Source organism: Phacochoerus africanus, chromosome 13 (assembly GCF_016906955.1).
Source record: "Phacochoerus africanus isolate WHEZ1 chromosome 13, ROS_Pafr_v1, whole genome shotgun sequence".
NCBI lineage: Eukaryota > Metazoa > Chordata > Mammalia > Artiodactyla > Suidae > Phacochoerus > Phacochoerus africanus.
The window spans coordinates 51,616,666-51,688,754 of NC_062556.1; positions in this window are offsets into that span (position 1 = coordinate 51,616,666).

Here is a 72,089-nt window from a genome sequence, read left to right on the forward strand (position 1 = left end):
AGTTTAGATAAAGAACAGGGAACAGCTGTATGATGAAGGATTTACAGGAAGAAATGCTAAACCATTTTGGGGAAAAGAGTCACATATTTTAGGGAGAGAGCCACTCAAATTTGACGAGGACACAGATTCAAAGAAAAACTAATAAAAGGAACAGGAGTATCCCATTGCATCTTATCTCTTGCTAGCATAGGAAGTAAACAGACAAAATGAAATTAACCCTTGGGACCTAAGACCCTGGTGGGTTTCTTGGAACCTCGCAAGAAGGGTGGACCATATGGTCAGACTGCCTCTGCGTGAATACAGGCTCAGATGAGATTTCAAGGATTATAAATCCTCCTGCTTTATCTCATAATTTAATCACCAGCTGGCACTGGGAAGTATAACATTGCACAATTAAGTGCCTATAGGGTTTTCTTTTCTTTTCTTTCTTTCTTTCTTTTTTTTTTTAAATTTCCTCCTCAGTAGCATCCGGCTTTGGTCCCTGGAAAACAGAATGTGGCACTCCCCCAGGGTGCTCATTAATCTGCCTCTGTAGGGCGGTCTTCCCACACGGGAGCCCATCCATAATGGCCTGTTGTCGTGATCTGTCACACCATATGGGGGGAGACGAAACAAGATTGAGCAACACAGGGACAGACATAACTGGAAATCCTGGCAAAAACGGAAAAGAAGGAAGGAGGCTTTACATATCATCTGTCCACAGAGCTGAGCAGAGGTCAAGTAGTTAATTACATGCCCATTGTTGGTCTTAGAGTCTGTCATGCAGACTGGGAGGGGAAAGAGAAGCAGCAGGGAGAGTCAATCAGTGTTTCTGGAGAGTTTCCAAATTAAATCTCCTTACTGGGGTATCTTTCAGGGGCCAGCTGAACGTGAGAGAACGGGGTCCCTGGAGGGCACCGCCATGCTGTGTGCACAATGCCTGCTCATGCGACGTGGGCTGTGCAGAGGAGGTCAGGGCGTGAGGTGGGGTGGGGTGGAGAGAGATATAAGAAATGCTGTATATTGTTATGAGTGGTTGATGTATATCACATCCTGTCCCAGGCCAATTGCACCTACCCTTTGTCCCTTTGTCCCACCCTGTACTGGAGCCCTGCCGGACTACTCAGAGGAGGTGTCCTTTCTCTGGAGCTTGAGCCTGCCTGAAAGAGGGGGACGAATGGATGGATGGGTAATTGGGTGCATTGATTGGATGCACGAACGAATAAATGAGTGCATTTTGCACACAGCAACGCTTTCTGTAACCAGTCAGCTGTTTAATACAACTACCCGCGGCCCTTGGGGAGTGTATCTCCTGGAAGCAGCATGGCAGAGCCAGGCAGTAGTGGCCGAGGTGGCCAGAGGAGACATAGAGGAGAGAAAGAACGATCTTGTGGGGGAAAATTGTGTGATATTTAAACTAGAACTTTCCCCATATAGTCTGTTTCCATGGTGCTTCAGTTATTGAATATACTGTTTTCCAGGAGTTTCACATCTTTTAAAACAGCAACCCAAAGCACATTTTCATGCATCTTTCAGGGTTCACGGATAAATAGATGTTAGGAAATGCACATCGAGAAACTGTTACAACCAAATGGCATAGTCACTGTGACAGCGGCTATACCCTCCACCTTTTCCAGGTAAGACTGGCTGATGTCAGCTCAGCTGCAGCAGAGACAAAGGAATTTGGTGACTGGAGGGAAAGAAAAGGGAAAACCACCTTCTTTTCTTTTTTTAACCTATCTTTCAGGGCAAGGCGCTCACTCAGCAGGTGGGCTCTCAGGGCCCTGGGAGAGCAATTGCAATTGTGCAGCACAGACAACAGGAAGTGAGCACAAACACACCCTCTCCTCCGCATAAACACACACCCACTTAACCTACTGCTGAACTTCTGCCCTTGAGTGACCAGCGCCATTAGGACACAGGTCAAAAGGTTGTAGGGTGACAGAAAACGGAGCCTTCCTGAATGAAAGAGAAAATGAAAAATTCTTTTGTTTGCTTAACTCTGTGGGCTGTGTAGCCACTGGGATGGCAGAATGGAGTCCGGAGTGGGAAACAGGAGTCCCTGCTTTATCACAGCCCGAGAGAGGCAGTCAGACCTTCAGGGCAGGATGGGAAAAAAAAGAAAGAAAAAAAAAATCATCAGGAAGACGTACATAAAAGAAAATCGAGTCTCACTGCTTTGAAGGAGGAGTGCAGACCCATCAGCCTCTGGGGATAGTTAGAAGTTTCAGAGAGTGACATTAGGGAATTTCTCCTCCCATGCTGTGCAGGATGGAGGAAATACAGATGCAGGTGCACAGCTGGCTGACCCACTCTCTTCTCCTGACCCTCCACAGCAGGCACCCTCATCACAGCAGGTTTGGAAGAGCTGTTTGATAAAAGTTGTGTGTGTGTGTGTGTGTGCGTGCGCGCGTGCGCGCGCACACATGCGCGCGCGCCTGAGTATTCATCTACAAAAGGCATGACAAGATGAAGCTCACCTGGCAAATTATTTCACCTCACAGACAAGTATAGACTCTGGGGATTTCCTGCTGGGCATGGCTATTGCTACCCATTCAAAACTTTGAGCACCTTTGCAAATTCTGGATGATTCAATTTCTTCCAGAATGTTCCTTTGGGGTAAAAAGTCAACTATTTAAATGAGGATGTAAAAGACCCTCCTGTGTTGCTTTTGAGTCAATCTATCATTCTGTAGGTGAAGATAATATTTGTAAAAAAACAAAGAAAAGAAAGGGATTAGATTACGTTGCTTTTGTTGTGTGTGAACTCCCGAGTGTCTGGTATTCTAGAACCTTTTGTCATATGTGCTTTCTCCTAGGTTGGGCTTGAGCTATGTCATTTTTTTCCCCTGAGAGCTGAACAAATAATGGAACTCCGCTTTTTAAGATGAGTTTAGATTTGAGATCATCAAGCAGGTTCGCACATGCTATTTTTTTTTTTTAAATGCCGTTTTCAACAACTTTGCCCTCCAACATTCCTGAGTTTTGCTTCTGAAGGTTCCTCCATGTAAAACGGCCCCAAGCCTTCAGAAATTAGGTTTTTGCTCCTCGAAAAAGCGGAGCCAACGCGAACGCCTCCTGGGAGATTGATGAGTCCTATTAACCTCGTTGCAGTGATGGGAACCCAGAAACAAAGTGGCTGTGAGGATTAGGAGGAAGTCAATGTCAGCACTAGGATTAGGATTCACACTTGCCTGGTTTCTCAGCCCACGACCAGCTCCCCCACGGATCCCAGCTTTGTCTCCTGCCCTGAGTGAGGGGGCTGGGTGTTTCCAAACGCTGAAAGAATCCTGTTAACCTCAGGCCCCCTCTTTGTAGGAAAGCCCTTCCTTTTAATAAGGGACAGAGCTGGGAAGTAACTTGAAAGTAATTCATTTCAATCTCCAAACTTGATAAGTGAGAAAAAGCTCATAGAAATGCTGGAAACAGACTAAGAGAACCCTGCTTGCTGTAAAACTACACAGGGAGGCAAATGGTGTGGTGACAAGCACTGAATATGAATTGGGGGTTTAAAGACTGGCTTTACCTCTCATTGAGCCTTTTTCTTTTATTATTATTATTATTATTCTTTTGTCTTTTTTTTTTTTTGGCCTTTTCTAGGGCCGCTCCCATGGCATATGGAGGTTCCCAGGCTAGGGGTCGAATCTGAGCTGTAGCTGCCAGCCTACATCACAGCCACAGCAATGTGGGATCAGAGCCACGTCTGCGACCTACACCACAGCTCAGGCAACGCTGGATCCTTAACCCGCTGAGCAAAGCCAGGGATCCAACCCGCAACCTCATGGTTCCTAGTCGGATTTGTTTCTGCTGCACCGTGACGGGACCTCCTATTTTTATTATCAAATTAAAGAATTATACAATTTTTAAGGTAATTTTCCATGTACACTTATTACAAGATACTGGCTTTATTCCCCATGTTGTACAATACATCCTTGAGTCTATCCTAACACCCAATAGTTTGTACCTCCCATTCCCTCACTCCCATACCCCCCCCACGCTGGTAACCACTAGTTTGTGCTCTATATATGAGTCTGCTGCTTTTTTGTTCACTAGTGAATACTAGTTTGTGGTATTTTTAAGTTTCCCCATATGAGTGATAGACATGCAGTATTTGTCTTTGTCTGACTTATTTCACTTAGTGTAATGCCCTCCCAGTCTACCCATGTTGCTGCAAATGGCAAAATTTCATTCTTTTTTATGGCTGAGTAGTATTCCATTGTGTGTGTGTGTGTGTGTGTGTGTGTGTGTGTGTGTGTGTGTGTACACATCTTCTTTATCCATTCATCTGTTAATGGACACTTAGGTTGTTTCCACATCTTGGCAATTGTAAGTAATGCTGCTACGAACATTGGGGTGCATGTATCTTTTTGAAATATTGTTGTTGTTTTTGTAGTTTTTCCAAGTATATACCCAAGTGTGGAATTGCTGGATCATAGGACAGTTCTATTTTTAGGTTTTTGAGAAACTTCCATACTGTTTTCCACAGTGGCTGTACTAATTTACATTCCCACCAACAGTGTACAAGAGTTCACTTTCCTCCACATCCTTGCCAACACTTTTTATTTGTGTTCTTCTTGATGACAGCTCTTCTGACCAATGTTAGGTAATATCTCATTGTGGTTTTGATTTGCATTTCCTTCATGGTTAGCAGTGTTGAGCATCTTTTCATATGCCTGTTGGCCATCTGCATTTCCTATTTGGAAAAATGTCCATTCAGTTTTTCTGCCTATTTTTTAATCGGGTTTGTTTTTTTGATGTTGAGTTGCATGAGCCGTTTCTATATCTTGGATATTTCTCCTTTTATAGTCATATCATTTGCAAACATTTTCTTCTATTTAGTAGATTGCCTCTTCATTTTGTTGTTGGTTTCCTTTGCTGTGCAAAAGCTTTTAGGTTTAATTAGGTCCCACTTGTTTATTTTTTCTTTTATTTCCTTTACTTCAGGAGTTGGATCTGAAAGGATATTGCTGCAATTTATGTCAGAGTGTTCTGCCTTTGTTTTCCTCAAGGAGGTTTATAGTAATTGGTCTTACATTTATGTCTTTAACCCACTTTAAGTTTATTTTTGTATTTGGTGTTAGAAAATGTTCTACTTTTTCTTTTACATGTGGCTGTCCAATTTTTCCAACACCACTTATTGAAGAGACTGTCTTTTCTCCATATTCTTGCCTCCTTTGTCATAGATTAGTTGACCATAGATGCATGGGTTTATTTCTGGGCTTTATATCCTGTTCCATTGATCTATTTGTCTGTTTTTGTGTCAGTACCATACCATTTTGATGACTGCAGCTTTGTAATATAGTCTGAAGTCAGGGAGCCTGATTTCCCCAGCTTTATTTTTCTTTCTTAAGATTGTTTTGGCTATTTTGGGGTCTTTTGTCCTTCTATACAAGTTTAAAAAATTTGAGTTTTAGTTCTGTGAAAAATGTCATTGGTAATTTTTTAGGGATTGCATTGAATCTGTAGATTGCCTGGGGTAGTAGTCGTTTTAACAGTATTGATTCTTCCAATCCAAGAACATGGTATATCTTTCCCTGTTTGTGTCATCTTTGATTTCTTTCATAAGTGTTCTGATGGTTTTAAGAGTATAGGTCTTTTATCTCTTTAGGTGGGTTTATTCCTAGGTATTTTATTCTTTTCGATGTAATGGTAAATGGGATTATTTCCTCAATATCTCTTTCTGATAGTTCATTATTAATATATAGTAATGCAACAGATTTCTGTGTATTAATTTTATATCCTATAACTTTACTGAATTCATTGATGAGCTCTAGTAGTTTTCTGGTGATATCCGTATGATTTTCTATGTATGGTATCACGTCACTGCAAGCAGTGGCAGTATTACTTCTTCCTTTCCAATTTAGATTTCTTCTTTGGTCACACCCAAGGCATGTGGAAGTTCCTGGGCCAGGGACAATTTGGGTTTATTTCTTTTTCTTCTATGATTACTGTGCCTAGAACTTCCAAAACTATGTTGAATAAAAGTGGCAAGAGTGGGCATCCTTGTCTTGTTCCTGATCTTAGAGGAAATGATTTCAATTTCTCACCACTGAGTGTGAAGTTGGCTGTGGGTGTATCATATATGGCCTTTATTATATTGAGGTAGCTTCTCTCTATGCCTGCTTTCTGAAGAGTTTTTATCATAAATAGATGTTGAATTTTATCAAAAGCTTTTCCTGTTGAGATGATCATATGGTTTTTATTCTTCAGTTTGCTAATGTGGTATATCACATTGATTGATTTGCAGATAATTGAAAAATCCTTGCATCCCTGGGTTAAGTCCCACTTGATCATGGTGTGTGATCCTTTTAATGTATTGTTGGAGTCTGTTTGCTAGTACTCTGTTGAGGATTTTTGGATTTATATTCATTAGTGATATTTGCCTGTAATTTTCTTTTCTTATGATATATTTATTTGATTTTGGTCTCAGGGTGATAGTGGCTTCATAGAATGAGTTCAGAAGTGTTCCTTCCTCTCCAATATTTTGGAATAGTTTCAGAAGGGTAGTTGTTAACTCTTCTCTAAATGTTTGGTAGAATTCACTTGTGAAACCATCTGGTCTTGGACTTTCCTTTTTTAAGAGTTTTCAAATTTCTGATTCAATTTCATTACTAGTAATTGGTCTGTTCATATTTTCTATTTCTTTCTGGTTTAGTCTTAGGAGATTGTACCTTTCTAAGAATTTGTTCCTTTCTTCTAGGTTGTCCATTTTATTGGTGTATACTTGTTTGTGGTAGTCTCTTATGATTCTTTGTATTTTTGTGGTGTCAGTTGTGACTTTTCCTTTTCCATTTCTGATTGTATTAATTTGGGCCCTCTCCCTTTTTTCTTGATGAGTCTGCATTGAGGCCCTGTATTTTCATCTTCTCTTTCATTATTATGCAGCTTCTCTATGTGAGGAAAACAACACCCAAATGTGTTCACTTACAGGTCTGCTTCTAAGTCAGTGGGACTTTGTGAAGCTTTAAGTTGGGAACCAAGCCCAGTGTCAAGAGTCAAGGCCCAGGAGGGCAATGCATGGCTGTCAAATGCATTAAGCTCAGAGTTGCCCAGAGCACTCAGCAGTGTTTTTCTCCAAAGTTAGGATTTGAAGAATGCCTGCACATAGAGTCCAGGGGGCTGAGTGCAGAGGCAGTCTTGCGGGGGTGGGGAGGTGGGGGGTGGAAACCATGTAAAAAGTCAACTTTCTGGAGGGTGCCTCTCAGTGGATGGGCACCGATGCAGGTTCATGCTGCCCTGTGTTCTCTCTGGACCGACAGCCCTGCCCTTCCTTATCTTGTTGCTCCCTCCCTAATTTTCCGTTGCCACTCTTCCAAGAGAACATCTGCTTTTCCTAATTTGACAAGCGTGCTTTGTCCTCCAAGTAATTACTGAGCATACTTTGCCTTATTTCCTTGGAGAAAGAATTAGCGATTCATCTTCGTGAGTTTGAAAACGTGGGGGAAAAAAATCCCCTTTTACGTTTTTCTTCAAATCTAATCTGAGTGTTTTAGGCCAGAAGCCTTGAGTGGAAGGTTGAAGCAGGAGGGCACAGAGAGGCAAGGCCAGGCCCTGCAAGGTAAGAAGGGCAGCTGGCCTTGTCCCTCCCAGAGGAAGCTCTGTCCCTGATATATTGAAACTATTTAAAACCAGAATGTGCTTTTGCAGGGGAACATTTATAGTAGGAAGGACTGGGAGAATTTTTATTTATATATATATATAAAATATAAGCTGGCGGCAATCGGAAGCTCCTGAGGCAGGGATCAAACCTGTGCTACAGCCATGATAATGCTGGATCCTTAACCGCTAGGCCACTAGGGAACTCCTGGAGAGTTTTTAAAATATTCTCTCCCATGTAATGGGATCATTATGGTTAGAATAATTATTGAGCCTCTACTAAGGGCCCTGCTCTATACTCTGCTTTTATATGCCAAGTCTTATTTAATCCTCAAAACAGATTTGCAAGGTAGCCTCTATCACTCCCATTTTTAATTTGAGGGACTGTGGTGCACAGAAGCTGGACATGGGGGGGCTCTGGTCCCAGAACTTGTAAACTGCCCCACAGGGATTCCAACCCAGAAGAGCCTGTCTCCAGAGTCTGTGCTCTCAACCAGCGTGACTTGTCCGGTGTTCTGCTGGTGGTGGCTTGTGTAAACTCAAGCACACCCTTCGTCCCACTCATCTGGTCCCCAGGGAATCTAGGCACTCCCCTCTTCTGATCCAAGTGAGATCTGCTTTGCCGTCCACTGCTCATCCTGTCCCGAAAGGCCTCCCCAAAGCCCCTGAAGGCATCGCAGTGTGTGCACTTGGTTCCCAGGCGTTGGTGGTCGTCCACACACCTGGGCTGATGCCCAGGATGGCTGGGGTCTGGGGGTGAAGAGACCTGAGCCAGTGAACACCAGGCTATGGTATTTGGGAGCTTATAAGTGAACCCGACACAGTGGTGTCCCTCACACCCCATCTTGGGATAACGGGGAGGGAGGGGATTGCTGACGGCATACTCCCCAGGGGAGACAGTCTCCTCAAGCCCATTTTTTTGTAACCACCATGATACTGGCAGTGCTCTGTCATCATAAAGCCTAGCACTAATTTTTTGTTTTTGTCTTTTTAGGACCACACCTGTGGCACATGGATGCTCCCAGGCTAGGGGTCGAATCAGAGCTGTAACTGCCAGCCTACACCACAGCCACCGCCACGCCAGATCTGAGCCACATCTGCCACTTACACCACAGCTCATGGCAATGCCAGATCCCCAATCCACTGAGTGAGGCTGGGGATCGAATCTGCATCCTCACGGTTACTAGCCGGGTTTGTTTTCTCTGAGCCGCAATAGGAACTCCAAGCACGAAGATTTAATTTACAAGGCTTAGATGAGGAATTCCCTGGGGCCCAACAGTGCTCATTTTCCACAGAGTGAAACTGAAGACTGCTTCCTTGGTCTTCATGTTTTTCCTGCTTGTGTTCTCTTCAGTTTTGACACATAGATCATTGGATAATGTTTTAAAGAAGTCTAGGAATGTTCTGTGAGTGACTTGACAGTGTCAGATTTAGGAGCGTTTCCCATAGTCTTCCTGAGTTTTCTAAAATGCTAACTGTGCCGAGCCATTTCTGCCTGTTGATTTGAGAGCATTTTAAGTTTCGGAAGTTTGGGCTCTACTTTTCTTCTTTTTTCTGGATGAGTTCCGGCCGCTGCAACTGGTTGTCACACTAAAATTGACAGCTCCAAGGAAAAGTGAGGTTGAAAAATGACCTGGAGATCCTTGTCCATTATTTTGCCTTGTCCATTATTTTGCCTTGTCCATTATTACTGACTCCACATAATAAAGAGACAGTTCTTTCTTTGGGTCCCTCCCCTCCACTCCAGCCTGATGTATTTAGAATGTAGAGAATGCTTATCGCAAGCTGTAGGAGTATCTGTGAGCCCCAAATGCCCTCTCCTCTTAGCTTCTTGGGCAGACACACTCGTAGGAGGAAGATAGGCACAAGTTTAGGGGCAGGGGAGGTGATATATGCATGCGGTTTTACCCCTTTTCTCCTCAGACAGGCTGCTGTTATTTTCTCCCTTGGAACTAAACAGCACTCGGAATTAAAATCTCCCAAGGGAAAGTGGTAGGAATATTGAGAACTTTCAGTAAAAACCACGTCTGCCTCTCTGCATGATCTGATGCGTCTTTTTTCTCTTATTTCCTCAATATCATGTGTTAAAAACAAAATTGAGTTTGAGCAGTGCTAAATAATCATGGTTAACGGCAGAAGAAAGATAGCTCTTTTGCTGATTAAAACAAGAGACTTTTCCAACACAGAACCTCTGCTGAGGGGCTGAGAGACGCCAGAAGGGGCTGTTCTGCCTTCTGTTTCTAGAAAGATAAAGTGTTCCTAAGACTAAAAGCAAGCCAAGGCCACGGTTCTGAAAGGAAGAACGTTTTCTTGTTGTTGATTAGGACTTGGCTAACCCTACCAGGGAAGTTTGGCTCCTTCTTTTACCCTCAGGGAGACTTAAGCTGTACCTACCATCCTTTCTTCTTCAGAGAGTCTTACTTCACATATACTGATGCCTACGTGAGGTGAATTGGTTTCTTCACAACCCAAGAGGCAAGACGGAAAGTTCTGCAAACCCCAAATAACTGGTGTCCCTTACTGATGATGAGGCCTGCGTGCTGGCCCCACAGAAAGAGTGTACTGACTAATCATAGCAAGGACTCTTTGCCGTCTTAGATTGTCCTGATGGAATTCCAAGCAGATGAAACTGAGCCCAGAGCTGGTCAGTGCCCTATTATTAGGCTTTTCCTAACCTATTTCTTACATATAGTATAAATTTGCTCTTTGCCACTTCCTTACCTGATTTTTGCACCATTCAGGTGATCGTGACAGCATGGCTTTCTGAATTCTCATTTCTATTCCATTGATCTCTGTCTGTCTTAATGTCTGCATCACCCTGTCTTGATTATTGACGCTTGAGATGACCTGAGGAGTGAACTCTAAAGAGGGATTTTGTAGATGGATTCTTTGCTGACTGGCTCACTGACAAGGAGGGCCATGTCACTGGTAGAATTTAGAGCACTCATAGGCACTGACATGTGGTTGGAGTGTACTTTTCAAAAGCTTCCCTGTCTCTGACCTGGGTGGGATAGCAGAGGAAGGGACTACAGGGATAACTGGCCTGTGAGAGGTTTGGGTATAAGGAGCAATGAAAAATATTATAGATTCAGATGGCTCTGGCCAGTTGCTATTGATACATCACAGAAAGATAATGAAAAGCTGAGGGTGATTCATCATGCATTTAAGGTGAAGTCTAAAAGCCAGAGGGTCTCCTTGGCAGTGTACAGAGACTCTCATCTTTTGTAACTCAAAGTTTAAAAAGCTAAGGAGCAGGCCTAGGACTTAAGTGAAAGAGTGGAACAACTCTAGAGAAGATGAATTCTCACTTGGGCCAAGCCTGCGATGCCAAGGTCAGTGCTCTGATTGAAAAAAAAAAAAAAAAAAAAAAAAGGAAGTCCTGATTCCAGGAAAGGGAAATCTGGGGTGATTTCCAAGATTTTAAAGAACCATGAATCCCAAGATTCTCCTCCTCCCTTCTGCCTTCTAGGACTGAAAAACTGGTTACTCCTCCCTGTTAAGGGTCCACCCTGCCCTCAGTGCTAAGAAAATGCAGAGGCTTCTGCTCTTCAAGATAGCATGCAGCCTCACAAGGTCTACCAGCTGGCCCCTCGACCCGGAGCAGTAACTGGGAAAGAATTGTGTCTGAAAAGGGAGGAAAGAAACTCTATGCTAACATATATGATGAAGATCTGGGTGTACCTAGATTCTGAGGGTCAAGCGGGAGGGGCATAATAATAGATAAGGGAGAATGTTTCAATATAGGAGCACTCTCCCGTCATATGGATTAAACACCCTAACAAAGCCTCTGGGAGATGGTGCTGACACACTATAGCTTGTGAAAGCTTTGATAAAGCAATGGCACACACTAACTCACTCAAGTAGAAATGCCCAAATTGCCTTGGCAGACAGTGGTAGAGAGATGGACATGGAAGAATGGATATACTCTAAAAGGGCAGGAAGCCCACCAGGTCACTAAGTCCCACAGGAGGCCAAGAGGACACTGGAAAGAGGGACACCAGTACTGTTTAAAACATCAGGGATGGCAGCCCTCTCTAAGGTGAGGCTGATGGTAGGAGATGCTGTCACAGAGCAGGACTCCCTGAGAGCAATGAGGGTAAAAAGATCTCGATATAATAAAAGCCAGGTGGCCATGCTTAACTGTCAGCAGTAAAGTGACTACAATTTTCAAAATGAGCATAAAGGTCAAAGTGGCACCCAGGGGCAAAGAGTTATGGAAATGATTAAAAGAACACTATGCTTTTCTAAGGACAAGGTAGTTGGGCAGCCAACAAGGATATTACTCAACTCATGTGAAAAATAAAAGCAAACACACCCACACACAAACATGGGAGAATAGGAGACCAGGAGGCAGAGAGCAGTTGCCGCTAATAAAGTCAAGTTCTCTTAATTTCCAAACTTGAACAGTTCTCATGCTCAGAGCCATTGACTGAAGGAGAGGCTGACTCGAGGCGCAAATGACCTTGCAGCAACAAGGAAATTGTATGGAGTAATTTTCACTCAGTTCTTCCCCCAAAGAACCTGTGGCCACTTTATGTTCAGCTCTCCTGGAAACTGAAGTGTTTCATCCTGTGTTGATTCAATGTTCCTCCGTGCACCCACTGTAGCTTTGGTTATCATTCTGCGATAGTCTCCTCATTCTGGAGACTTCCTAGAGAAGTAGGGGTAGAAGTTGCATTCATGCTCACGTTGGGGTCTTCTCTCAGGATGGACCTGGCTTAGGAATAAAGATGTCAGTATAAACAGGTGGAGAACCAGGTTAGGTTGGAACAGACTAGGATATGGTCAAATGGGACAATTCCATCTCTACCTGGGAATCAGTCAAACCTCATCCCTTTGTCAGGAAGTTGGTTGCTAATCAAATGGCAGTGAACACAGGTGAAGCACGTCAGTCTTTGGCCATCCCTTATTGTTCCCATGCCTCTCAAATCAGCATTTCCCACACGCTGTCCAATGTTACACAGTCGATGCCAGTGTGCTCAGGATTGTCAGAGCTGGGCTCCTGAAAATAAAATTCTTTGGGTTGGTATGGAGACAGCACTGCCTCAGTTGGTGTAGGAATACCTGGGCTTGGACTCCAGAAAGTATATGAGGATATGCTCAAATAGTAAGATTTCAGTTTAAGGCTTAGGAGAGCCATGAATGTGCCTTTGAATTACAATAACTACTCTTATTTTATGGGTGAAGGAATGATCTGAGTGGGTAACTGGCCAAGATCCCAGAGGTGGAGAAGAGTTTTGAACTCTGGCTCGCCTTACTCCAGAGCTCATGTTCTTTTCATTATGGCCTGTTGCCATCATGAGGAAGGAAAGAAAATACAAAAAACAACCAAATGAACCCCCAAACCAGGAACATCTGTGGATTAACTTTATGGCAACTGGTGTAGTGCCCAGATGCTGGTAAAGAGAAAAGGTCCCTGTACTTGTCTACAAATCCTTCTCAGAACAGCCAAGGACAGAATTTCAAAATATAAAAGTCATCTCTGAACAAGAGCATGTATTGGCATGTGGACTTCTCAAAGGACACGCAGTCCAATTCAAGATGAGGCTACAGTGATGTCACGTTTTCATTTTTGCCCCCCCAGGATGCTTGATCAGATAGTTATTTTTGGTTTTTGTTGGAAAATTTTTGTATTTACTTATGTGAAGAGGCCATGGGATTTGAGACTGACTGTTTAAGCAGAGTGTGATTTTTTTTTTTGTTAATTAGGAACATATAAAAATAGCAATAAATAAAAATTAAAGGAAACTTTGGAAAGCTATGATAGAAAAATGCTGTTTTCCTCACATTAGAAACATACATATTATAAAAATGAATTTATATATAACATATAATAGACTGTCAATAAATATAAATCAATAAGTACCCTGTCAGAAAAAAATAAAATAAAAAAATAAGACTAAATTTTTATAATGATTTTTATTTTTTTCCATTATAGCTGGTTTACAGCGTTCTGTCAATTTCTACTGTACAGCATGGTGACACAATTATACATACATGTATACATTCTTTTTTCTCACATTATCATGCTCCATCATAAGGGACTAGACATAGTTCCCAGTGCTACACAGCAGAATCTCATTGCTTATCTATTTCAAAGGCAATAATTTGCTTCTATTAACCCCAAATTCCCAGTCTAGCCAACTCCCTCCCCCTCTGCCTTGGAAACCACAAGTCTGTTCTCCATGTCCATGATTTTCTTTTCTGTGGAAAGGTTCATTTGTGCTGTATATATTCCGGATATAAGTAATATCATATGGTATTTATTTTTCTCTTTCTGACTTACTTCACTTATTATGAGAGTCTCTAGTTCTATCCATGTTAGTACAAATGACATTATTTTGGTTTTTTTTTTTTATGGCTGAGTAGTATTCAATTGTGTATATGTACCACATTTTCTTAATCCATTCATTTGCTGATGGACATCTATGTTGTTTCCATGTCTTGGCTATTGAGAATAATGCTGCAATGAACATAATGGGTGCTTGTGTCTTTTTCAAGGAAAGTTTTATCCGGATATATGCCCAAGAGTGGGATTTCTGGGCCATGTGGCAGTTCTATGTATAGCTTTCTAAGGTACCTCCATACTGTTCTCCACAGGGGTTGTACCAGCTTACCTTCCCACCAACAGTGAAGGAGGGTTCCCTTTTCTCCACAGCCCCTCCAGCATTTGTTATTAATGATGGCCATTCTCACTGGTGTGAGGTGGTATCTCATAATAGTTTTGATTTGCATTTCTCTAATAATCAGTGATGTTGAGCATTTTTTCATATGCTTGTTGGCATATGAAGTTAAAAAATAAATTAAAAAATAAAAAGCAGGATCCAAAATTAGTACAACATAAAGGGATGGTTGGTATTTTGCATTGACCACATGCAAATAAAGATCACGTGATCAATTCATAGTTCATCAGAGAAGAAACAGTATTTTTATGAGATAATTAGCAAGCATCTCTACCATCCTCTCCTCAATTACTTTTTTTTTTTTTTGGCTTTTTAAGGCCACACCCATAGCATATATGGTTTCCAGGCTAGGGGTCAAATCAGAGCTACAACTGCTGGCCTATGCCACAGCCACAGCAACATGGGATCTGAGCCACTTCTGTGACCTACACCACAGCTCATGGCAATGTGGATCCTTAACCCACTGGGCGAGGCCAGGGATTGAAACTGCGTCCTCATGGATGCTAGTCAGATTCATTTCCACTGAGCCACGATGGGAACTCCTCCTCAATTATTTTTGAAATTTGGTTTTGATGGATGGCCTTCAAAGGAGAGTTTTCATTTAACCATTATGACCGAAGAAAAGATTTAATGGGGAACCAGTGGCCTGAGATCTGTCCCGGTACCACCCTATTGATCCCACTGATACACGTGTTGTAGGGATTTCCTTACAGGACATGGGTCAGGACATTAGCTTGCTCTCCTGAGAAGCACCCAAGGCAGCCATCTGAACCACAAGTATGATGCAAAAGAGATTTTAAAAAAGTAAACTTATGGGTGCAAGCCAATGAGATTTAGGTTTTCTCTTGTTTTTTTGTTTTTAATGTTACATCGAGACCTCACCTAGATAACCCTAATACAGGTCCTCAGTGAGTAATGGAACCTAAAGTAAAGCGAGAACAAAGCTCTTTTCATTTTTGTTTCTTATTAATTCCTTATCAGCTTAAACAACTGATTGCTTCTCTGTTTTTATACAAGTATACAAATCTTGGCTTTGTGTTCCTGCCATATGTAATATATATTTTTCCTAAAAAAAGCTGGACTTTAAGTCATCCGTTGCTGACTTAGTAGTTAAAAGAAGGCCCTATTTTTATTTGTTTACTTTAAACATTGGTCCATTGCAAATTTGTACAGAGGAATGGTCAAATTAAAAACACAGCAGGAACAAGCTGAGGTCAAAGGTCCAGAGAGTGTCATGTTATGTTCCTTCGTTTTGTAACAGAGTTTATTTTTCTGTTTCTGGATCTAGAGGAATCTGGGTATAGTCTCCCAAAAGGAGAAACAATAAATATCCAGACATCTCAGCAAAGGAAGAGGCCAAGAAATCAAAACAAGCCTTTAGCTTTCAGATCAATGGGAAAAGGCTGGTTCCCAATGGAAGCAAGCCGACGGGTGCAGGTGGGGGCAGGCATTAGCCTCGCTTGGTCCTCACGTCCCCTGGCATCACAGGTGATGAGCACGGCATGAAGGTATCTTGGATGAGATGCTGTGTGGGGTACTTTACAGAGGATGGTTTGTCAATTCCTCCATTTTTGAGCATTCTGCCTGGGTTCCCAATGCCTTTGTGGACAACCTAAAGCTGGAAGTCACCCGACCTGTCCCTAAAAGCTCCTCTTATTGCCAGTGTTTATCAAAGACTGGCAAGAAACACATTTGCTGTGTGCAGTTTCCTCTCTGGTGCTTTTCTACCTTTCTGAGCAAAAACATATACACAGGTAAGCAATAATGATGCTGCAGTCTTTTCTATCTTTCTACCTTCCTTTCTTCCTTTCTTTCAAAAGTTTTCTTTTTATCGCTGCACCGGCGACATAAGATGTTCTCCGGCTACGGGTAGAATAGGAGCTGTAGTTGTAGGTCTGTGACCTATGCAGCAGCTTGCAGTCATGTCAGATCCTTAACCCACTGAGTGAAGCCTGGGATTGAACCTGCATCCTCATGCACACTATGTTAGGAGCTTAATCCACTAAGCCACAATGGGAACTCCATAATGGTGTAGTCTTTTATTCCCAGAACTTCTGCTCCCTCCCCCCCCCACCCCCCGCCCCCCACGCCAAGTGATACTGTGACTATCAGAGGTACATGGGCTCCCTCAGCTCTGGGAGGTCATTCTTGATTAGAAAAGAGACCTCGAGCCTTCCCCTCCAGGAACATATTCAAAGCAGATGTTGCCTGTTATTCTTTTTCTATAAGAAAGAGCTGGAGCAGTGACATTTGGATTACCTTTCTACACCAACAAGTATTAGCTGAACAGAAGAAATTATTTACTCCTCATTACAATTGGCTGCCCAGAAACCCTAAATGTCATAACCGTGATTTTGCACTGCATTAGGGAGACTTATGGCAATACGTGGCACTAAATGACCTGAGTGACAAATTGTGGCTTCATTGGACCAGGAAAAAAAATCTCATGTTTTGGATTAGGTGGCTTATTTTAGGTCAAAAGGGGGGGGGGGGGGGGGCAGGTGAATTAGCCAAGGCATCAAGGGGTTTGAATGCCCTTAATTAAGTGGTCTCTTTGGCAGAGTTCTTTATTTTAAAGAGAACATATTCACTCATAATTTAACACTGTAACTGCTGGGAGGAAATTATGTTATAGTGTAAAGTTTATCTACCCTTCCACCCGCTGCCAGCTGCGAAATGCTCTCCTGGAAATTCAAGAAAGCTCTGTAAACAAAGCTGGATTCAACTGCCCAGGAATGCTGGATGCAAAAAACCTTTCCGTAGAGGAGTTGGAGCTTTAAATCCTCTACCAATACTCCTGGAAATTAAAGGGTGTTTCCACTTTTAAATGGTGTGAGCTGACCTAAAATTATAGCTAGAAGTAAGGGCGAAAGATACCACTTGTATTTCTAGTTCAGGCAAATGAGGCTCATTTCCTTTTTACTGGGGAAAAGATAGCTTGCCAAAATTTGTCTTGTTGGTACAAGTGCTTGTCAGCAAAAGAAAAAATAATTTTGGAAAATAGGAAAGAATCTTTTTCTGCCCTCCTTAAAAGTGTCTAGGTGATGTATATGTGCTCTACAGAAGTTCAAAGTTCTTATGCCCACATAAGCATACATATAGATCAATGAACAAGATAGAAAGCCCAGAAATAAATCCACACGCTTATGGTCAATTAATCTGACAAAGGAGGCAAGAATACATAATGGAGAAAAGCAGTCTCTTCAGTGAGTTATGCTGGGAAAACTGGACAGCTACAGTAAAAGAATGAAATTAGAATATTCTCTAACATCACCTACAAAAGTAAATTAAAAAATGGATTAAAAATCTACATATGAGACCAGATAGTATAAAACTCCTAGAGGAAAACAAAGGCAGAACATTCTTTGACCTAAAGTGCAGCAATTTTTTTTTGATATGTCCCTAGAATAATGGAAATAAAAACAAAAATAAACCAGTAGGACTTAATTAAGCTTAAAAGGAGCAAAGGAAACCATAAAACAAAAAGACAATCTGCACAATGGTAAAAAATATTTGCAAATGATGGGACTGTCAAGGGACTAATTTCTGAAACATACAAACAGCGCTTACAGCTTAATATCAAAAAACCCAATAAAACAATCAAAAATGGGAAGAATCTCTAAATAGACATTTCTCCAAAGAAGACATACAGATGGCCAACATGCACATGAAAAGATGCTCAATATTGCTAAATATGGAGTTCCCGTCGTGGCGCAGTGGTTAACGAATCCGACTAGGCACCATGAGGTTGCGGGTTCGGTCCCTGCCCTTGCTCAGTGGGTTAACGATCCGGCATTGCCGTGAGCTGTGGTGTAGGTTGCAGACGCGGCTCGGATCCCACGTTGCTGTGGCTCTGGAGTAGGCCGGTGGCTGCAGCTCCGATTCAACCCCTAGCCTGGGAACCTCCATATGCCGCGGGAGCGGCCCAAGAAATAGCAACAACAACAACAACAAAAAAGACAAAAAGACAAAAAATAATAATAATAATAAAATATTGCTAAATATTAGAGAAATGCAAATCAAAACTACAATGAGGTATCACCTCGTACCAGTCATAATGGCCATCATCAAAAAGTCTGAATAATAAATACTGGAGAGAGGGTGGAGAAAAAGGAACCCCTGCCCCTCCTCCCCCACTGTTGGTGGGAATGTAAATTGACACAGTTACTATGGAGAACAGTATGGAGATTTCTTAAAACACTAAAAATAGAGCTACCTTATGACCCAGTGATTCCATTCCTGGGCATATTTTGGGAAATAACTCTAATTTGAAAAGATACGTGCACCCCAATATTCACTGCAGCATTTTTAATAATGTCAAGACACAGAAGCAACCTAAATGTCCATCAGCAGAAGACTAGATAAAGAAGATGTGGTATATATATCCAATGAAATATTACTCAGCCATCAAAAGAATGGAATAATGCCATTCGCAGCAACATGGATGGACCTAGAGATGATCATACTAAGTCAGACGAAGACAAATACCACATAATACCACTTATATGTGGAATCTAAAATGATGATACAAACGAACTTATTTACAGAACAGAAATAGACTCATAGACATAGAAAATAAACTAATGGTTACCAAAAGAGGAAAGGGAGGGGGAGATAAATTAGGAATTTGGGATTAATATATATACACTATTGTATATAAAATAGATAACCAACAAGGACCTACTCTATAGCATGGGGAACTATACTTAATATCTTGCAATTACCTGTATGGGAAAAGAATCTGATAAAAGAAAATGTATGTACCTGATGACAGAATATATATGTGTGTGTGTGTGTGTATTTGTATATATAACTGAATTACTTTGCACTACACTTGAACCTAACACAACACTAAATCAACTGCACTTCATTAAAAAACAAAGTTATTGCACCTATTTCAGAGATGAAAAAATTTGAATAGATCTTCTATGTTCTAAGAAGGAGAGGAGTTCCCATCGTGGCTCAGTGGTTAACGAATCAGACTAAGAGCCATGAGGTTGCAGGTCTTGCTCAGTGGGTTGAGGATCCGGCATTGCCGTGAGCTGTGGTGTAGGTTGCAGACGCTGCTCAGATCCCGTGCTGCTGTGGCTGTGGTATAGGCTGGCAGCTACAGCTCTGATTAGACCCCTAGCCTGGAACCCTCCATATGCCGTGGCAAGCGGCCCTAGAAAAGGCAAAAAGACCAAAAAAAAAAGAAGGAAAAAAGAATCTGCTTCTTGTAATCTGTAAGACTTAGATCCTTAGTTTTTTTATTTCCTTTTCCTGTTCTGGTTTATAAAGTGATATATTGGCTCTTAGCCTGGATCCCGGGAACTTACTTACTTGAGTCAATAGTTACGTCGCTCTGTGCTTTAGTCTTATTGGTTAAAAAAAGAGATGAGGGAGTTCCTGTTGTGGCTCAGTGGGCTAAGAACCCAACATAGTTTCCCTGAGGATGCAGGTTCAATCACTGGCTTTGTTTAGTGAGTTAAGACTGTGGCATTGCTGCAAGCTGCAGCATAGGGTGCAGATGTAGCTCAGATCCTGTATTGCTGTGGCTGTGCTGTAGGCTGGCAGCTGCAGCTCCAATTTGACCCCTAGGCTTCGGAGTCAAATGCTGCAGGTGTGCCCCCGCCCCCCCCCTGCAAAAAAGAGATGATGTTAGAATCATATTGTATTACAGCTATTCAGAGATGTAATTAATATTTTCAAAATACTTTAAGAACTTTGGATGAAAGGAAATGCAATGGAAAGCAGAACATTACTGCTTGTTCTTTTGCATATTTATCAGGTTTAAGTAAAACCTCCTCTTTATGAAAGAGTATTCGCAGCTGAGAGTGACAAAGACATTTTCCTTAGGAATCGAGAGGACTTTAAATAGATTATGTGGTATTAACGTGCAGAAGAGGAAAGAATGCATTTTCAAAGTACATTAAAAGAATGTTTCAGACAACATGATGATTTTGCAAATATCCTTCCTGCACAAAGAAAAGATAGAGACATTCTGAGTCTTAGAGTTGAGTCTGTTACCCACACGAAATTTGGTTCCACGCACAATCACGGATGCCTTCTCCTCCCTCCTCCCTGTTTACACCTTCTTGCAACTTCCCCCTCTGCAGCTGCTGTCCAGCTTCATTCTGTCTATGTACACAGCCCTCCATCAAGCTCAGGTTGTTGCGCCAGCCATTGGCCCTTTCTAGTGTCCTCAGATCCTCAGTAAGTGCTCCTTTGGAAGCAATTATTTCGTGAGCACCGTTCCTATATCCCTGTACACTTTTATTGTTATGTTCTTTTTTTTCTTGTGTTAGTTTTATCTCCCTCACCTCCTCAGAGGCTTACTGAGGCAAAGATCGTCTTTCATTCTGCATCTGGTTCTATCATGAGAACATATTATTTTTTCAACAAACCAAATAATTAAATTTAGCCACCAATGACATTCTCTATATTTAATAGAATGGGAAAAAAAGAGAAAGAATAATGAGAAAGAAAAAGTCTTCCAACAACATAACACAAAAAACTAGTCTCTATTTCAACAAAGAAACGTTGCTGCCATTTAGGGATTTGGGGAAGTGGAACCATTTCCATTTGTCAGTGGCTGGTTTCTGGATGGTTTCCTTGAACTGTGGCATGGCACGGCAATCATTTTCCTAGTGTCGGACTGGGCACTTGGCTATGGAAGAAGCTTCGTCAAACTTGGCAATGGAATCTATATGCGGTAGAGCCCATTATGGCCTCCTTCCCCGTGACTCCACTGAGAAAGCACTGGGTGCCTGGGGAAGGAGGAGCACCACCTCCCACCAAGCGGCTATCTTGTTCACACTGAGAATCCAGGGAAATGACCCCAGGATGTCCCAGACTCACTACACTCACTGAAATGCCAAGGAGGTGAGAACATCAACACCTGGCTCTTCTGTCTGAGCTGGACCTCCGGCTGGGAGTGTGTTCTAGAGAGGCTTGCCATGATCCACCATCTCTTCAGGCCTTGAACCCACTCTGAGGCATCTATTCCCAGACCCCTTTCTCAGAACCCCTTAGCACCAACTCTCCATCCTCCTCTTTCCAAGTTCTTGACCATGGAACCAGAAAATAGCTATTTCCTAGGAACCAAAGGCATTCATGCCCTTGGACCTGTTCTTCTAGGGCAAGTGGAGAATAAAATGTCCACTTGCGTTTACCTTCTGCTCTGATGTATTTCAGGGTTACCCTTGGAAAAAACTTCCATCCCACAGCACTTTCCTTTCACCTAGAGTCTGCCTGTATCACTGCTAAGCCTTGCCAAACCAGGCAATTCAGTGATGATCTGATAACAAGCAACATAACTATCCACTTAGAGGCTTTTAAATTGCACCAATCTCTTTGATTTCTTCCAGAAAGTAATATGGCTTGTATTCTTCGTGTAGGGAGGAATTGAACCAATGAATTCCACTAAGCCATTGCTTTAAGGGCTCAAGGTCACTGTGGCCATTCTAGCAGTTATTGAAGATACTCATGTCATCTATACACTGGAAACTAGGAGAATGATGATGGGGTTGTTTGAGTCTCCCTGTTTCTGCTGTAAGGACAAGGGAGATCAGAGCAGTAACACCTGGCCAAATGGAAGTCTGGCAAGTGAAATCCATGACAAGTTTCATTCTGAAGGTCTTAGTCCCCCTTCAGAGGATACTTCCAAAATAAATCACAACGTTTCAGAATTTCCTTATCACTTGGGTAGAGTCCAGGAACAAGTGTCACAGTATAACAGCATGGGGTAAAAGAGGGCTCAACCTTGGAGCTGCCTGGCCTTTCTTTTATGCAAACTACTCAGGGTCTCACAACTGTCTTGGATCTGGTGTCTGGGGAGGTGCCAGGACTCTCTGGAGGGCCCTCTATTTGTCACAACTTGAGGTTCTCCTTGTCACAGAAGGCCATCAACTTAATACCTACATCCTTGAGATGAAATAGCCAGAGTTGGACAAATCTGCAGGTCAGATCACTTTCTGAGATCTGATTTCCAAATTAGGCTCTCTGCCTATTTTTATGATTATACCCACTTTTCTTCCTACTTCCTCTTGTCTCCATTTCAATTGAATACAATCAACAGTCCCAGCCCACTAAACCCAGTTATTAAGATATTTCAAAGGCTGGATGGCTCCCCTCCCCAACCTTTTCCTTTTGGTGAAGGAGGAAGATATCTTTGGGGCCCCCCCAAGGGACCTGTAAGAAAGGGGGTTGAGCATTTCAGTCTAGTCTGGGAATCTAGAATATTCGTAAACCCTTTCAGGTCTCCTTACACCTAAAAATAGGGACTCTTTGGCCTCTTGCCATCACCCAGCATGATCCTGTTCTCGATCTTCGTTTGATTAGATAACCCAGCAACTGATTTGAACCATACGAGCTGCCTAGGCAAGCAGATTGAATGAAGACACCATGGCAGTTACACTTGTATCAGTGGTAGTTGCTACACAATCCAAAATGTTCTATCCTCTTTAGTTGAGTGTCTTCAAAATATATGACATGGCTTTCCCCCAGATTTTTAAACATATAAATTAGAGAATCACTGTCATTCTATCTGGGAATAACTCTTTCTTCCTTACTTGGTTGCCATGCTTTATCCTTTGGACCACATTGAAGTCCAGTCCTGGGGCCCATCCACCTGGTAATTATGAGGAGAGGGTCTTGAAGGAAATTTAGTCAATAAGAGCATTTACATATGGGTTAGAGGACTCTTTAAGTCCTCTCAACTCTTACAGATAATTCTTACAGTCCTATTCCAACTGTAAGGATGCTCTGTTTTTCTCGTCTTTTTACACAAAGGATCTAGTGAGTTTGTTATTTTGATTGGAATCATAATTAAGCAATTTATAATTTAGAGTCAATATCTAAGTTTGGCTTTTGAAGTGCCAGACGAATGTCTACAAGTGGTAAGGAATTCTTTTTTGAATGGTCATGTTTTCTCGGAATCATGCTGGCTACAGGAAGTAATTATGGATTGAGGGGGAGCTGGGGGAAGGGTCAGAAGGAGAGACAGAGAGACCAGCCAAAAGATCATGTCAGTGGTCTGAAGGGGAGAGGATTTGGATGTAAGCTCCGGTGGTACAATGGAAAGGAAAGGTGTGGATAGTTGTAAGAGACGCCTGGCAATTAGAATCAGTAGGACTTATGCAAATTGGATACCAGGAGTTCACAAAGAAAGAGCATCCTAGCTTGCATACACAGAGTGGATCTTTGCTGGAGCAGGGGATATAGAAAGAGGGAGAGAATTGGTAGGAAAGGGGATGAAATTAGCTTAGATATGTTCAATGAGATGGGTTTTCTCGAAGAGAATTTCAGGGAAGGTTTGGGTATTACATTTTCATATGCACACTCCTTTGCATATGGAGGACAAGGCAGGAATCCTCAGCTCCCAGTCAAAGGATGTCACCTATCCCCCTGACCCTGTTTTTCCTTCTATTTGGACATGGAGGGGTTCCTACAGAAGATCTAGAAACTTTTCTACTCAAATTGGTTTAATATTGCACATGACCTTGGATTCCCATATATGAAAATTTGCCTGTTACAGCAAGTCATTTTTATTAGCTTGGCCAAATTTTCCAAGCACCTATAGCCAGTAGGAAGTCGATAAAGTAAAGAATCTGGGATAATCTTGTAGATAACACATTTTTTCACAGACCCTGTGTTTCTAAAGCTGTTTTCCTTTCTGATCAGTCGCTTTGCAAATTTCAGTCTCACCCTTTAAAGATCTCAGATGCAATTTCTTTCCTTCAGCCTAATTGCATCCCGACTCTTTCCTGATTTTGGAGCTAACAAAACTTTCCCCGAGCACAATTTGCTTCTAAATATTTTCTCCTAGACACTGAAAAAAGCTGAAAGCTTCATCTTGCTGTTCCCTCAGTAACTCCCCCGTGTTGTCAGTGAGAATGGCCCTGAATTCTGTTTTGGCTGCTGGTCCCCCATCCCTGGTCTTTAGCATTCACCATCCTTCACAGAGGAAGCATGAGAAAAAACGTGGCGTATTGTGAAAAGTTGTGTTTCATTCATCATGTTCTACCTTGGTGCATAAAGAAATTTGACCCGTAAACATCATGCAAAACAACCGAGGGTCTTTATATATGTTTCACACAAAATATTTCTGGGAGTTGAATTTGTTGGGCTGATGAAAGAGAGTTGTCAGTGATTTCTTTAAAAAGTCTATGCTGTGTAATTCTTTCGGTGTTAATGCCTGGCAACAGTTTTGGAGAGGGAGAATGAAATCTGGCTTGGCTGGAATTTACAGATTGCAAGCACAGTCTGAGAAAGGGCTATTCCCATGTTCTCCAGCTCAAAAAGACAGTCACGTGACTCTGTCCCCACCAAGCCAGGATGCTGAGAGCCACGAGAGAGGGAGCCAGGAAAAACATTCCCCCTCTTTATTTCTTTTGGACTCAATTTGTCCTGAAACATCTAGGGACAAAAACGACTTTTGATGTTTGAGTAGCAGTATGTGAACAACACGCTGCTCAATGCTTTTCTCTAAACCATGAGCTACATGTTCTTTCTTGGACCCTTATTCAAGAGGTCAAGTCCAATGCACAACTCGTGTTGCTAGATTCCCCACATGCCAGTTCTTTTTCAAAAATGTTTGCTTTAAAAAAAAAAAAAAAAAACAACCAAACCCAGAACGTTTTAATGAATCTTCTCTGGAAATGTATTTGGGGGTGGGGTGGGGTGTATGGCAAAGGAGGCGTCCTTGCATCTACAGTGAGTGCTAACTACATCCTGGATCAAATGTGTGGTTTTGAAAAAGAACGTGTTTGTCGTCAGTGGCTCATAGAGGCATCTTTTTGGAATATACATACTAAACATGATGACAATGTTTAGCTAGGCTGTCTGAGTCAGCCTCGGATCACGGCTCAAGGTCACTTCAAGGTCAATCTCGGATTCTCCCATTCCAGCCATTCTCTGTAAATCTATTCTGTATTTAAAGCAAAAGTGGGTTTTTCCTTGTTGGGTATTACTGACGCATAGAGAAAATAACTAATGATAATAAGTACTGTATTCTCGGCACAGCACCAAACACTCTTCTTGCTTAATCTTCCTTAACTGTGAACAAAGACAAAGGGTCATGCTGTCCTGATGTCCTGCCCAGGATGCTCAGCTGGGGGCAACATTTGGATACAGGTGTACACTGGGGTCACGGGAGGAAAATGTTGGGAGTCGAAGCTGGAAGGGTAAGCGAGCTGACCATTAAGAGATACCCGTGACCCATGCTAATTACCCCCACCCATAGGGATCACTTTCTCCCGCTTTCTTCTCTTTTCTTTGGTCCTTATCTACTCATATTTCATGTCTTTAGTTCTCATTCTCTCCTCTGCCAGGGACTGTGAACCGTCAACTTCCCTGACTCCCTCAGGCTCTGTATCACTGTCTGTGTGTTCTGATTGCTTGGCCACCCCGCTCTGGTCAGCCTGTCTGCTGAGAGCTGTGCCGGTGCAGCTGAACTACCCACGGTATTGTTTTCTCCTGCTTGGGGACGATATTTGGGTAGAACGTCATTCTGTTCTCTGAAACGTCCTAGCATGCCACACGCCTCGATAAACTCTTCCCTTCAGTCACATTTTGAGTGGGAGGGTGGAGTCCTACTACACGCGCATTGTTCACTGTAGCCCCCAGGACAATGGAGAAAGGCCCACTATGGGGAAAAGATGCTAAAGGATGACAGATGAAAGCAAGAGGCTAGAAATACTCAACTCCATTTTTTTTTCTGATTTTTTTTTTTCTTTTTATGGCCACACCTGTGGCACATGGACATTCCTGGGTGAGAGGTTGATTGGAGCTGCAGGTGAGGCCGATGCCACAGTCACAGCAACACCTGACCCCAGCTGCATCTGTGATCCTTGCAGCAGCTTGCAGCAATGCTGGACCTTTAACCCACTGAGTGAGGCCAGGGGTGCAACCTGCATCCTCATAGAGACAACGCTGAGTGCTTAACCCGCTGAGCCACAGGAGGAACTCCTAATTTTTTTTTTTTTCTTTTAAATCTGGGAGATGTTCTAAGGCTGAGAATCACAGGTATTAAGGTTAAAAGAGAACAGAGGCTCAAGAAAGTTGAGCTAATTAAAAGAGTGATAGGCTAAATATTTACCTTGTTCTACTAGTGCTGAGGATAGCCAAGGAAACATGGTCTCTGAACCCCTGTCAGTAGGCTGCCAGGGTAGCTGGACTGTCAGTAAGCATGTCATGTGGAACTATAAAAACGGAACACATGTAAATGCTGAGGCTAGGGAGCTGTGACCTTGACTCCTGCTCCTGACAAAGTGACAGCTCTGGATCCTGAGGATGTGGTTGTGATGATTTCCAAAGCAGTTGTGATCGCTAAAAGCCACATTTGCTTTCACTAAGGTTCACAAAGAATCCACATGAAACCACCTGCGTTTCTTATTCTGGAAAGCCTTACGTGGGTTCATCAGGAAAGTCATCAACAGTCTGCATTTTTGCTTGTCATTTGACAAAAATCTCAGTGTGGGATCAGGAGTACAAGCTCAGTCTTTGGGAGCTGAGTGGAAATCCCTATGCCACCGCTGTCTGAGCGAGCACATTGACTGCTCTGCAACCTAGTTTCTCTATGTGAAAAATGGGAATAAAACCATGGCCAATTTCATAGAGTTATTATAAAGACTAAGTGAGCGAATGCATGCAAACCTCTTAGAAAAATACCCAGTGCCAAAAGACTCAGTACGTGTTAGCTGTTATCATCGTCATAACGTGGATGTTCTCTCTGTACATGACCTGAAGAAACGGGGACGTTACCATGCATCCCAGAGTTCTAGCTCCTGGACAGGGATGGGCCGAAAGGGTGGTGTTTGTTTCATGGATAGTCAACTTCATGTGGATAACCAGCTTCCGGTTCGTAAACCTGACCCTGAGCTGGACAACATTTTCCCTAGTGATTTGCATTGTGATATGAAAGGAGAAGTTGTTCTCAGATTTCCAGGTGAAGCAAAGTGGAAGCAGAGCAACTATGTTGAATACTAGAGGTAGATTTTTTTTTTAATGGAAAAATTGAAAAAATGGCCCAAGAGTCATAAAATGCCGTGTAATAATTCTAAATGCAAAGCTTATGCTCAGGTTCTAAAAATTAGCTGTGCTATTCTAGAATAGAAGATCTCTGACTCAGAGGGAATTCTTACAGAAAATAGAAATAAACCATTTTATGCGTCACTGTGGAGTAAGGATGTCGGAGGGGGAATGCGATCTTAGGCTAGTTAAAATAACAAAGGAGTCGTCCTTGCACCATGGTCTGAGCTGGTCAAATCCTTGGGAACGTCGTACTTGGTTCCTGGTCAGAAGGGATCAGAAGGGAAGAATGAAGGGGAGGTGGAGGCCGAGACACTTGATCAATGGTTGAAGGAATTTGGGATAATTGGCCTAGAAAAGAGTAGTGATCAAAAAGTTAAGGCATGTATTGCTAAATACCTGAACCTGCTTGATGGGGACTTGTGAGTCATTATATTGCAGTGAAACTCAGAGGGCAAAGTGGTTTCACACATGTGAGAATTACAGCAAGGTGGGGTTTACTTAATGATTAGGAAGAACTTTGTAGAACATAGGAATGTCTAAGAGTGGAAAAGACTGGCCAAAGTAAGAATCTTCCTTGGAGTTCCTGTCGTGGCTCAGTGGTTAACAAATCCGACTAGGAACCATGAGGTTGAGGGTTCGATCCCTGGCCTTGCTCAGTGGGTTAAGGATCCGGAGTTGCCATGAGCTGTGGTGTAGGTCGCAGACCTCAGATCCCACGTTGCTATGGCTCTGGTGTAGGCCAGCAGCTACAGCTCCGATTCGACCTCTAGCCTGGGAACCTCCATGTGCTGTGGGAGCGGCCCTAGAAAAGGCAAAAAGACAAAACAACAACAACAAAACAAAAAACAAAACAAAAAATTGAGTCTTCCAACCCTAAATTTCTTGAATTCTTGACCCACTAGCCCTGCCTCTCTGCTGAACCAGCCGTGAATAAGGAGACAAATTGGAACATAATTGATTATGAGTCAACTGATCGACTAAGCTGATCACTTTGACATGCAGCCAAAAACACGGAGCTTGGAAAATGCACCCCTCCCCCGTTAACGAGAAGTCCATCCAGTAAGAGTTAACAGCAAAACAAAATGAAGAGCCATCCTCACAAACAAAATCTCAAGGAACTTGTTTAAGAATTGAGTAAAGAAATATAAGAGATTGTGGGGGGTAGGTAGGGAGATACATTGTTTGCAATGAGCCATGAAAATAGGTGCAGAATAAGTAGACAGAATCAGTACTAAGAGTATCATTAAGAAGAACAATCAAGCTGTACAGTATTAAGATATAGGGATTAAGTGCAGGGATGCCAGTGGAACTCAAAAATTGGAAAAGGCCGAATTCATCTTCCTGAAGGAAATGAGGCTATGGTCAGAGATACCAGAGGGACAGAGCTGGGTGGGCTTTTATTTGATGCTTTTTGGAAGAGTGCCTGGAGGTGTGGCTCTTCTCTCCTTTTACCTGCCAGAGCTATAGACAATGTGCAATTCTACCAGGAAGATGCAGATTAGTAGCCATTCAAAGGGAGGAGAAAGTAAAGCCAACTTCAAAGAAAGACCACTTAAAAAAAAAATTGTTTGGAGGAATAATTCCCTCCTGTGCTTTGTAAGGAAGGCATGTTTCCAGAGACAAGAGGTGCTTAACAAAGGTGAATTAGCAGGGAGGATGCCAAAAACCATCACCTAAGCTGCAAAGAATTTGAAGACTGGTTTCAGAGCCCTGGGTTGAAGGATAACTCCCAACTGATGCCAGGGCTAGGAAGTTCATTAATAAGGGTAAGGAGACAAGTGGAATGGACATAATTGACTTACAAGAAAGTGAAGTTAATAGAATAAAGCAAGGTGGTGTGTGAAATGGAAGTAGAAGCAATTAACTTTGCAATGGTTGGGTTTGTGGGGCAGGGGGTGGGATGTAAGCAGACTGAATAATTTTGCTTGGAACAGGAAAAGAGGAAGATGACAGAAAGGCTGATATTAGAGGGTGAGAAGGACATTCGCTTTCAGGACCCAAAAGATGTTGGGGACCTGGGTCAAAAAGACGGCAGTGAAAGAAACATGCTGAAATGAAATTCTCAAATTCAGCATGATGGACTAGGATGCAAAGTCAACCACACAAGTTTATTGAGGATCTATTATGTCCCAAGTCCTATCTTCTAATAACCAGTGCTCTTCTCTGAGAAGCTCACAGTCTAGATGAGACTAATAATAACCATAACAATAATAATAATAGTTCCTGAGTACTTCTTTGTGGTAAGTCTTGTGATAAATGATTAACACATTTTAATTCTCACAATAATCTTTGAAGTAGGCTTTCACACAATGAGTTATTTCCATTATACAAAGGAGGAAATGGAAATAGAGAGGGTTTGGATTGTATACCTATTTTTTGTTTGGTTGGTTGTTGTTTTTGTTTTCGGCCACACCCATGGCATAGGGAAATTCCCAGGCCAGGGACTGAACCCACACCACAGCAGCAACCGAGCCACTGCAGTGACAAGGCTGGATCCTTAACCCCCTGCAGCACAAAGGAATTCCAAGAGTATCCTTATTTTAACACAATGAGAAATTGATAAGTTGGGCAATTAAGTTGGGTACTTTGACTCCAGAACCTATGATCTCAACCACTATTCTTTTCTGCCTCTTGGACAGAGATACCTTTAGTGGGGTCACGTCAGAGAGCTAAAAGTTTCTCTGCCCTCAAACACCTCCTCTGAGAGAGTTACACATAGTGCCTGAAACCCACCAGGAGACCCGCTTAGGGCCCAGTCATTGTGGAAGAGGAAACATTAAGCTATTACCACCTGCTGACTTGGGAGAATTTATCTCCATTCATTCAATGACCATTTTCTGAGTTTTTACTAGCTGCCAGGATTGTGCCACACATTGTGGATGCAGAGATGAATGAAATGTTGTCCCACCCTGAAGCCCTGCATGTCCAGGATACTGTCCAGCCCCCTGGTCACCATCTCTCCCCTGGATTCCTGCAGGAGCTTCTGACCTGACCTGGTCTTTCCACTCTGAGCACGTCCCATCAATTCCCACAAGAGCTTCACATTTGTCAGTTTAAATGTACATCTCAGCTTGTCTCTCCTTATTGGAATCCTTTGATGGCTCTCCTCTCGAGATTAAGACCTGAATCGCTGAAATGGCCTAAAAGAATTGCTATGATCTTGCCTGATCTCACTTTCTAGATTAACCTTGCTGTCTTCTGCTCCCTACTTCTCCAGTGTCTCCACGGTATCATGGTTCTTCCCAAATTACTTTTGCTCATGTAATTCCTGTATTTTATTTTATCGTATTTTATTTTTTGTCTTTTGTCTTTTTAGGGCCACCCCTGTGACATATGGAGGTTCCCAGGCTAGGGGTCAAATTCGGAGTTGTAGCCTCCACAGCCACAGCAACACCAGATCCAACTCACATCTGTGACCTACACCACAGCTCACAGCAAAGCTGGATCCTTAACCCACGGAACAAGGCCAGGGATCGAACTTGCATTCTCATGGATGCTAGTCAGTTTTGTTTCCACTGAGCCACGATGAGAACTCCAACTATTTATTTTTTAGATCTCCCTTCCAACATTACCACCCCAGGAAGCCTTCACTGAGCACCCCTCCCCTATGCCAAATCAGCTCCCTGCCTCTCCCCCCCCCATTTCATCTTGTAGCTCCCCTTGATTTTACCTTCTAAGTGTTTACAACAGTTGGGGTGATGATTGGATTCATGTGTGGCTCTTTCAGACTCCATTAGGGTGAGGACTTAGTTTTAATCTCATTTGCGTCTTCACACATAGAAAGTGCCCAACAAACACTTATTAATCAGATTCACAAATCTTTGCCTCTTGGCAGTGGCTATTAGTTATTCTTCACCAAGAGCCCTACTTCTTTGGCTATCAATTCTCCCATCTCTTCACTCACAGTGTCTACTGAGGCAGGCCTTCTGTTCCCTCAGCCCTGCATGAGGTTGTGTCTTTCCTCTTTCTTGCCTCCTGCTCTCCTCTGCATATCTGACACATCACCTCTCTGAGAGAGCCATAATGGGTCAGTTAGCTGTTATCCAGGATACAGAAGCATGGGGAGCATTTCTTATAAGCTGCTGGAAGGCAAATGGATGGTTGAGTTTGGACCAACTGCCAGTTCCTAATCCAAACGGATAGGATGGTAGTGGCAAGGTCATAGAGGACAAATCACTGAAATTGGTATGTAAGGAATTGCAGGTACTACTTCTTTGGAAGGCACCTATGTTCACCACTGTACCACCAGCGCTGTACTACCTTCTGTGGAAGAAGTCTTGAACATGGTGGGCTGGCAGAGCTAGCATCCTGCGTAGCATTTGGAAAACATTACACACATATGAAGCAAACACTGAATGGCGAATGATTAAATAAATGAAAAGTGACTGGGCTGAGAACATATCATAGTCAATGTCAGAGCTTGGTGCAGCAATTGGAATTTGTTATCTCCTGATTATCTTTCCAGGGCTCCTTCGGGCTCTGCCATTCTGCATCTAATGATAACATGAAAGAATGAAAAAGTTGATGCCTAGATAAAGCAGGGTGGGGGGCCTGAATATAATGTTAGCCTGTGGTAAAGAACCACTGGTTTTGCTTAGTTTGATTTTTGCTTTGTGTCCTTGCTTCCCACGTTTAATGTTACTCCGTTCTAACTGCGGAAGGTCGTTGGAGACAAAAGTGGTCAGAGGCTTTTTCTGGGTGGAATACTTACCTACCCACATCATTTGGTCATGGTTTTGTGCGCACTATGTGTTCCTGGGTAAAAATTATGGACAGACATTTTTCTGGAGTCTAAGACCTGTGACTGTAATAACATCTTATTCCATGGCAATACATTTTTGAAAAAAATTTAAACAAGAGAGAGAAAGAACATACTTGATGTTGTTTTTTGAAAGATACTTTGGAGTCGGCCAGTTAAAAAGTCTCCTTACTCGTGTACAGTAAGGACCAGGAAGAGCCGAAAAGAAGTGCCGTACAAGTGAGCCAACATCTGTGACTGGGAGGCCGAGGCCATTCTCTTGATAATTTATTATTTGCAGTGATGCTGTTGATATTTAGGGTAAATGAGGTTATTGGAGCCTTCTTTCGGGGACAGGTTATCCTGGATTATGCGGCTTGTCTCAACTCTTTCTGTAATTGGAGAGACATACAAAGCAATACACTTTGCTCATCTCTTTTGACTCTTCCCCCTTGAGCTTTGTTTTGTGGGAAGTGGTTCTTAACAGTTAACCTAACTGTTTTTTCTTTTCTTTTCTTTTTCTTTCTTTTCTTTCTTTCTTTTTTTCTTTTTCTTTTTCTTTTTTAGCAAAGGAATAAACCCAAGAGCCATCTTTGGGGCAATAGTGGACTTTTTGTTCTCCCATTGAAAGCCTCCGGGATTGGTGGCTGATGAGTCACTGTGGTCAGATCCACAGACAAAAGCTCCTGTGATTGGCTGTCACTGGGTCAGTTTCCCACCCTGTCTTATCTCTGTCGCATCCTTGTAGGCTAACAATACAACTGGGTGTAGGGCCGTGTTCATTTAGGGAGAGATAGTGGGGCTTCGTCGGAGCCTCTGCCTGGTGCTAGTGATGTCAAGTGAAACGAGAGATGGAAAGGCACTTTGCAAGGACCGACCTGCCATATACCATGAAGAATAGAGCAGACAAGAAAGTGGGCTACTTATGGACAGGACTCCTGTGACCTCGAAATGCTCCTTTGCTGTCGGCTGAGGAAATTGAGGAAATTCTCTTTCAGGCTACTTGAGTAGAAGCGGATTTACAAACACAAACTGCACACAGTGAGCACTGTAAAAATCTGGGTTTCAGATACTCACCTGAACACTGAATTACATTAAAGTACAAGGTGCATCCGTGTTAAGAAATGACAGGCGAGGCTCGTTCCCTAAAGAAGGTGCAATTTCTGCATTTGCTAACAGAGAATACAGACTCCAAAAAAGAGCACATTTTGAGAAAAGGTGCCCCAACTATGTTTGAGAGGAGGAAATTGAAATCCAAGAGGCTGAGGGACTCACTCCGGGCCACCTAGCAAGTTGATGGCAGAACCACAATTAGAACTCAGATTTCCAACCCCTGGTTCACTTCCCTTGAAAGGGGTAGCAGCTTCGGTATCTGGGACCTGAGTTTGACTCCTGGCTGTCCCCCTTACTGTGGTTCTTGCAGCTTTCTAATCCTACAACATGGTGACAGATAATCCTCTTCTGCTTGCCCCCCAGGTTGGCCGTCAAGGTATTATATACCAAAGTATTTTGCCAAGAGTTATATAAGTGCAGGGTTATATTGCACTTGTTTGCTTAATTCTAAGCATTACCATTTGATACTGTCTGTTTGATGAAACCCACCTTTGTCAATAATAAAATAATGGTGAGAAAAACCTGTTTTGTCATTTTCTGTCACCCTTTGGAGTCTGGTAGTCGTGCTGGGCATGTACTATGTAGATTAGCCCCGTCAATACTTGTTGATTTATTGAAGAGCAAGATTTGCGAAATCCAAATGTACTGTGACAGCTGAGCTCACTTTAAAGAAATCTTCTTGCTGTCAGGGAATATGTGCAAATAGATGGCAATCTCAAATTAATATCGCTCAATAATGTTTTCCTACGTAATACATGGGTATTAGTGAGTTTTCTTTGAAAATGATCAAGGTGGTAAATACTTCCTTGCCTGTCAGGGACTATTCTGCAAGACTAAAGTCGCAAATTTGCCCAGATTTTAGGTCCAGCCTCAGATCACTTTATCAGGACATCACCACATGCGACATTGAGGTCTTGATATCCACTCTGGGTCTCACTGTATGTTTATCAAAAAACAACTCTGGAGCAATTGTCCTTTTGAAACGTGTAGAGTGACAACATTCCCCACACTGCTCTTTTCACAGATTTAGCAACGACATGCTTTAGAATTATAAATATTATGATATTAAAATGTGCATTGAGTTGCCATCCACATCACATCAAATTAACTCTTTTTAAGTGCGCATTTCAGTCGCGTTTGGTAATTCATAATATTGTGCCACCACTCTTTCTATGTAATTCCAAAACATTTTCACGAGGCCCCGAAGAAACTCTGTACTCGTGAAACAGTCACTGCCCAATCCTTCCTCCCACCCCACCCACCTCCCCGCAAGCTCTGGCAACCACCCACATCCCTTCTGTCTCTATGGATTTATCCAAATGATCCAATTGTGTTGGCTTCCATTGTTCTGTCCAGCAGTGACTCTTAGCTTCACCCTGGTTCAGAGGAAGATGGTGAGTCTGTATTTCCATTTCCAAGCCTCCAAAATAGAAATAGAATTAAAGAGAAGTTAATGGACCTGCCACTGGCCAGGCAGAGAGGCCTCGCCAGGCATGCCAGAAATATAATTGACCGTGACAGATTACGTGTGCGCAGCAAGGAGAAAACTGCTCGTTAGCTTTTGTCTGGTTGTTCAGACTAACTCATCCTGATTGTGCTATTGAGTTCCTCAGCTTGAAGAAGATGAGCAACAATGCACGTTTGTTCATTCATTTATTCGTTCATTCATTCAACAAAGAATGGGTGTCAACAACGTGCAAGTTCCTGGGCCATGTATTGTGAACGATTGCTGTGCATTATTATTATTGTATTTATTGTGCATTGCAAATCATACTTGCTAAGGCCCATAGTTTTCTAAGCACTGGTTTCTTGCAAATCACATGCTAGGTAAATATTATGTTCTTAGGGAGAAACCCTTTAAACATACACACACATACAAACACGTTTGTTACTATTTGGAAATCAAAGCTCTTTTAGCTAGACTAATGGTTTTCTCCTAAACTGGCTTTGCAAATATCTCATCCAATGTGGGTGTGCACGACGATTTCACGCCCTTTCTGGCCATGGGTGGGTGTTCTGCAATCCCTGCTGCGTTTACTATTGGGATGGTCAGCTTGCTTGGGGGACCAGGTAAAAAGCCTCTTCATCAGGAGTTCTGCAGCTGTGCTTTTACACAACCTCACTGTCGTCTCCTGCTGACAGAGCCCCTGATGCCTTGATGTCTGGCCGGACTGCCTGTGTGTGTCACGCATGTGCAGACATATGATGTGCTGTAGACAGAGAGCTCAATTTTGAAATGAGGAAAATGGGATGACGTAGGCAGGTCATGGGTCCTGCTGTAAAAAATGATTCGGGTGTGAATTTGGGTTTCAATTTAAGTCATTCTTTGTTTAAAAGAAATCAAATTGTGCGTGGAACTAGGACCTGGGAACTCCCAGCCTCTCCCTAGCATCCTGGTCTGCCTGGGCCTTCGTGATAAGAAGTTTCAGGTTATCCTATTGAAAGGCAAGGCCCCAAGAGTGTTTGTTATCTGTCACCTTTCAAAGGCCTCTAAGCAGTGAAATACTATCTGAGCGAGTGAAAGAGACACAAGACCAGACTAGCAGGTGTTGATCCCCAAAGAGGTGAAAACACTCACAAATTGACAGCCAGCATGACTTTATTTTTGTACCTTCATGTAAGAAGGTTCCCAACAAATGGAACATTGTCTGCATTTTTAGTCGTATGGAATACGTTCAAAAATTTTATGGCGTGCGTGCTAAAAGACAGAGTTAATGGTATCCCACAATACTGAATTCTTTCTGTTGCAGAGAAAGGATGACATAAAAGTTAATATCAAAATGGATAATTTATATTTTAGGTTAAGAGATTTTCAGTTTTGAAGACACTTGCTGCTGTGTGGTTATTTTTTTATTTATTTTTTGCTGGAAGTTCCCAGGCTAGGGGCCGAATCGGAGCTATAACTGCCGATCTACACCACAGCTCATGGCAATACCGGATGCTTTAACCCAAGGAGCAGGGCCAGGGATTGAAATCATGTCCTCATGGATACCAGCTGGGTTCCTTACTGCTGAACCGCAGTGGAAACTCCCTGCTGTGTGGTTCTTAATGTTGTCTTTTATCATTGTGCTTTGGATGAAAGTGTTCATGTTTGCTTAGTGTACCAGGGAAAGGACTCTGGTTTGACTTTGAGGATAAGGGAAACCTTTCTTTTCTTTTTTTTTTTTTTTGGTCTTTTATCTTTTCAGGGCCGCTCCCTCGGCATATGGAGGTTCCCAGGCTAGGGGTCTAATTGGAGCTGTAACCGCCTGCCTATGCCAGAGCCACAGCAACGTGGGATCCGAGCCACGTCTGCAACCTACACCACAGCTCATGGCAATGCCAGATCCCTAACCCACTAGCGAGGCCAGGGATCAAACCTGCAACCTCATGGTTCCTAGTCGGATTTGTTAACCACTGAGCCATGACGGGAACTCCAGGGAAGCTTTTCTTTTAGCTGTCCTTATTTGCTGTATTTTCCACCGAGCTAAAGTGATTATATCAGGATTCTGCTTCAGGGGTGATTAGTTTTTCTCCAATTGGGCCTAGGTTTGGAAGACATTTACATTATGCAAAGAAAAAGATTTCTCTACAGGCATTTTACCTCTTTGTTCCTCTCTGATCATCTAGCTGCTGCTTCTCTTTCAAAATCAGTCTTCAAAAATCTGTGTTCTTCATGAAGCCTTCTTAATTTGACACACTCATCCATGCCACACGGAATTCATTCCCAGAAGAGGAATGGTTGGTGTTGGAAACTTCTTTTGAGGATATTTGTTGAGTTTCTCTTGCTAAGTGGATGCCTGCTCAGGATGGAAAGGGTCCTCCCCCGACCAAGGGGGGCGATCTAGGAGAGACCTAGTCCTTCAGGGAAAACTCAGTGAATACTGACTGGCTCAACTCAAGGTCAAAGTATTCTCTGCTCTCTACTTTCTTGGGTTTCGTACAGTGCACCAAATATTTTTCAGAGTAAGGCATGCCCTCCGTGGTCACTGAGGGAAGAAGAGAGAAGGAGGAGGGAGAGAGGAAAAGAGGGAAAAAAGGAGACAGAGAAGAAGGAGGAGGTGGAGGAAGCAAGATCTTACCTCTGTTTAGGAGCCCTGACCTGCCCCAGGGGTATAACTCGGCCACCTCTCATTTTAATATGAGAATAACTTGTCACTGATTTCAGAGGTCAGTAGTAGGTCTACAGGGAGAGGGGAAGGAGGCTGTGTCTTTGAAAGCATTATAGTTCAGATCTGTAGTCCAGAAGCGTAGCTGCTCATTCAAAAAATTAAGGGGAAAAAGGGGGAAGAAAGTCCAGTGGATCCCACTGCCTCATCCCTGAGAGATTCGAAACACCCCTCTAATACCCCAGGCCTCTAAACCCTTAGTTAGCTTTTTAAGTTATATATAAGTTACATATCCTTTTTTAGTTATATACCATAAGTATTTTTTTTTTCCAGTATCTTATTTTCCATGGTTCCTCCAGCTAAAGAGCCTTTTGCAAATGCTTCTCTGGATTGCTCTTCCCTTTCTTGTTTCTTTAGTTCAACTCATTTGAGTTCATACCTTGAATAAAGATGTATTGAATGTCAAATTTTGCATGAGGCAGTTTTGGCCCTAAGGATAAAGTGGCAAATGAGACAGCATCGTAGTCGCTCTTGTGGGGCTAAAGTCCTAGTGAGCAGGAATGGACAGTAAATATGTCACATAAGACTGTTTGTCTACTTAAGCGTGTCTTCCAATTTTAGCTCCAGCCTCATTTTCTCTTCCAGGTCTTCCCTGAAAATTGTTTCCAAATGGTAGATGTCAAGTTCCTCTATGAAAATTTCTTACAGCATAATTTTACATATATTTGCGTGATTATTTGATTAAGACCTGTGTCCTCTGATACCCGGGAACCTGCCCTGGGACAGAGATGCCCCGAGTCTCCAACATTCCCAGCACCTGGCACAGTGCCTGGCACATGGTGAGCCCTCAATACCTGTGTTTGGGATGATGAAATGAACGTAAGTGTAAGTGAGAAGGTGCACAAAGAGCGTAGATCCAGGCGTCTTCTAGAGGTCTCAGGCTAGTGTAAAAACCCCGGAGAGAAGTCTTCCAGAAGGTGCTTTTGCCAAATGCCTTAGGCAGCTGTGAACAGGGCCACCATTAGGAGAAAGCCGGGTGAGAACACAGGGAAGGAGGCAGGTGGGTGATCGTGGGGAAGCAGCAACAGGTGAGCGATACACCCAAGAGCAGGACAGGACAGCTGTTGGGGGAGGGGGGGCTTTCCAAGGCAGGCCACCTCTTGCACCTGTTTGCCAAGAGGCAGCCAGATTTGGATGCGTTCTCTCCTGGTCTTGGGCAGCTCCTTTCTTTGGAATGACTAAAGCAGCCTTGAAAATGATTCGTCGGTGTTAGATTTGGTACATTAAATCGGCCTTGTTTCTTTTCATCTTAACTTCACACCATCCCCAACTCCTATAGTCTTGAGAAGTCTGAAGGGTTTGCCAACCAACCCCCTTTAACCCACAGGACGTTAAATGCTGTTTAGAATCTGGACTCAATTCTCTACCTTATTTGGCATCAACGTGAAGCCACTGTGAATTGATGGAGCAGCCCTGAGTCCCCTAAGCAGACTAAGGTGGAAACTGCTGAAGAACAGGAGATGTGGCCAGGGAATGAGCGTGTCCAGTACTCGAGCTGATGTCTTTTGCTAGGGAATATTTATAATGGTGTATCTCTGAAGATTGGCACTATACGTACACTTTATCTTAAAAAAAAAACCAAACCAATATTGGACATTTTCATTAAAAACAAAACCCAACGAACTCTATACTATGTTATATACTCCAGATGTCTCTGACCACAATGATACGCCTCTCCTAGTCAATGAACAGAGAATAAAACTCATATTTATTGCCTGCCATCATGTGCTGGGAGAGAAGTACTCTTTCCATTCTCAGAACATTTTTATCCATAACAATGGATTTAGAGACTCTAAGTACCTTGTTTAAGGGTATAGTTTTAAATATCAGAAATAAATTATAAACCCCAGATAATCTTTATTATTCCCCTACAATAGACTAGCATCTCCGAAACCTTTCTGGATATAAATCGTTAGAGGTTATTTTGTCTTGAATAATTGTTTTTTTTCACTTGACAAATAATTGGATAATAGCAGGATATGCTCAAGAAAGGTGAAATGGCTTTATGTTGTCTTCAGACCTATGTTGAATTTTGCATTTTCTCCTTATAATATGAATAAATATAAATTTATATAATTACACATATAAAAGTTAGACCATGTGACAGGTGGATACAAGTCATAAAACCCATAGAATGTACAACAAAAGAATAAACCATAGTGTAATGATGGACTTTAGTTGATAATAATGTATAAGTATTGGTTCTTTGTAATATATTGTTAAAAATGTCAATAATATTAAAAATAGGGAAAATGGGAAAAGGGCTAGGAGTATACGGAACCTCTTTTCACTCATTTTCTTTTCGGTAAACACAAAACAGCTAAAAAATAATTGATTAAAAGAAATATATGGCTAAAAAAAAAAGTTAGACCATATGACAAAATGAGATAAAGACATGAAAATACATTTATCTAAGAGAAAGCCCCTTGACCTTCCCAATATGGGGTTTTCAAAGCTCTTTCTTCTGACATTCTCAGCAATGTGGTCCCTTCCCCAAACCCTAAGGAAAATTAAAAACAAAATAAAACCAGCAATAAAACAACAAAGACCTGAGACTATGATTCACACGCCCTAAACCTGTCTAAAACTCTAGCCCAAGACTCTCTTTCCAGTCATCTCTCTTCAAATTTAGTGTTCTAGTGAAGGAAATACATCTTTTTCTCTTACTGGCTTTTTTTTTTTTTGGATACCTGGGTAAATGCCAGATAATTGTGTTTATGGTGGTAGTCACTTGATCAAATAGCTGGGATATTGAATAAAAAAACGACTTAAGAATTTATGAAAATGTCATATTTTTAATACTGGACCAAAAACTGACCTCCATTCCAAGCCCTGAGGATAAAACTGTATGCCATGTTGAGGGCATGGAACCTCAAGTTACACATATAGGACATCTTTTTTCCAAAAAATTAAAAAAAATTTTTTTTCACCTTGACTACTGGTAAATTCTGTTTCTGTCAATAAATTATGTCTATAATAGACACTTTAGTCTTTCATACAAAAGATCCTGGAAAAAATGTATTTCTGATTCATTTGCGGCTAGCACTAAATAGCTCTTGGAGTTTTTTTCTTCAGTTAGAATTTACTTCATAACATGCATTAGTCAGCTTCCTATTTCTGAAGGAACTTATGCTAAAAGGGAACCAAGCAAACTCTGTTGATGGGCTTCAAATATTGGTTCACAGGTACACACAGGTACTCGGGCTCCTCCTCGGAGAGCTTGTTAAGTCATTAGTTAAGAGAATTTTAATCTCCAAGATCAACCTCTTTCAGAAACAAATAAGGAGGGGGGTGAAGAAAGAAAAAGTACACACCTGCAACCTATTTCTTTTTGAAGCAAAGCCTTTGAGCAGATGGAAGATGAGATAAAGAAAATAGGCCAATTGCCAAGAGAGGTTTGTTTACAATACAGACGAGTTCCTTCAGAAGTTGATAGGGAGCTGTTGTCATGGAAATGAAGAGAAATATTGCTGCAGGGTTTCAAAGAACAAATTCCTACAACAATTGTACCTGGATTGAAAGATGATGGAGATGGGAAGGGGGACAAAGAGCTTCCTGAAGTTTTAAGTGATGCTTTTCTCCAGAGTTTTTCAATACCTTCTCCAGGGGCCTGAGAATTCCTTGCCTTGGAATATGCAAAATATAAGTATTCAAAACAAATGTTGCTGTTTTCCCATATTAAATGGAATTCCCCATGGGAATATAAGGAGTTAGACAGTATTCAAGTGAAGAATCAATAGTCTGTGATTTAAAAAAAAATTAATTTTGGAACATTGCCTATTTTGTATAAGACTTCTGAAAAGTAAATTACCGGTATTAACAATCCAAAAAGATGTTTTTAGTGCTGATCACAGTAGCCCAGGTGAAGTGCTTACTAGCATACACTATTCTGCTGTATATGATTAACTTCTGAAAATTAAAAATTTATATGGAACCATGAAAAGATCCAGAATTGCCAAAGCAATCCTGGGGAAAAAGAACAAAGGAGGAGACATAACCCTCCCAGACTTCAGACTATACTACAAGGCTACAGTAATCAAAACAGCATGGTATTGGCCTAAAAATAGACATACAGGGAGTTCCCACTGTGGCTCAGTGGTCACGAACCTGACTAGTATCCAAAAGGACACAGGTTTGATCCCTGGCCTCAGTCAGGGTGTTGGGGATCTGGCAGTGCTGTGAGCTGTGGTGTAGGTCGAAGAATGTGGCTTGGATTTGCTTTTGCTGCAGCTGTGGTGTAGGCCAGCAGCTGTAGCTCTGACTGGACTCCTAGCCTGGGAACTTCCATGTGCCTCAGGTGCAGCCCTAAAAAGATAAAACAAACAAAAAACAAACAAAAAACAAACAAACCAGACATACAGATCAATGGAACAGAATAGAGAGTCCAGAAGTAAACCCACACACCTATAGACAATTAATTATTGACAAAGGAGGCAAAAATATATAATAGGGAAAAGATAATCTTTTCAGCAGGTGGTGCTAGGAACGTTGGACAGCCACATGTAAATCAATCAAGTTAGAATACACCTTTACATCATACATGCTCAAAATTGCTAATTATTAGAGATATGCAGATCAAATTATAATGAGGTATCACCTCACACTAGTCAGAATGGCCAGCATTAAAATTCTACAAATAATAAATGCTGGGGAGGGTGTGGAGGAAAGGGAAGTCTCTTACACTGTTGATGGGAATATAAATTGGTTCAGCCTTTGTGGAAAACAGTACGGAGATTCCTCAAAAAAATGAAAACAGTTTTGCTATATTACTGTATGATGTAGAAATCCCACTCCTGGGCACCCAGACAAAACTATAATTCAAAACTGAATTATATGCACCCCTATGTTCATAGAGACAGTATTTACAATAGCCAAGACATGGAAACAATCTAAGTGTCCATCAACAGATGGCTGGATTGAGAGGATGTGGTACATATACAATGGACTATTACTCTGCCATCAAAAAGAAGGAAATAGTGCCATTTGCAGCAACATGGATGGACCTAGAGATTATCATACTAAGCAAATAAGTCAGAAACATATATGATATTACATGCAGAAAGTAAAATATGACACAAATCAATATATCTATGAAACAAAACCAGACACAGATATAGACAGAATAGACTTGTGGTTGCCAAGGGGAGGGGCATTTGGGAGGGAAGGATTAGGAATTTGTGATTAGCAGCAAACTATTATATATAGAATGGATAAACAACAAATGTCTTACTGTATAGCACAAGAAGCCATATTCAATATCCTGTGATAAACTGTAATGGAAAAGAATATGAAAAAGAACATATACATATAACCGAGTCACTTTGCATACAGTAGCAATTAACACAACGTTGTAAATCAACTACATGTCAATAAAAATTTGAAAAATTAATTAGAGCTTATCCTTCTCCTCCCCTAAAAAACCCACAAACCCCTCAACTTTATAATTTGTTCCCTGCTTCAGTTAGCATCTAATCTTTTCCTTCATTTTAACCACCCCCAGGACGTCTTACTAACCTTTTTTGAAGATGGAGACAATGGGAAATCTTTTAATAGATTATTTTTCTGAAACATACATTATTTTGTGGACAAAATTCAGTCCTGTGAATCCTCAGCTTTCCACATTCTCTTTTAGGACATGATCAGGAAGCTGTTTTCTTGCTTTTCTCCTTTCTCTGAAAATTCCAGCTGAAGATGACGTCATTTTTTCCCTTTTCCTCTCCCATCTCCCACCCTTTCATCCCGCTAGGTTTCTTGTTAGGCTTTAATTGAACAAAGCAACACCTGTGTTTTTTACGTGACTTCAAACCCGTGTTTCCAATCCATTTTTTTCAGCTGCCTACAAGGGTTGTTTCCACTGACAGCAGGTAATTAGCAACCTCACACAGATGGAGGAAAGCAATCTAAAAGCCATAGACTTTGCTGCCTATGGCTCATATTAAATTTAGATGCTGATAATGAAAACTTGACATTGTTTATTAGACATTGTGGCATAGGGTTATGGAAAGAGCAATAAACTCTAAGTTAGGAAACTTGATTTCTCTTCTTGGCTCTGATATTAACCAGCTGGATAACAAAAAAAAAAAAAAAATCTTGCCTCACACCCTGTAACTCAGTTTTTCTTTAGCAATTAGAGTGGCTGATATCCTTGGTCTCCCGCAATTTTATTATTCTGTAAGAATCACTTGCAATTCATAAAATAGTATCCCTATTTGTAGTAGGACGCATAACCTTCCAGAAACTTCTGGAAAATCATCAATCCTACCTTAAATTCTCTGTGCTTTTTTTTTTTATCTTTTTGTCTTTTTGTATTTTAGGGCCACACCCCCAGCTTATGGAGGTTCCCAGGCTAGGGGTCCTATCGGAGCTGTAGCTGTCGGCCTACGCCACAGCCACAGCAATGCATGATCTAAGCCATGTCTGTATCCTACACAACAGCTCAAGGCAACGCTGGATCCTTAACCCACTGAGCAAAGCTGGGGATCGAACCTGCGTCCTCATGGATCCTAGTCGGGTTTGCTAACCTCTGAGCTATGATGGGAACTCCTTAAATTCTCTGTGCTTCTGTTTCCTCGTCTAAAATATGGAACGTGAATAACCCTCATGGAGCTTGGTTGTTTCCATGAGATCATATATGTGAAATGTTGACAGCAGTGCCTGGAAAAGAACAAGCACTTGTTTGGGTTAATTTTATTGCTGGGGAAGGCAAAGGTGGCAGCATCCACGGACACATTTTCTAATAATTTCCAATTCCAGATGTTTCCAGGTTTGCTAGAACTTTTCCCCCTTTTTAGTTTTATGTCTCTGTTGTTCATTGTTTCCTTTCTCACTTCTTTGTTTATTTTACCTTCGGGACATAGATTTTATACTCTTCTTAAAAGCAATCTTAATAAAAGCAGAGGCTGCTCCCCATTCCCGCCTATGACAGGCTTCTGAGAAGGAAAGGAAGGCGATTAGCTCATCTGACGTCATTGAGATCTATTACTCACTTAAAGGCAATTAGCAGTTCGTGGTTCAGGAAAACAGGATATTGATTTTTTTTTCTCTTTGATCCGATGCAGTTGTTGACATGTTCATGTTTTATTCTTCATCGCAGGAACTTGGACGTGGGAACCCTGCTTCCCACGAAACGCTAGCCTTATTTTGTGTCTAATGGAACATTACCCACCCAATAGGAACTCAGGACATGTGCGTTTATGTTTTTCTTGTAAAACATCCTCCAAATAAGGGCGAGGATTATCAAAAGCAGTAGAAAGAGGGACAGTGGAAGATGAGAAACTGCTTTAAGCCCCTTCTGTGCTGCATCCTCTCTCTGCCTCCCATGACTGGGCTTCTAGACAACGGAGATGGGTTCCGGTTACTACTGTTTTAGTTATTGGTGTTTATGATTTACTGCTGGGCCCACTGAATTTTAAAGAGAAAATTCAAATCAAATTTTAAAGAGGAATTTCTGGGGTTTCTGTATAACAAATATATTTAAGGGGAAATAACTATCCCACATTTTGGAAGAGTCACATTTTTGCTTCTTAAAATAGTATAAGATAGGGTGTTCCCACAGTATAAGATATGGAGACCCCACTGTGCTGCAGTGGGTTAAGAATCTGACTCCTGCTGTGGCTCAGGTCGCTGTGGAGGGTTTGGTCCCCAGCCCAGTGCAGTGGGTTAAAGGATCTAGCGTTTCCCCAGCTGTAGTGTAGGTTGCGGCTGTGGCTTGGATTCCATCCCTGGCCTGCGAACTTCCATAAGCCACAAGTGCGGCCATAGGGAAAAGAAAAAAAAAAAAGATGGGGTGTCAAGAGAGCCCTGAACCTTGCACTTTATTCTGTGCTTCAGTGTTTTCCTCTGTCAAATGGTTGACAGCGCTGTCACACTGATGAGGATTAAATGTGTTTGTAAGCCAATGAGAATGCCTGGTGTGAAATAAGTCCTCCTAAGATGTTGCTACTGCTATTACTCTCTTCCAAATGGTACTTTCTGCAGTTATGGTTGTGTGGGTGCAATTGCCTAGCTTTTCCTTGGAATCTTTCTGTGGAACATTTGTCATGAGCCCACCGTTCGGTTCTTTTTTTTTTGGTTTTGCTTTTTAGGACTGCAATTGTGGTATATGGAAGTTCCCAGGCTAGGGTTCCAATCAGAGCTGTAGCCGCCAGCCAATGCTATAGCAACAGCAATGCCAGATCCGAGCCATATCTGTGACCTATACCATAGCTCACAGCAACGCCTGATCCTCAACCCACTGAGCAAGCACAGGGATTGAACCTTCATCCTCATGGATACTAGTCAGATTCAATTCTGCTGAACCATGACGGGAACTCCATTCAGTGCTTTTTGAATGCTTGTTTTCTAAATTACAAACACTTGGATAGTGGCTCTCATTTTGTCTCACAAATGAACGGGACCCAAAAGTAAGACACTACTAGTTAAAGGCTCTTTGTTTTGTGAAGTGGGATTGACTTTCTTTCAGATATTGTTTGTTGCTTTTCCAAGGGAGGAGATTTCAGGCCACCCTTTCTTAGATGGGTTTGTATCTTCTTCATCACCAGAGATTGATTTTGTCGCTCTAGTCTGGGGTAGACTTCATTTTTTGTATTCTGAGTTTACTAAACTTAATCTCATTTGGAAGACAGACGCTTCAATGTGGGCATCTTGTTATAGCCAGTGCATTGAGCAGGGTCAGCATGTTGCCGTTGTGATCACCAAATCTCAGTTATTCCCACACAGTGGGGTACAGGGGTTCTACTCCCCTGTAACATCTCCCATCTGCTCAGGCCATGGAGTTCTATGACTATGGACTCTGCCTCTGATTAGCAGGTGCAAGAAGGACATGGTGTGGTGGGTGCATAACAGCCCTTCTGGGCCTGCTCTGCCCATGGTCCCTGCTCTAGACTCATCACAGGGCAGCACCTAACTGCATGGATGGCTGGAAGATGTAAGCCAGCTGTGTGCTCAGAAACAAAGGAAATGGTTCAGTGAACAACTAGTTGGCTTCTGCCAAAGCAAGCTAGTCCGTTCCACCCATTTTTAAAGGTATGAAGTACTTCTCATATGCTATGCAAACAAATATGCACAAGATGCGAAGAATGATAACATGGTTTCCCAGTTTAAGAAGTGATGTATTGGCCGTTCTGGGTCCGGCCTTTTTGTGCGGCAGGAGCCTGCGTGGTCCGGGTTTGCCAGAGCCCGGGGGAGCCCAGAGGGAAACCGAGGGAATGAGCGGCACGTTTTTCTAGAGAGCGCAAGCGAAGAGGCGAGAGCCGAAGCACACGGGGGTGCATCGAGCGCAGCGGAGACAGGAGGACCTCCTGGCTGCACAGCGTCTGGTGCTGGGCTTCTTCCCGTCTCTCTTCTCGCTGCAAGATGGGATTAAGATGGCGGAGTGGAAGGACTGGAGCTCAACATCTCTCCTAAAAACAACCAAATTCACAACTAAAGGCTGAGCAATCTCCACCCAAATGGACCCGAAACCTTAAAAAAGATTACCCTACTCCAGAAGACAAAGAGGAGGCCACATCAAGAGGTAGGAGGGGCGATTTCGCGATATAAACAACCCCATACCTCCCGGGTGGGAAGCCCCACAGGCTGGAAACAAACTGGTTCAGAGACTCACCTACAGGAGTGAGAGTTCTGAGCCCCACATCAAACCCTCACGTGTGGGGATGTGGCACTGGGAGAAAGAGCCCCGAAGGCCAGTGGGGCTTGTGCGCAGGAGCTACACGGGACTGGGGGAAACGGAGACCCCATTCTTAAAAGGCGCACACAGACGTTCACGTGCACTGGGTCCCAGGGCAAAGCAAAGTCTCCATAGGAACCTGGGTCAAACCTGACTGCAGTTCTTGGAGGACATCCTGGGAAAACAGGGGTGAATGTGGCTTGTCGTGAGGGACGGAAAACTCTCGGGAATATTCAGCAGTGTGCCTTTCTCTGGAGGGGGTCATTTTGGGAAAGTCTGGCCCCACCCATCAGTCAGTGCTGAGAAGCCCCAGGGCAAACAATAATCCGGTGGGATCACAGCCCTGCCTCTCAGGCAACAGGCTCCTTAAAGACCCTCAGGCACCCAGCTGCCTCTAATCCCGTCCAGAGACTAAGCCCCACCCACCAGAGGGATTAGAATAGGCTCCACCCACCGGTGGGCAGGCATCAGCCCCTCCCATCAGGAAGCCTACAGCAAGCCCCCATACGACTTCAGCCCTTCAGCCACAAGGGGGGCAAACACCAGAAGTAAGAAAGGCTAAACTCTATTATCTGTAAAAAGGTCACCACACCAAAAACCTATAAAAATGAAAAGACAGAGAACTATAACTCAGATGAGGGAGAAAGGAAAAACCCCAGAAAAACAGCTAAGCCATGAGGAGATTCTCAGCCTCCAGGAGAAGTGATGTATTACCAATGTGGATGAAATCTCCTACGTGCCTCTCCATCTCTGTGTGTCTTTATTGCTCAGAAACAAGCATTTTGTACTTCTTGATTATCATTTTATGAGAGATACATTTATACCCATTCTTTAAAATTTTTGGTTAATTTTGGCCTTTATACAGGAAGTATCCTATAGAATATATTCTTTGTGACAGTTTTTTCACTCATCTTTGTGATTCTGAAATTCATCCACACTGATGTATGTAGCTGTGAACAATTCTTCACTGCTGCATAATATTCCATTTTTTGGATGACCCACAATAGATTTATCTAGTTTCACAGTCCACAGTATTTAGGTTGTTTTCAGTTTGTTTTCTTTCTTTCTTTTTTCCCTCATGGCTGTACCTGCAACATATGGAAGTCCCTTAGTCAGGAACTGAATCTACACTGCAGCTGCAGCAACCCTGGATCCTTTAACTTGCTGCACTGGGCCAGGGATTGAACCTGAACCTCGTATGACCTGAGTTTCTGCAGTTGGATTCTTAACCCACTGTGCCACAGTGGAAACTGTTTCCATTTGTTTTCCATACATCGCTCTTTGTGCACATGTATGAATTCCTGCAAGGTATGAAATTTTCTGCTGTACAGAATTCCACTTGACTACAAATTTATATAGTAGCATAGATCCTTCAAAAACCTGAAATAATTTAGATTTCCATTCACACTGGCCAGCTTGATTTGTTTGCTGTTGTCTTTGAAATGAGATTAAGAAGTTTAGTAAACTCAGAATACAAAAGTGAAGTCTACTCCAGATCTAGTGACAAAATCAATGGCTCTAGCTTCATAGAGTGGGGACTAAGACAGACTAGAAAATTCCAACTCCAAAATCCATTATCCTCTTTTGGTTTTTGAAGAAAGCTTACAAAATAAATGTCTGACAGAGTTGTTGTCCTTCTGTTACCTGTGTTGGTGCGATGTGGCTAGCTTATTGTGGGGGGGTAATGACATGTCACTTTTCTGAGATGTAGCGTTCTATGTGACAGAGCTACCTTTACTTAAGAGATATAAAGGGAGTCCCCCCCTCCAATTTGATTTCCTGCTCACGAATTAAGTGAGGTTCCAACTTCCCAGCCTCATTCTTCTGATTTAAGATTTAACTTCCCCTTAAAAAGCAGCCACAATTCTCCCAAAAGTGCATAATAAATAAGCAGATCAATAGTTTAAGCAGAAATGTTCTTAATTCTAGAACCAGAAAGGATTGTGCCCAGGGTTCTCAAGATGGTGATCCTTTGGTGGGAAAAAAATGATGTCCTTGGTGGCACCATCATGACACGGTGACTTTGACAGCCTGTTCCCGGGAGCACGGGTCTACCCAAGCAGGTGACATCACCCCCATGTCAAGTTGGGTCTCAGCACCCCCACCCCCCCAGTGGGATAAATCTTTCACATTGAAACGGTCTTCCTATAGCCCAGAAGAAGGGTAATGTTTTCCATAATAAGAAAAACAAGTTGTGAAAAATTGGAAAAACAGTCTTGAAGTCAGAGTCACAGAGGAAAGAAGTCAGTTCTTGTCACACAGCCGGATGAGGGTTTGGCACACGGCCCCAGTTCCACGGACATTTCTAGCTGCTTTCTTTCGTGACTCAGAGCCTCGACCTAGAATTCGCCTGTGTGGGAAAATCCTTCCCAACCTTCCAGGCCTAAAGGGTCAGGGAAAAACAACAACAGCAGCAACCAACGGCTACCATTTTAAGCTGCATGTTTTTAAAAACACTTCTGCAATTTTAAACCACATGATAGTGGAGGAATTTATTTCCCACATAGAAACCTGTGTTGTTCAAAGGAAACGAGGCAGAGTGAGATCAGAATTTCTTGGCTCCCTTTGTGATTTGCGTCCTAGCTGTGAGTCGTTACTCAATCCCTCGGCTATGCAGGAGCTTGATATCCTGCCTAGGATTCAGAGGACTAGCACACAGCAGTCAATAGTAAGGCTTTGGTCTCCAAACGCCTGAGTTCATGTCCCAGCTCTGTTGCCTTTAGCACGTTCCCAAATCTAGCTGCACCTCAGGGTTTTTTTTTTTTTTTTAATATAAAAAATATGAGTGGTCATGCTAGTATTTACCTTGTAGTGTTTTAGTAGACATTAAATAATTTAATATAGCTAAAAATATGAACAGGCTCTTTTTATTTGTATCTGCCTCGACAAATGTTAGTGAGCTTTCTCTTTGCCGGACTCTCTGGCAAGTGCCAGTGACATAAAGATCATGTCGCAGCCAGCGATGTGGTGGGAGACGGGAGATTCCTGAAGAGTAAAAAAATCCGTTTGAATTTTATTGGGGGCCATCCTTGTGTCCATATTTCCTCTCTTCATGGAATCTTCAGTCTTCTACAAATAATTTTAAAACATCAGTTTATATTTTCATTTCTACAACTATCTCCTCTGCAACAAGTAAAAAAGAAAACACATCTTCATGATGAGAGTCTTTTACTGTGACACATCTCACTAGGCTTAACTCAAGGTATCAGCAGGACTGTGTTTCTTGTGGGGCCCCTGAGGGAGGAGGGTCTGGTTTTTGTTTGTTTTTGCCTTTTCTGGCTTCTGAAGGTTGCCTGCATTCTTTGGCTCATGGCCCCTTGCCCTGTCTTCAGAGCTGGCAGCTTTATAGCATCTTCCGATCTCTCTCCTATGCTGGCATTCTTGCTTCCCTATTTTAAGGCCCCTATGGTGACACTGGGCCCTTATGGATAATGAAGAGTATGAGTCCCACCTCAATATTCTTCTTCTTCTTCTTCTTTTTTTTTTTTTGCTTTTTTTAGGCCCTTACCCACGGTATATGGAGGTTCCCAGGCTAGGGGTCGAATAGGAGCTGCAGCTGCTGGCTTACATCATGGCCACAGCAACGCCAGATCCTTCAACCCACTGAGTGAGGCTGGGGTTCGAGCCTGCATCCTCATATATGCTAGTCAGGTTCGTTACCATGAAGCCATGAAGCCACGAAGGAAACTCCCCCATCTCATAATCACATCTGTCATGTCCCTTTTGCCGTGTAAAGTAGCACATGTACAAGTTCAGAGGATTAGAATGTAGACATTTTTGCGGGGGACACTGTTTTGCCTACCAGAGACATTTCGACTGGATAATTTCTAAGTTATTTTATCCCCTTCCATGTTTCTGTTACAAAGGAGGTTCGGAGATCTTACTACTGTTCACATTCTTGCTTCCTCATAAAAGTGCAACCTACTTCATAACCAACGACGACCTTGTAGCCTCCTCCCTGCCCCCCCATCACATCTTGGTTCTTACATCATCCTGTTTTCATTCTTGCAAAAGCCCATTGATAACCGCCCTCGCCTGTGTAGGTCCTTGATTCTCTAACATCATTATTAGAAATTAGCCGGGCTTCTGACTTCAAGTCTTTTCTGTCGTTTAAATTATAAGAACTTAGCCTGATCCGCTGTACCTTTCATGTGTTATTCTTTGCTGAAGTTTTATCTTATCATCGTTTCTACTTATTCACAAATTATGGGACAAATGACTGAGCCCCCCCTTCCCATCTGCCCCCCTTTCTCCGTACTTTAGTTGGATCTAGGGAAATCTCAAGGATTACAAAACTCTGGACCTTTTATCTGGAATAATCTAGTGGGTTTTAGGATCAGAAATAGGAGGTAGCATGCACGCTGCCATCCGGCTAAATTCTTGTAAATCATGGTAGCAGACTTTCACTGTCCTGAAGACATGTGCAGAGTGCTTCTGGAATTTGCTAATTAACAAGAGCTCAGTTTCCCCTTTCCTATTTCTTATCGCATTGTTTGCCTTACCGTAAAACCATCACGTGGAATTTCATAAACATCAACATATGTTTCCTTTATTTGTTCTGACTCTTCTCGTCAGGACGGAATGTCATTTTTACACAGCTGGATTCCTGATTTTTGTCTTGGCTGACATAATGCCCTTTTCACTGGGAATAAAAAACTGGCATGGGAAGCATCAGAAATGGTGGCATTTTATCAGGCTCTGGTTTAGGCACTTTTGAAGAAAATGGTGTTTGTTCTCATCTAAAAAGTCTCTGCCTCCCACTTAAGTGTCTGCTTGCTTCAGCTGAGAGTAAGATAGTGAAAAGACCCATCCCTAATTCTTTGCAAATGGAGCAACTGTGGTGATGACTAAATTTCTTCTAGTGACACCTGCAGAAGAAAATATCTTCTCCTTACTTGGAGAGCATAACCTTCAGGTCTTTTCAATAAGGCCTGAATTACACCACGATTCTTTAGAGATCTGCTATGATTTGAAGGTGTTTCTGGCAATTCCCATGCAAATGATAAACCTCTGGGGCCTGAGGGCTTGAAGCAGATTTGTCACTAGCAGTGTGTGTATGTGTGTGTGTGTGTGAGTGGGGGTGGAGAGGCCAATAGTTTTGATGTGTTAGTTAATTACATGGTCTCTCCTGCTCCGTAGAATTTGTGTGGAATCAAGGTAAAAATCATGTGACTGGTATCCTCACAGGAATATATTACATGGAAAGAAGGGAGGGTCTTTCTGCCTGTTTAACCAAATCTGGTAAAATAACAACAACAACTACTACTACTATAGCAACACACACACACACACACACACACACAAAAAAAAAAAACCTGAAAAACACCCTAGAGTGTGCAGAGCCTCAGGCAGATTTTTATTTTTTGCAGGGCTTGTGTCTATAGAAGGACAATTAAAATTTTTTTTTTTTTTTTTTTTGCTTTTTTAGAGCTGCACCTGCAGCACACAGACGTTCCTTTAATCAACTGAGCGAGACAAGGGATTGAACCTGTGTCCTCATGGATACTAGCTGGATTCATTTCTGCTGTGCCACATCAGGAACTACTTAGAAGGACTCTTTTTAAAAAATTTCTTACAATGTCCATGAGCTTGTGCGCAACGTCTTGTCAAGGTGGATTTAGAATAATAAATGGAGAAGAGGTACTTAGGTATGTATTTATTGTCAAATTGGAGAACAGGAAGATTCTATGTAGCTCAACACCTCTTTCTGTTCAGAATCAGGCACCAGCTCTTCGTGTTCTTAATTGTTAAGTATAATATAATAATTCCCACCAAGGGTAAGGTTGCAGTACACCTACAATACCACCGCCCTTAGATCCACCTTGTGTTAAGACAACGTTGATCTTTTTGCCTCTGAAATACCCATTTATCCCCTTTATGTGAAACTGGTCTCATCATTACTCACTAATGGCATCAGGTATCCCACTGCCATTGTCCCGCCCACAAACACCTGTCTCCAAAATTACTATCATATGTTGTTTTTGGGTATCAGTGATCACAGTCACAAATGCAAGTCTTTTTCAGAGTACACAGAAAATGTGAACAATAATTCATTTTCTGGTCCTCTAGACTTTATTGTCTGGAAATTTGTAGCATAAACATGGAACAAATACCTCTTCTAAGCATGTCATTTCTTAAATTCTTAAGAATTACATGAGAATCACCACATTCCTAGATATTTTTAATATTTCAATGTATTTTATTATATTTATAGTTGTATGACTATCATCACAACCTAATTTTAGGACATTTCCATCCCAGCCTAGATTTTTTTTTTTTTTTTTTAGGGCTGTACCAGTGGCGTATAGATGTTCCCAGGCTAGGGGTCAAACCAGAGCTGTAGCTGCTGGCCACAGCCACAGCAACGCCAGATCTGAGCTATGTTTGTGAACTGCACCACAGTTAACCACAACGCCAGATCCTTAACCCACTGAGCGAAGCCAGGGATTGAACCTGCGTCCTCATGGTTACTAGTCAGATTCATTTCCACTGAGCCAGGATGGGAACTCCCCAACTTAGATCTTTTAACCTTGACCACCCCCCTGCCTTCCACACATGGTCAACAGTGGGAAGGATACACAAAGGACTGTGGGCAGAGTGAGAAAAGGGATTCCAGGAAGGAAAATAGGTTCCTTATCTGGCTTAAGATCAACCCAGAGAAACTGCTGTCACCACGTGGATGGGAAGGGCCATTTGGTGTTGGGAACAATGAATGCCCCAGGAAGGGATAGGTGTGGGCACACTGGGGGACTGCCTGCCACATGGTGTGGGGCTGTGAAGGGGGTGGGCTGACCATCCTGGGTGTGAGGATGGGGCAGCGAGGGCCCACCTGGGAAAAGATGCCAGCACTGCCCTGCCATCCTCGGTGCTGTAGACCCAAGATGATACTGTGGTTGGCTCAGGCAAAGGGCTCTCATGTATTCCTCAAATCCCAGGATTAGCCCAGAGTCTGAAATTGCCCTTTGCCTGAGCAGGATAAGAATCTTTCCAAACCAGCATGTCAGCAGTGCTATTCTGGTAGCCCAGTTGCCTTCCTGGACAATGAAAACGATTTGCTTGCTTGCCAGGTCACACTCCTGGAACCCTGTTTCTGCCACAGAACTTCCAGGCTACCTCAAGTCCTGGAACTCCTGGTGTGCTTAACCTGGGGGGAGTGGATTAAGGGGATTAAAGGGCTAGAGAACACCCCAAAGAGGAGGAACAGAAATCAGGGTCCCTGTGGGTCCTGACCAAGACTTGGGGCATCCGGCCCAGATGGTACGAAGGTCCCAGTTTGCCCCCGACCAAGATGGGGACTTGGGAGAAAATATTGAGGATGCCACTCCAAAGAGCAGGGCCCCTAGACATGCAGTAGGGGTCCCACTTCTTTGGGCCTAATGACCTCAGGTGATAATGGGTATGTAGGGGAGAGGGGAAGGTTAGACTGATGACTTGGGAATGAACTCATGTATTTTGCCCCAAGCTGGCTGGTTGCATTCTCTTTCTCCCTCCTATCCATCAGTCATCCATTCTCAGAGCTTTTGATATGACTGCCAGGGCCAGCTTATCCAAGGGGCACTAAGACCAATCATACTTTTAGGACCCCAGAAAAATGTTCTAGTTGCTTTTACAATTCAAGGAAAAAAATGAATTTTTAGGTCCAAGAAATTTTTTTTAGTACAGAATTCCCCTTTCTACCAAGAGTCATAAAAAAACCACTTAGAGTATTATTTTGTTGAGGGAGGGTCCCACAAAAGCTTAGGACCAGAGCCTAAGGAAGTCACAAAGCAGCCCTGGTGGGCATCTCACGGGGATCAAGGGAGGCAGCTGCAGCTGGAGGCAGTCTCCTCTTTTATGTTACATGGGAGTGCAGGAAGATAGAAAGTTACTCACAATACGGAATTCCCATTGTGGCTCAGTGGTGATGAACCCGACTAGGATCCATGAGGCTTCAGGTTCGATCCTTGGCCCCGCTCAGTGGGTTAAGGATCCAGCATTGCCGAGAGCGGTGGCGTGGTCTGCAGATGTGGCTTGGATCTGGCATGGCTGTGGCTGTGGTGCAGGCTTGGCAGCTACAGCTCCAATTTGACCTCTACCTCGGGAACTTCCACATGCTGTGGGTGAGGCCCTAAAAAGAAAAAAAAAAAGGTTACTCAGAATAAATACAATATATTCTTCCAACAGAGGTATGCCCGGGAGCTATGGAAGGCCTGGTAGCCGGGCTGAGGTGATGTGTCTGTGCACAGTGGGGCAGCTGGGAGAAGACAGGTCATTTCACTGTTCCAAGTAGCCATTTCAGCAGAGTTTTTACCTATTATCCTTGTAATTGAGGCAGATGATGATCCGAGAGTATTACAGGCAGCTATTAAAGTCAGCTACTGGTGGAGATTTAACTTTGATACTGGTTGCTTTGAAATACAAGCATCCCATCTGAAAGCATTTTTGAAATAATTGTGAAATGTGTAATAAATGTATGTATAGTTTGCTACCTGGCCCTGGGTCCCTGATTACTTCCAGGTTCTTTCAATGATCCAGATCAATGGTAATCCCCACACACGGTGCCGGAGGCATGGAGACTGGGGGAAGCATCTCCAAAGGAGGCCTGTGTACATACCTCCCAGGGTCCTGATCCCATTACCTCTCAGCTGAGTCCACAAAGGATCATTATGTATCTTTGTAAGTTTCTCTTCTGGAACATCTTCCTATAAATAACAGCAACAGTAACAACAAAAACCCTTCCATGTGTTTGTTTTGCCATAACAGGCAAATATATATATTTTGCTGTGTGTGTGTGTATATATATGTGTGTGTGATATATGTATTTATTTGCTATATTACATAATATATATTCTATATATTTGGACTATATATTTGCACTATATAGTTTGGGTTGTTTTTGATGATATGTGAGTTCCCTTAAAAATCACAAAAATCTAAGTTATTTACATTTAATTGAGTGAAAACAGGGATTTGCCTAAAGATTGTATTTTATTCAACAAGCAAATATTTAGTGAATGTCTGCTATTGTACCAGACACTGTTCCAGGCATGGGTAGAGAATCCCTGAAGAAATTATACAATCTTCAAAGAACTTGTAATTTGGGGGAGAGGATGGGTGAGAAAATCAGTGATTACAGCACTGCCCTGGTCACCTTCAATGGTAGATGGACCCTCCACCCAACGTTTGGTTCAGACGTTGAGACGTCTGACCACCACCCATCCCCGACACCCTCATACACCCAGAGGGTAGGAACAGGTTTCCGGCCCCCAGCATTGAGGTCTCTGAGGCGAGCCGAGCAGCCTCTCGGCACATCTGCCCTGCTTGAGAGAACAAGGAGAGGAGGCTGGCTTGGGTTCTGATTGTGATCAGGGGTGAGGCCAGAGTGGGAGTTCCTGCACAGGGTTTGAATCTCCTGCCGGCGCCAAAGGAGGAACAGCTGGGCTTTCTTATCAGCTTGTCCAAATGTGGACACAAAGGAAAAAGGAAAGAGTGAGGCTTAAAAGCTAGCAGCAGTCACACCGCCCCCCCGCCCCCCAAATGGAGCCAAACACCTCACCTCAAATACAGGGTGAGGAGAAGCGTGCCATCTGGGAGGTTTGCAAGGGGTGCTGACCTAAAGCGAGCATTTAACCCAGGCGCGGAGGATTCGAAAGGGTTCCTGGAGAAAGGGGATCTTGAGTGAATCCTGAAGAGTGAGGACGTTAACTGTGAAGATCAGCTCAAGGCAGAAGGATCTCGTGCTTGAAGCGCTAAGGGGTAACCGTGCATAGTCCCTGAAGTGAGAAGCAGTTTATACAGCGGGGATCATGTCGAGACCCCACAGTAGATGAGCCAGTGGGGTGTGAAGTTAGCGCTTCATTCTGAGGTGAAGGAGAATCACTGTGGGTGTTACTCCATCTGTGTTTTAGCAGCTGACTATTCTGTTCTGAAAGCTGCCCAAGGTTTAATGAAAAGGAACGATGTGAAAACCATTATTAGCAACGGTCCATGACCTGATTAGTTAACCTTCTCTTGGTGATCACAGTCTTAGCATACAACCCCCATTCCCCACATGTCTCAGGTTGTTTCCAGGAGGCTTTGCAGTGAGGGCAGGGGAAGAGCAGGCATCAGCACCTCTTGGTCGGTCTTTGTAGAAATCACTCTGCTCTTCCAAACCATTCGGATACGTCTCCCATGGGGAGGACGTCTCTGTGGTTTAAAGCAAAGAACTTTCTGGGTGATTTGGCTCTATGTCATCTTCTGTCATCCTTCGTCGGGGATTCCTGGACTAACAAAGCCAAGCTCCACAAGTGCGTTTCAGGCCCAGGTTTGGTGGGGACAAGGTGCTGGGGTGCAGGGTGGAAGCGGAGGGACGAGCGTGTGATGCTTGCCTGGAGCATTCCAATCACAGAAAGGCGGGCTCCAGTGTGGTTGTCAGAGGAATAGGACACCCAGGCTGTTCAATTCAGTGGAAAGAATGGGGTGAAAAATAAAGAGCTGTAGAAAGAACTGGCAATTTCCAGGAGGATCTCGACCCAGAAGGGAGGCTAATGCCTGAGGGGTCCATTGCCCTGGACTCTCTCCCTGCTGTTGACCAGAGCATTAAGGACTCAACCTCCTGGACATCTGAGAATGGAAGACAAATACCACTCAGATATTTGTGATAGGTAGTCAGTTTCCTAAGCAGATCCCCTAGAAACATCTCAGCCAGTGGCCTTTGAGTTCTTGTCCCCATGTCAGGTAGCTCTCTTGGAAGTCCTTGTGTGACCCTGGAATCAGCTGCCATTCAACCATGGGCTCTGTGCTGCAGGAGGCCAGAGAAAAGAGTAATAAAAGTGGCGCTGGTCTGCTGAGCAAAGGCTCTTTTTTTTTTTTTTTTTAAAGCAGGAGCTTGAGGAGTTGGGGGAGGGGGGATTTGATTAAAAGAAGAAAACCTGTGACCAGGGCAACCAGAAGGCCCCCCAAAGCCTGTGGGAGCTTTCGGGGAGAGGGATGAAGAAGTCTTGTAGATTTGTTACATCAAGATGTTAATGTTTTTAATCAAGGTTCCTAGGTGACCCTTAGGCAATTAACTCATGGTCCAGTTCTCCTATTATGTATCTTCAGCTGATTCTTCTCTTTGTACATTCTCTTTTCCTGACCAACACTACGAAACTGGAGAAGTGGTTATGAGCCGCTACGTTCAGCATTCATTTAATCCTGGGGCTTAATTCATTTCTTTCTCTTTTGTAGCTGATTGGAAAAAAAAAAAAAAGGAAGTTATTTCAATCAAGGCTTTATCCTCTTGCGAGAAAAGAGAATAATTTAAATACAGGGAGCATGGTATTTCTAAAACCCGAGCCAGTAGCCTAATAAAATCCTTCCAACCATATGAATGAATGAGTCTGCATTACATTTGCAGTGCCAGGTACACCCAGCTGGCATTGATCCAGCTTTAGAGATCAATGTTTATGCAAGTGATTATAGACAAATGGTTATAAAGGTACTGTTTTAGCAAATTAACATTTCAAGGGCAGAATTACAAATGCCTTCATAGTAGTAGTCATTTTAAAGACCACACGAATTTAAGCACAAGCCTCATCGACAATTTGTAGTTACCCTTACAGGTTGATATCAAACCACATTTAAACTGGAAACAAAAGTAGAGAGAAAACCAGGGAAGTATGTAACAACCTGGCATCTTAACAGAAGGAACCGTTTTAGAGCTCAACTTGCTGTTTAACATTATTATTAAAATATTTCATATTTTATACTCCCACTCCCATCCAGCACTATTTAAATTTTTACTCTCCAGTTAGTTTGTAGGAGGTTGGTTTCTTAGAAGACATGGGGTTAAATGCATATTATCTATGATTCATCAGGGCAAGCATGTTCCATCACTGAAAAAGGGTAGTCTGATGAAGCCAGCACAGAGTACTCAAAATTCACAGAAAATAGTACATGTTTATTAAACAAGACTGTCAGAAGCACCGATTTTGCCCGAGAGGCTGGATTTACAATGGCAGGAAGTTGAGCTGAAGTTTTCAGGGTTAAGTTGTTGAGAGGAGGTGGTACTCGGCACAGTGGGAATGCTTAGAATTAAGAAAACAAGTCTGTGGCCAATTACTGCTCTCTCTCCAGCCTTCCTAGGGGACATGATGGCCAGTCTACTGGCTTCCAGGTAAATTCCTGAAGATGGTTCACTTTACAGCTCTTTGATCTTGTCAACAACTGAGCGAAATGGGGCAGGAGGGATGAAGAATGGATCTTGGAGAGATGTGGGTTTTTCTCATGCCATTGCTAGGTGTTTTGAATACTTTTGCTGGGGACGGTGATAGATCTGCTCACATGTACACGCACCCCTTCAACTGTCTTCCCTGTTGCTAATAGAGATTTATGAGTGAGCTTTTCTAAGCCTTGGGAAGGTGCTGAGGCTACATCTTCGAGGAGCCCTGCAGCAGCCCAGACCTCAGAAGCACCTGACTGTAATTGATCCCTCCTGTGTGCTCTTTTCTTCGACGCAAAAATCAGCGAAGTGTTCACCATTTTTCATTGTTAAATTGGTGCCTCAGATTTATTTTTTAGTCTTTATTTTTATTTATTTATTGTTTTTCCTTTTACTGCCGCACCTGCAGCATATGGAAGTTCCCAGGCTAGGGGTTGAATGGGAGCTGCACCTGCGGGCCTGCACCACAGCCACAGCAACACTGGATCTGAGCTGCATCTGTGTCTTGTACTGCAGCTTATGGCAATGCTAGATCCTTAACCCACTGAGCTAGGCCAGGAATCGAACCCCTATTCTCATGGATACTATGTTGTGTTCTTAAATGACTGAATCACAGTGGGAAGTCCGAGTGGGTCAGATTTAAATTTTGTTTATTTTTTTGCTTTAAAATTTTTTATCGTGGTTGATTTACAGTGTTCTCTCAATTTCTTCTGTACAGCATAGTGAGCCAGTTATACATACACATACATTCTTTTTCTCACATTATCCTCCATCATGTTCCATCACAAGTGATTAGACATAGTTCCCTGTGCTATACAGCAGGACCTCATGGCTTATCCAGATTTAAATCAATTTAAGCAAGAAAGAAATTAAGTTAGCATCCCAGAATCAGGTCTGAGAAAGAGGGTCCATATAAGCAACCAGATTTGGGCTGTAGCCAACTACAATTTAACCAGTTATGACTGTTCCCTCAATTATTGCAAATAGATTAATGCTAGGGTGTTCCTGGTTGTATTCTTAAAATAATCAGACTAAGTGGTTTGATCATGTCCAATCGAAAGACTAGGTATCCCAAGAGTCTGAAATTCAGGTGTGTGTAATATGGTCAATGAAATTATAAGCATAATAAAGTCACCACTATTTAGTAAAAATATTATTAAACCCCATAACAAAAATGTCCTTTAATCATGTTGAAATATATTGCATTTTGGCCTGTAGCCTGTTTTGTTAAGTCTGATATACTTGTGTTTCGTAAATAGAAACTCAATGAATAATTATTCAATGACATAAACAGTGCACACCTGGTAATATAATAAACTTTGGATGCAGTTTTCGTAATAGTTAAATCAGCACTTTTATTTAGTAGGTAGTCCTGTATTACCCTTACTATACCTTTTCCCTATTTTTAACCTCTCCTCTCTCACTCTAAATACTGTTTCTGCTAATATTTGAAAAGTGTGACTATTCTGAGAGTCTCAAGCTCAGGTATCTTCATAAAAAAAATTTTTTTTTTTGCCAACTTGCATGCTGATATAGTAACATTGCTAAAGTTTTGTGATTTCAGTCATAAAAATTTTTGCTGCTTTTTTTTTTTTCCTTTTAGGGCTGCACCTGTGACATGTGGAGGCTCCTAGGCTAGGGGTCTAATCAGAGCTGTAGCTGCAGGCCTACGCCACAGCCACAGCAATGCCAGATCCGAGCCACATCAGTGACCTACAGCATAAGGATCTGGTGTTGCTGTGAATTAACCCTCTGAGCAAGGCCAGGGATCTAACCTGCATCCTCGTGGATACTAGCTGGGTTCTTAACCCACTGAGCGATAGCAGGAACTTGTTGCTGCTTATTTCTATTAATTATCTGTTCAAGAGGAGAAACTGTGACATCTGATCTCTTGACGATGGTCCATGAAGCTTAGGCCAGCGCTTCATTTCTGCTTTGGGCCACACCAGCCATGAGTGGGGATGCTGGTCTTTTCTCAGTTTGAAAGAAAGAAACTCTCTGTGTTCTCCTGGTATAACAAAGAAGCATGTAGTAAAAGCCTGTCAACTGGAGACAACCATTTTTAGTGATGTCACAATTTTCATATGTACACTGCAGTTTCTGGTATCAGAAACCGTAAATGGGATCTTCATTCTCCTGGTGATACATATAATTTTAATATTTGCACTGATTTACGAAAATGAGGGATTTGATAGTTAATGAAATGACATAGTCCTGATGGCCCGGCCTTTCTGATCATCCTTGGAAGCAAGAAAAAGGGAGGCATCAAACAACATTTTATTATACTTGTATATTTCGTGGGTCAGGAATTCAGGAGGGGTGCAGCAGAGATAGCCTGTCTCTGCTTCCCCATGTCTGAGGCCTCAGCTAGGGAAGAAGTGAATAAAGGGGCATGAATCAAACCACTAGAGGCTACAGTCACCGGGAGGCTTCTCCACTGACATGTCTCCCGCACATGGGCTGAGATGACTTGAAGACTTGGCTCAGCCTGTTCTTGCAACCAGAACCCAACACATGGGCTTTCCACGTGGCTGGAGCTTACTCCAAGCATGGTGGCTACCGAGTAGTTGGACTTCGGATGTGTGGTTCTGGGCTTCCGAATACATGTTCCAGCACCAAAGATGGATGCCAATGGCCTTTTGTGACTTAGCTTTGGAAGTCACATAATGTCACTTCCTCTCCACTTTTTCTGTTGGTCAGCCTCTGTTGGAAGGACACCCAAATGCAGGTGGAGATCAGACCTCACCCCTTGGTGTGGGGGATGTCAAAGAATTCTGGCCATGCTTTAATTATTTTTTTTGTCTTTTTAGGGCTGCGCCTGTGGCATATGGAAGTTCCCAGCTAGGGGTCAAATTGGAGCTACAGCTGCTGGCTTACACCACAGCCACAGCAATTCCAGATCAGAGCCGAATCTTCGACCTACAACACAGCTCAGGTCAATGCTGGGTCCTTTACCCACTGAGAAAGGCCAGGCATCGAACCTGTGTCCTCATGGATACTAGTTGGGTTCATTAACCACTGAGCCACACTGGAAACTCTAAATTCTGGCCATGTTTTTAAACAGCCCCAGGAGGAATGGCTTTCCTCTGAAAAAGCCTTTTTTAAGTATTGTGGATAAGGCTCAGACTGGTTATTGCTTGTTTCCCCACAGACTCTTTCATGTATATGTAGTTCTTCCAACTCATTGAGTGCTAGACATTTCACTTACAGGAGGGAAGGTGAAGAACTAAATTTTGCTGACTTCTGACTGATCATAGGTGTCGTATTTACCTCCCACTAAACTCATGTCCACATTGGCTATGCCTAATATCTTTTGGGAGTAAGCCTTCTTAGAACCCTTTGGAGAGGGGGTGGTTCTTTGCAGAGTCATTGAGATTTTGGAGAGGGTGTGACTTGGCTGTCTCAGTTTCCTCCAAGATTAAATATTTCCAACCTGCTAACATGTCTGATCACCATCCCTAAAGAAAGACTCTCAGAGATTCTCCCACAGAGTTGATGAGAGTAAATTAGGATCAAGAGGATAGACATAAACTCAAACCTTTGCTTGTGATAAGTACATTAGAAGAACAGATTGATGAATACCTAAAGTATCAAATGCTTTAGCAGAAGCTATGGGACCTTCCAAGGAAAGGAAAACAGTCTCTGTACTTAAGTAAGTTCACCATCTCATGCGGAAGGTGGATAAACAGATGCACCCCCCTCAAAAATGCACAGCTGTTGTAGAAACATGTAAAACTACCCATGGTGTGTGAACATAGAACCGGGTGCAGCCCTTCTTCTCAGGCAGCTGAGCCAGAATGCATGAAAGATTGGAGCCAGGTTAACAAGGCAGGCTCAGTGGTGAAGGGCACCCTTAAGGGGAGGAATCAGATTCCATGGTGATGAGGCTGAGAAATCACAGTAGGAAAAAGAGGCAGAGGTCCCTCTAGGTTTCAGAAAGGTTGAGATATGTGAGGTCCACTTTTAGAGATGTGTGCTTTTGGACCAAATTGAACCTTTGAGTCTAATTCTAACTGCTTGGAAATATTTCCTAGGTAATAAATTCCCTTCCACCAACCCACACCTTCTTCCAGCTATTAAGCCACAGATGTCATCAAAGCAAGGCTCATGTTTCACAAGGCTTGGTACATTCTGCAGAATCTAGACTAATACTTGAATCCAGGATGTGCCAGTTACATTTTAATGGAGTTGGATTACCTTGAGCAGTCCTAGCCCTTGACATCTCGTGATCAGCCTGCACCCTCTGAGGCCTCCATTTCCTGCGTTTCCCAGAATTGCCCTGGGGATATTCTTAGACCTACGTTAAAACCTGAAGCCTTTGCATAAAACAATACTATTTCTTTGGAAGCCGACATACCTGTTTTTATTGAGCAGTCACAGTCTGCTGGTTATGCTCTATGATTTGGGGGGCATATTAGCCCACATTGTGTGAGCCCAGTGCCTGAACCAAACTTTTTTGAAGAAGTAGAAAAGTGCAATGGATGTTATTTTTTCCTCCTGGAAGGAAGAATATGAAAGTCAGAAATACATATCTGATTTCAAAATAATTATAAGAAATTTCAGGAAAGGGTCCATCCAGATTTTATAATTATTTCCCCCTCTCCACAATTATTTTTAATTTCATTGAAGTATCATTAATTTACAAGGTTGTGATAATTTCTGCTGCACAACAAAGTGACCCAGTGATGAGTATACACATATTCACTCTCTTTGAGAATCTTTTCCCACATCAATTATCACCGAATACTGGGTAGAGTTTTCAGTGCTATAAGCAGGTCTCCACACTTATTTTTGGGTTTAGCATTTTCTTTTCTTATTTCCTGTGGAAACAAGGAAACAGAGCCTTCAAGGCCTGCTGCCTCTTCTTGTGCAAGTACATTTCAGACATTTCCAATCTAAGAAATGTCTTTGGATTGGAAGACAATCCCTTTGTCCTTTTGTCATCGTCATGATGGCAAAGGGCATGAAAACTTACTCGTCACCGTGGTTCATAGGCAGGACCAGCCCTCAGGAGCCTCACTTTTGGCCCAGGCATCTTTTTGCCAAGCACTTGCTGTTGCCACCAATCCCCTACTGGCTCCTTGGACTAAAGCCCAGAAAGGACAGGTTAGTTTGGGGCCTGTTGGGGTTATCAGAAGATCCCCAACACCAAAGACTCTAACTCTGACACAATCCTCACAATAGACTCAAAACAAAACAGAAAGTGATCCTGTTCATGTAATCTTAGCTCTGCCCAGGTCACCCTCTTGCCTGGCTGGTTTTGTTAATGGCAGCATAATATGATACAGATTCCAAAGGTGGAACCGTCTCCAGGACCAGGGAGTGGTGGATTATATAACCAACCTGGGGTAGTGTCAGGTTTATCAGAGGCTGATAACTAACAGCTCATGGCTACACGTCTTTGCCAAAAACATCCAGAGAGATCTTGTTTTTCTTTGTAAGGCCGAGTAAAATGGTTCAAAATCTGGTCCAGTCACATGAACCCATAGTTTATTAAGATTTATTTTCCGTGTAAAATCTATGGTTCATTTGAAAACACATTCCTTAATAATCTCTTTTCCAGCTGTGCATCTATTCTTTGTCAAGCCTGGTGTGTGGTGCAGGAAACAATATATGTAATAAAACCCATAGAAGGCTGGAAATCATTGGAGAGATAAAGGAGCCACACATTCGTGAATTGGCAGCAGAAAGTGATTCTAAGTAATGGAAGCTCAACACATAGTGGCAAAAGAAGACAGAAGGCCAAATATATAGATAGCCAAAAAAAAAAAAAATACATGTTTTCATAAATAAAATTATTTATTTGAGATACAGAGAAACACTAATCAAATTAGCAATCCACACTTAGGATTGGGAGTGCTTAGTTCTGTGACTCTCTCTGGAAAGGATCTGGGGTTCAGGTTCTTTCTAAAAGGGAGCAGGGAGCTCCCATCATGGCTCAGCAGTTAATGAACTCGACTAGTATCCATGAGGATGCAGGTTTGATCCTTGGTTTCCCTCGGTGGGTTTCCAATGTTGCTGTGAACTGTGTGTAGGTCACAGATGCAACTTGGATCCCGAGTTGCTGTGGCTTTTGGGTAGGCTGCCAGCTACAGCCCTGATTTGACCCCTAGCCTGGGAACCTCCATGTGTCACTGGTGTGGCCTTAAAAAGAATAAAATAAAATAAAATAAAATAAAATAAAATAAAATAAAATAAAATAAAAAAGGGAGCAGTTATTAAAAATGCTTTTTATCCTTCATCCCACCTCAGCCCACTTCTCTGTGTTATGGCTTAAAAATGTTCTAGATAGAGGTGAAGTAGGAGATGAAAGAGTGGTCCATAAAGGGGAATTTGCCCAGATCCAGTCCAAAAGAGCCTAGAAGAACTTGTATTCACCCAGGTTTTTTACTAATTCAGAGGAATCTGGGAGGTCTAATCTCAATCCAGGCTCAAATGAAAATCTAAAGTGACCTGGAGATTGAAGCCTAAGCATGTACTTGATTATTCCTTTCCACCCTCTCCTAGCAGTGGGCCAGAGCCAGCCAGCCCTGTGGATGCATCTTTTTGGGAACATATGCACATAGAATGATTGAGTTATAAATTATAAAAATTATTTTAACCTCAAATGAAGCCTTGTATTATATTATTATTAATAATATTAATGTACAGGTATTATTAATAATATTAACGTACAGCATCATTTTTTAAGGTTGTATTATTTTTAATTTTTAAAATTTTATTTATTTATTTAACTTTTTTCTAAAATTAAAGTATAATTGATTTACAGTGTTGTGCCAATTTCTGCTGCAAGGCAAAGGGACCCAGTCATACGTACATATACATTCCCTTTCTTATATTATTTTCCATCATGTTCTGTCCCCAAGAGACTGGATATGGTTCCCTGTGCTGTACAGCAGGGCCGTATTGCTAATCCATTGTATTAAATTTTTTTTTATTACTCAATGAATTTATTACATTTATAGTTGTACAATGATCATCACAATCCAATTTTATAGATTTTAAGACATTATCACTTCTATTATTTTAATTGATCAGGCCAACAATTTTTCAAAGTAGATAAAACTTTATGCCCGTTTTATGGAGCAATTCACTGAGGCCCCCAAAAGATAAGTAATTTATACAAGATACATTAGAAAGTGAGTAGCCCAATGCATCTCCATTTAACTACTTTCGTGACTCCTTAAAATGTGTTCCTTGGAACACTAGCCATATTAGGCAGCATCATGGCCCTTCGAAGATACCCATATACTAATCCTTGGAACCTGTGAGTATGTTGCTTTACATTGAAAGACTAGTTATTATTGCAGATGGAATTAAGGTTGCTAATCAGCTGAACTGAAAACAGGGAGATTATTGTGGAGTGCCTTAGTGGGCCCAATATAATCACAAAGGTCTTTCAAAGTGGAAGAAGAGGGCAAAAGAGGAGGTCAGAGTGAGGCATGAGAAGGACTTGACCTGCCACGTATGGCTTTGACAATGAGAAAGGGAGCCATGCGCCAAGGAATGCAAATAGCCCTAGAAGCTGGAAACAAAGCATGGAAATACACTCTCTCCTAAGCCTCCAAAAAGAAATGCTGATACCCTAATTTTAGCCCAGTGAGACCTATGTCGGATTCTTAACCTACAGAACTATAAGGTGATATATTTGTGTTATTTTAAGCCACTCACAGTGTGGTAACTTGTTATAGCAGCAATAAAATACTAATACACATGTTTTATGAAGAAAGGGCTTCTAAGAAAGACAGTGATATGCTGGAAAATGTTTAAGAACCATCTCTCCAGGAAAACAAACAAAAACAAGCACCCTATTAGTGCTGGCAATTTCTATGTTGTAAATACTCGTAGCATGGCTGATTTCAAACTACTGGTGGTATCTTAGAGTTGGGAAGAGAGGCCCACATTCTCTCAGGAGCTGGTACCATCCAGCTGCCACAGCCTACTGGAAAAAGTTTAAGAAATTGTATTCTTAGCCCTTTCGGAATGTCACTGTGCACATTCAGTTTATTAGAGGTAGCTCTTCAGATAAGAAGTCTGCTTCATTCTCCTTAACCCAGCATTCCAAACTTATTTGACAACATTCTTTCTCCCGAATGGTAGCCCTTACGTGGAAACTTGGAAAGTCAGTGATGAAATAGTATCAGCCACTCTGTGTGCTGTCTCCCAACTCAGATTTTTTTAATGCTCTGTTGAAACATGTACCAATTTGTGAATGTTTTACTTTTTTCTTATTATTCACCTCTAATAACTGGGGGATATGCATCTAGGGTTAATAATGTAGGAGACACTGAGCTACGTCTGGGTATTAGTGGCTAGCCCTCCTCACTGATTACCCACTTTGCAGATCAAGGCAAGTAGCAGCAAGCAGCTGATGAATAAATGATCTTTATTGACATCAAAGATTTACTGACTGAGCATCTCTTCTCTTCTCCCATGATCAATGCAAGTTGTCAACTGAGTGAGGGTCACCGTGCTTCAAAGAGACCAGCTTTTGACTGCCGGGTGTTAGTGTAATAAGATAAATGACATTTGCCCTGTGATGACTACTTCGTATAATTCCCTCTTGTAGGCTTTGCTGAAGCTTAGGGGAATCTTTTGATAATGATTTAATTTTTCTCCTGAGCTTGTTAACTCTGCTTATTAGTGGCGTGGGGTAGGGGGTGAGGTGCTTTAATCTTGCTAATTAACTGCATTTCTGTCTCTTCCTGTTTAGATGATTTCTTTTGGATAACTCAGTCTCTTTAGGGCGAATGTTCAGTCCTTCAGGTTTCTCAACCGCTTCCCTGCTCTTCCCCAAGATAGGGTCATAGGCCTCAGGGTTGGGGGCTGGGGACACGGTGTCATCCGGTGGCAGTGGGCAAGTGGAGCTTCTATGAATGCAGGTCCTTGTTCTGTGTGTGGGGAGGGGGTTAGTCCGTGCTGGTCCACAGGGGTGTGCTGACACCTGGCTGGCTCCTCATGGCCTCTGGAGAGATCAAGCTGATACCCACACCTGCTATTGGGGGCCCAGCCATCTGCTGGCAGTCTTCCCATCTCCGTGTTCTGTGGTGTTCGCTTCCAACCCAGACTTCTGCCAGCCTTCTCGACACATCTCTGTGCCCTATTTGCCACTGATAGGATCCAGGCATGGCCCACGCTGAAAAGTGCTCCTTCAGGCTCTCAAGGGACATCTCTCCTGTTACTGCATCATCATGCTGGTGGCATGTTGGATGAGACACAGAGGCAAATGTAGAGCCTCTCCATCCCTCAAATTTTATCAGAGAAAGTGGGTTATTAACTCATGTTCTTGGATCTTCCAAGATGTCAGGGGGCATGGGGCTTAGACCCTTAGGAATCTGGTTCTGCCATATTGCCTAACACGTCTCTACTTTTTACACGCTGCCATGTTCATCAAGTGGCTTTGCTGTGTGCTTACTTTCTGATTGAAACACGTCTTAGGCCACATCTATTTCAATAAGCCTCATGACTTAGCTTTCATGAGGACCTTCTCTGTGTTGGGAAAAAACTCTAAAATATGCAGTGGCCAAGTGTGGTTTTTCATATGTCACCATGGAAAAAATAGACAGTGGGGTTGACCTAGAATGACAATACACAGGCTTCATATCCCAGCTAGTCCCATTATACCTGCTGATAGAACTGTGCTAATGAAGGGTAGAGGTGTTCTTGACCCCATGATGATATCACTTGAGGATTTAAGTAAATCGCAATTTAGCTTTTTTTTTTTTTCTTTTTCAACCACACCCATGACATATAGACATTCCCAGGCCAGGTATCAAATCTGATCTGCAGCTGTGACCTACACCACAGCTACAGCAATGCTGGATTCTTAACCCATTGCAACAGGTTGGAGATCAAACCAGTGCCTCCACAGAGACAAGCCGGGTCAGTAACCCACTGTGCCACAGCAGGAACTCCCCCAGTTGAGTTTCATGCCTAGTGTGTGCAGTAATTTTCTTTATCCATAGGAGCTAAAGTGGTCTAATCCTAGTGGACATCAGTATTCATAATGTGCTTTAAATAGACTCAGGGGAGTTCCCCTTGTGGCTCAGAGGTAACAAACCCAACTAGGATGCATGAGGTCAAGGGTTCAATCGCTGGCCTGGCTCTGTGAGTTAAGGATCCGGTGTTGCTGTGAGCTGTGCTGTAGGCCAGTGGCTACAGCTCTGATTCGACCCCTAGCCTGGGAATCTGCATATGCTGCACATGCAGACCTAAAAAGGGAAAAAATGTGCATTGACTGAATATTAAATATCCAATCTGGGGTTAATAGATGCAAACTATTGCCTTTGAAATAGATAAGCAATGAGATCTTGCTGTATAGCACTGGGAATTATATCTAGTCACTTATGATGGAGCATGATAATGTGAGAAAAAGAATGTATATATGTATGTGTGACTGGTTCAGTTTGCTGTACAGTAGAAAATTGACAGAATACTATAAACCAACTATAGTGGAAAAAATAAAAATAATTTAAAGAAAAAATCCAACCAATTGTGAATATTGAATTGGGCTCTAGAGTAATTTTTTATGGCAAAATAAGCATAATTAGAACAAGCAGAGGGTATCTGGGTATTTCTTATCATCATTATGGTTGTTGTTATTACTACAGACCACACTGCTTTTAGCTCTAATCAGTCGTTCTTTTTAAAATTTAAACTATTTTAAATAAGTGAATATCTGTTTCTTACAGCAAAGTTTAGAAAGCACAAGTAGTTATAAAAAATAATCAATATACTATCTGAAGATAATCACCATTAATTGTTTGGTCTACATATTTGTTTCTCAAAAAAAATGACATTATGCTATATTTACTATTTTAGGATGCTTTTTATTTTGGCTTAAAATATTTAGACATCTTTTAAATATTTTTCTTCTATTCTAAATGCTACATTCTACTGATTTTAATATATCTTTCTTTCAATTTTATGAGGTATTAGAATACTTTTTTTGCCTCCTGGTTAAAAAGAGCATTTGGCTTCATTTAGGAGGATTTTCTTTCCATTGTGTCCAAACAGTCTTTTGTACTTTTAGGAATTCCTTCTATTTTTCAACATGAGAAATGGTTTTATTGGGCTATGCATTTGATTAATGAGTTATGCCTGGGCCTGGCTTTGAGTCATAGGCTCAGCTATAATTGTTAGACCCACATTCTGCCTTAAGATTATCTCGATACTGTTGGAACACATTAACTAACTCTAATGCCTGTTGTCCTGAATATAAATGTAAACTAATTTGTTTAAGATAAGGACAGAATGCATGCGGGGGCTGCAGGTGAACATGCTCTCTGAAAGCGTAAGTGGGAGTTCCCGTTGTGGCTCAGTGGTAACAAACCCGACTTCTATCCATGAGGACAAGGGTTTGATTCCTGGCCTCACTCAGTGGGTTAAGGATCCAGTGTTTCTGTGAGCTATGGTATAGGTTGCAGATGCAGCTTGGATCCTGCATCGCTGTGACTGTGGTGTAGGCTGGCAGATACAATCCTGATTTTGACTCTTAACCTGGGGACTTCCATATGCCATGGGTGCAGCCCTAAAAAAAAAAAGAAGGAAAGAAAGAAAGAAAGTGTAAGTGTGCCAGGTGTCTAGGACAGGTTCTGCTCAATACAATAAACTCTAAATGGCCTTTGGTCCCTTCGCCAACAGGTTGCATAGACGTAAACATTTCTCAAGTAGGAAATATCTGTGTCCAGACTAAATCGATATTCCTGGAAGCTGAGAATTCAAACCCAAACAGAACAACAAAAAAAATATTCCTAGTACACAGCTGTAAGAAAACAGCTGCCATTTACTTGAGATAAATACAACAAACCGAGCCAAAGTGGACCATTGTATTTTGTGTAGAAAGAAGCTGTAAGTACGTTACTGAAAAAAAATCAGGTAGGTGGATGAGTGTAGGGAAATTTTAGAGACAGGGCAAATTAATAAGCTCTTCATCAGAGCAGACTATATAAACTATATGAATTCTATGCACGTTACTCTCTATACCATAAAATGTTATGTAACTTCTATCTGAGAAAATACCCTGGTAACAGCATTTGTCTTAGTTTGCTTGCTATGTGAGTTCAAAGATAGTAACATTGCATTTATTTAAACATGTTGTATGATGAATCTGGTTCTCAGAAATGTCTCTTTTTATAGTTTAATATTAATCCTTAGAGATAGGAAAATTGTCAATGACAGTAAGTACATTTTATTATCATTATCTTGCAGGAAAATTTGTATCCCTTTTTTTCTTTTCTTTTTTTTTTTTTTGTCTTTTTAGGGCTGCATCCTCAGCATGTGGAATTTCCCAGGCTAGGGGTCAAATTGGAGCTGCAGCTGCTGGCCTATGCCACAGCCACAGCCATGAGGGATCTGAGCCGTGTCTGGAACCTACACCACAGCTCATGGCAACACTGGATCCTTAACCCACCGAGCGAGGCCAGGGATTGAACCTGCATCTTCATGGACAATAGTTGGGTTCATTACCACTGAGCCACCACGGGAACTCCCTCTATCCTTTTGATATCAAAGTTGGAAATTCATGGCAGAGCAGTATAATCTTTGTGTAGCATATCAAGTCCCAGGATTCTTTGTAATATAATTGAAAGTCAAAGATTGTTTGAGAATGGAAAGCAAAATACATAATGACTAGTTACTTAGGAATGTTTTCTAATTTTTCTACAGAGTATTAATAGAATAATACAAACTTCATTAAACATTATCTTCTGTGACTTAGGTTGTCTGATAAAACAGTTAAGTACGTTTGATACCACATTTCTGCGTGTGTGTGTGTGTGTGTGTGTGTGTGCGTGCGCACACGTGTGTGCAAGGTCACAGTGGGATGCAATTAAAAATGTTTTCTGAGAAATAGAAACTAATAAGGAGTTGGGCCAAATTCTGGAGTGAATTATTCATGGAAAGTGACATCTGAAAAGCTCAGTGTCCAATAAAAGCACAAGGGAAATAAGTAAATATTTCCTTTTCTTATAGACTTTTTTTTTTTAAGA